The sequence below is a fragment of the Nelumbo nucifera genome, chromosome 5 (genome assembly GCF_055504915.1).
Source record: "Nelumbo nucifera cultivar China Antique chromosome 5, China Antique-T2T, whole genome shotgun sequence".
Taxonomy (NCBI): Eukaryota; Viridiplantae; Streptophyta; class Magnoliopsida; order Proteales; family Nelumbonaceae; genus Nelumbo; species Nelumbo nucifera.
In genome coordinates, this window is record NC_142653.1 from 52,523,852 (window position 1) to 52,595,940 (window position 72,089).

A 72,089-nucleotide genomic window follows, 5' to 3' on the forward strand; every position below is an offset into this window, starting at 1 on the left:
ATGCTAAAAATAAGTTTCAGGGATAATAATCCAAGAAAATGAAGGAAAAAGGCAAGAAAAGAAGGTTCAAAAAGACCAATTTCAGCCCAGCCCGATTGTGGAAGCAAGAGAGAGCACTTCAGCTCAAGAAGAGCAAGCGGATTCCTTGAGAAAACCCAAGAAAAGAAAACCTAGCTAAGAGTAGAATTCGACCCATCAAAGAAGGCCCATTTTCAGCCCAAAAGAGCAGTTCAAAGCATAGCTATCATGTGCTAAGAGAGAATTTAAGTGTAGCCCAAATAGCAGCCCTTAAGAGGCTTTCAAGAGAGCTCTAGAAAGTTCAAGAAAGGGGTGTAATACACCCCATTCTAGAGGCTTCAAGAAGGGGCAAGAGCCCCTTTGAAAAACTATATAAGGAGGCCTCTAGGAGGGGGGAGAGGTGTTCAATTGCTTGAGAGGAAGGCTCTCCCACTCTTAGAGGTTCGGCCACCTTGAGAGAAGAGAAGAGAAGAAGGCTAGCCGCAAGGAAGAAGAAGAAGAAGGGCTGAAGGAAGTTCAAGACAAGCAAGTTAGAAGAGAAGGTGAGTTCGGAATTGGGGTTTGTGATTCAAAGATCTTTTGTAATAAATCAATTATAGTTTCATTCTCTTCTGATTTGAATTCAATTTCTTTGTTATATTTTCTTTCTTCTTTCTCCTTCTTCCATTCTTCCTTGATGTATTTCAGCTTGTAAAATTTCAGTTTAGCAATCAAATTCTTTTTGATTCATTCGAATGGTTATGAATTGTACTTGAAGTTTCTTGAATAGGAGTTGAATTGTAGATTAATTCGGCCAATTAACCTTCAAAACTCAGATCTGAATTCTCAGATCTGAGATTGCAAGACCTGAATTGCTTGAAAGAGAATTCAGATCTGCAAATTTCCGATTAGCCGAATGGATCTAAAGCTTGGAATTCCTAGAGTACTTGAGAAAGACTCTAGGAATTCAGATCTACTATTCAAGAACTGAATTGAGTGCAAGGTTAGAGATAACTTGCACAATTCAGTAGGTGATCAATTCAGATTTGAATTGATGCCTTAGAAGTGTTTGAAGAAATGCATGCATGGGGATTAGATTCTTGCTAGAGATAGAAGAACTGTCACTCGTGCATAGGATGAACATGTGCTTGAGAGAGGCTGTTCATGACCTTAGGGTTTCACCAAACCAAGGCTCAATCATGATTTATTCAAATGATCCAAATTAATAGATTGCTGAATTTTGAGATTGAAATTTACTGCTTACCCTTCTAAACTGATTTGAAGGCAATTGGGCCAATATTTTAGATAGATTTTAGTTTATAATTTTTAGTTTTCATTAAAATTTTGATTTATTGATCAGATAAGAAGTGTCCAATTTAGTATTGGTAATTGTTTCCTAAATCCTCGTGGGAACGATACTTCACTCACTACTATATTACTTGAACGGCTAGTGCATTTGCTAGTGTCACAATGAGCCACATATCACTGGATAAGGACACAAGAGATACACTCCAATCGTGGGCGGAGCTCGGCTTCGACTACAAGGACTTCATTGCCGAGAAGAAACTCATTGAGGCTGGTCTGAGTCCCAGTAGGTCGCTTTGTCTTAGAGTTAGTATTTTTCTCTTTGGTAGTCATTATTTTCTTCTTAGTAGCACCACTGATGTCGAACTCTGTTGCAGGTCCTATGGAGCGTCTTAGTGCCGAAAAGCTTTTCAGAAAAATGAAGGGGCGAAAGAAGCAAGCTGCTAAGAGAGCTCGTATTGAATCTTCGTGGGCTGCTACTCCTGAGCCCGCGCAGCCCGCTCAAGTTCCTCTGGTGATTAACTTGGAGGAGTCGGAGATCCCTCCTCCTCGAGAGCCCGAAACCACTGCGGAGCCTGCTACTGTGGAGCCCGCTCCCGAGATGACTGTTACCTTGTCTGGGAGCGGAGAGGCAACCCGGAGTGTCCTGAACCCCAAGTACAGCCTCCGAAAGAGCAAGGGGGCTATCTATGCCGAGGAGGTCTCTAACTGGGCCGAGCTAACGCCTGCTCAGCTCGGAGCTCGGGCAGCTACTCATTCCATGGTGGTAAGTCTCGTTACACTTTAATTTTTTGCGATTTGTTGCCTTACTGGTGCTAACTGGAATTCTTTTGGTAAGTGAACTCCGTCGTCCACGCTCTCACTCTCCAATCCGATAGGAACTTGAAGCGAGCTCTAGCTGCTGAAGACTCTGCTCGCGAAGCTCATACCGATCTGAAGCTAGCTCGCAGTCAGATCCACCGTCTGGAGAGCGATGCTATCGCTTAGAAAAATTATATTCAAAAGTTGATGTCGGAGAAGGAGGAGTTGCAGCGCGTAAAGGAGGGGCTTCTACATGAGAAGGAGGAGTTTTTGCGTGAGAAGGAAGAGTTGCTGCTTAAGGTGAAGAACCTTGAGTCGGACAAGGAGGCCCTGGACAGCCAAGTAGAGAACCTGGAGGCTGATGTCAAGGAATGGACTGATATCCTCATTGGTGCCCTGGAGGAGGCCAAGGTCAAAGCCATCTAGGACTACGTCAAGTCAGAGGAGTTCGACTCGGTGATGGTGGAGGCCTACCGCAAAGGCTTCAAACTCAGCAGGTGGCTGATCAAACGTGAGTTCCCGCAGCTTGAGGTGAGCGTGATCACCACCTCACGGATCACTGGAGATGTAGCCCGCGAAGCCGCCGAAGACCCGGACTCAGAGGAGGAGGGCGAAGACGTTGAAGAGGCTACCACCACCGACCAGGTCGGCACTCCTGCAGATACTCCGAGCAAGAAGGATGAACCCCTTGCGTAGTTCTAAAAGTTTGTATTTTAAGCCTGCGAGCTCAGTTTTTCTTCTCTTTCTTCTTTTGTACCGAACTCCATGTAATGATGTGTATTTTGTAATGAAAGATACTTTTTTTTGCTAAGTGTTTGTGCAATTTACCTTTTTGTTGAAGTGATTGACTTACCCCGAGCTGTCAAGCTATCGAGCTAAATTCCCAAAGTGGGGATTTCTCACTGCTGTCACCCCGAACTGTCTCCCAGTACTTAGTAGGGGAGATCTTATTAGGTACACCGAGGTGAGTGACATAGTAGGGTATATGCCCGACCTGTCTGCACCTGGGTTAAGTGGGTGTCGGTTTTCCTCGCCGAGTTCAACCTGTTATACACCAGGGCGGGCTATGCATCCTAGGGTTTGTACCCGAGCTGCCTGCGCCTTGGGCGTTAGAAATACTTAGCCTATGCCGTTGATGCAACTAGGCCTTATGTAGTGTCGAGGTCTTTCATTAGCTCGGTGCTTTAGCCCTTAGGCTGGGGGAGCGACTTGTAGTCCACTCCAGGAGTTCACCCATGCCGAAGAGGCGACTGGGTTTTATAGTGCCGAGGTCTTTCTTTACCTCGGCGTTTGAGCCCTTAGGCTGGGGGAGTGACTTGTAGTCCACTCAGTTCGGTAATTATAGGTAATATTGTTTTAATTTGACAATATTCCATGCTTGAGGTACATGTTTCCCTTCTAGGGTTTCGAGCTCATACGTTCCTTCCCCGAGTACCCGCTTTACTCGGTAGGGTCCTTCCCAATTTGGGACGAGCTTACCAACACCGGGCTCAGGTACCATAACTTTGCGAAGGACCAAGTCTTCGACGCGGAGGTTCCGCTTCTTGACCCTGGCATTATAGTACTGAGCCACTCTCTGCTAGTAGGCCGCGGTCCTAATGTATGCAAGATCCCGTACCTCGTCAAGTAGGTCAAGGTTGGTGCATAGCTCGTCCTTTTTTGCTTTGTCATCAGATGCTTCATGGCGTAGCGTGGGGACCTCGATTTCGGCAGGGATCACTGCCTCGGTGCCGTAAGTGAGGTTGAAGGGGGTCTCGCCTGTTGTGGTCTTCACTGTGGTTCGGTAAGCCCTTAGTACATTGGGCAGCTCGTCGACCCACAGTCCCTTAGCTCGGCCCAGGCGTGCCTTCAATCCGTGGAGAATGGCTCTGTTTGTGACTTCCGCTTGGTCGTTCGCTTGAGGGTGCGCTACCGAGGTAAAATTTTGTTGTATACCCATACCTTTGCACTAGTTCTAGAACCTAATGTCCTCAAACTGCTTGCCGTTGTTGGAGACGAGTACTTGTTGTAACCCGAAATGGCACACTATACTCTTCCAGAAGAAGTTCTGCACGTTTCGTGCTGTGATCATCGTGAGAGGTTCAGCCTCTACCCACTTAGTGAAATAATCAACTACTACCACTAAAAACCTCATTTGTCCTGTTGCTGGTGGAAGTGGTTCGAGTATATCAATCCCCCACTGTGCGAAGGGCCACGGGCTGGTGAGGTACTTTAGGTCGGCGGTAGGCTGGTGGTGGATGTTGGCGTGCTTTTGACACTTATTGAACTTTCTAACGAGTTTGATTGCATCTGCCTTCATCGTTAGCCAGTAATACCCCTGTTGTAGTGCTTTCTGGGCGAGAGCCATGCCCCCCAACTGTCCACCGCACAGGCCCTCATGAGTGTCATGGAGTACGAGCTCGACCTCGGAAGGTCGCAAGCATCGCAACTGTCCACCGCACAGGCCCTCTTTGGTACAACCGTTTGTCTATCATGACATAATTGGCTGCCTGACGCTCTACCCTTCTAGTAGCATTACGATCTGCAAGGAGGGTCCCGTGTAGCAGGTAGCTCGTGAGCGGATCAATCTAGCTCGGCTCTGCTTGTATGACAGGACCGACCTCCTCTTCCCCCCCAAGAATGCTAGGCCGAGGCAAGTTCTCTTTGTACATGGTTCTGATGGTATTATCACTTGTGCTGGCTAACCGGGATAGGGCATTGGCCTCAACATTCTCGGATCTCGTGATTTGCATGATGAAGTGGGACTGGAAGTTGAGCAGAGCCTCTCTAACTTTGGCTAAGTAGGCGACCATGGTTGGTTCGCGAGCTTCATATTCGCCTGTGACTTGGTTGACCACAAGCTGGGAGTCACTGCAGATGACGATATGCTTGGCTCTCACTTCATTTGCTAGGGCCAGCACTGCTATTAATGCCTCGTACTTTGCTTCATTGTTGGACGCAACGAACTCAAAGTGTAGCGCATACTCCAGTTTCACACCGCTAGGCCCTATAAAACGATTCCAACCCTGCTACCCTGCTGATTTGACGAGCCATCAATGTGAAGGATCCAGGGCTCCTCATCCCAGTTTGGGTTCGATCTAATTAGGAGAGAAGCCGCACTGGTTGTTCCCTCTTGGTGCTCGGGCACATCCGGCCTGGGGACTTCAGTGCTGAAAGTGCATTCTGCGACAAAGTCAACCAAGGCTTGGGCCTTGATAGTAGTTCGCGGTTTGTAATGGAGGTCGTATTCGCTGAGTTCGGTGGCCCACTTCGTCAACCTACTGGAGACCTTGGGCTTGAGCAAGACTTGCCGCAGAGGCTTATTGGTAAGGACGACAATTGTATGAGCTTGGAAGTACGGGCGGAGCTTCCGAGCTGCAATAACAAGAGCGTACGCCAACTTCTCGATCTCCAGATACCTCGTCTCTGCCCCCTGCAACACTTTGCTAACATAGTAGATAGGTTGTTGGACCCGATCTACTTCTTTTATTAGTACCGAGCTGACCACCTCGTCACTTGCGGATAGGTACAGCTCCAAAACATCACCCTCCTCGGGTTGGGTTAAAACTGGGATACTGGCGAGGTACCATTTGAGCTCGTTGAAAAAGAGCTGGCACTCATCAATCCATTCAAAGTCTTTGCTTTTAATAGACTTAAAGAAGGGCAGACAACGATCTTCCAATCTGGACATGAAGCGGCTCAGAGCAGCTACGCGACCATTCAGCCTCTGAACCTCCTTCGATTTCCGGGGTGGTCTCATATCTAAGATAGCCTTAATTTTATCCGGGTTTGCCTCAATGCCACGCCGGTTAACGATGTACCCTAGGAATTTACCTGAGGTGACACCGAAAACACATTTGTTCGGGTTTAATTTCATGTTAAATTTACGCAAGATTTCAAAGACAGAATGTAAATCTTTTATTAAGTCACTTGAAAACTGAGTTTTGATGACCATGTCGTGTACATAGCATTCTACTTTCTTGCCGATCAACGGCTCAAACACTTTGTTTACAAGTCTTTGAAAAGTGGCCTTGGCATTCTTCAGCCCAAAGGGCAAGACCTTGTAACAGTACAGGCCTAGCTCAGTTATGAAGGTTGCTTTCTCTTCATCGGTAGGGTCCATTCTGATCTGGTTGTAGCCCGAATAGGCTTCCAAGAAGCTCAACAACTCATGCCCTGAGGCCGCATTCACCAAATGGTCGATCTTGGGGAGTGGGAAGCAGTCCTTTGGGCAAGCTCGGTTCAGGTTGGTATAATCGACGCACATGCGCCATTTACCGTTAGCCTTTTTTACCAAAACGGGGTTGGCTACCTAGCTCGGGTAATGGACTTCCATTATAAAATTGGCTGCGAGGAGCTTCCCGACCTCCTCATCAATTGCTCTCCAGCGCTCTGGGGCTAGGTTGTGTTTCTTCTGTCTAACAGGCCTAATAGTTGAGATCGTAGAGGCTCCTCGACTGAAGCGCCGATCTGGAGGGTCCGAGCTGGGTCCTCTGTTGAAGTTGGCACGGGAACAGTTTCTTCGGTAGGCGCAGCTCGTTCTTCGCAAGGCTCCGTAGGTCGCTCCAGCTCGAGGTCTTCCGCCACCTTGGCTTTTCCTTTGAGAGCGGAAACGTAGCATTTACGAGACTCGAGTTGATCGCCTCGCACTACCCCAACTCCGAAGTCCGTGGAGAACTTCATCGCCAAATAATAGGTGGAGACCACCACACGCAGAGCATGGGTGATGGGCCGACCTATTATGACGTTGTACAGGGAGGGAGTTGCGACCACCAAAAAGTTGTGGTTGAGCCTCACTATGCTAGGCCAGGTGCCAACCTCCACAGGTACAGTGATTCTTCCTAAGGGCCTGACTTTCTCTCCGTTCAAGCCCACCAAGGGAGTACTCGCGGGCTTGAGGTTGCTCTCTTGGAGCTGAAGCTTGTCGAACGCAGCTTTGAAGAGAATGTTTGCTGAGCTGCCGGAGTCGATGAGGACGCGCCTTACCTCTTCACGATGAGCATGTCATCATGGGGGTAGTGGACCCCGCGCACGTCATCTTTAGTGAAAAGGATCGGTTCTTCTACCCTTGGTCGCTTCGGGGGGTTTTGCTCTTCCCTTCCGATCTCCCAAGCCGAGGTCTGAGCCACGGCCGAGGTGCAACCCGCGACAATCGATCCTCCTGTGATCATGTATATGGTCCCCCGAACTAGCCTCTCTTCGGGAGGCTGCCTTTGTGGCTGCTCACCTGGTCTGCTACTGGACTTGGGAGCATCTCTAACTTACTCCCCTTGCCGACCTGTTTTGTTGTCATTTTGTACAAAATTTCTTAAATATCCGCGATTGATGAGCTCCTCTATCTCATCGCAGAGGTTCTTACAACTTTCGGTGCTATGGCCGTGATCTTTATGAAAATTACAATACAAATTTTTATTTCTAACACTCAGGTCCCCTCTCAGCCGAGGCGGCCACTTCACATACGGGGCGTCCTTGATCGCCATGAGGATCTCGGCCCGCTTTGCGTTCAGAGGTGTATAGTCCATCCTTTCTGCTTGGGGAGCTCGGAAAGGCAGACCTGGCCTTCCTCCCCGAGCTGGGTCTTTCTTCTTCTTGCTGTCTCTATGAGTTGAGGACTCAGCTTCCCTTTTCCTCTTTTCAGGCACATTTTCATTCTTCTGGTTAATCTCCTCATCTGTCCCTATGAACTGGTCTGCGAGCTTGAGGAACTCGATTACGGTTTTTGGCTGGTTGACAACTACATGCCACTTGAACTCCTTATGTGTTATGCCTCTCTTGGCTGCTGCGAGCTGCACTACGGGGTCCAGGTGTGGTATCTGTAGACAAGCGTCATTAAACCGCTTGATGTAGCTATGGATAGACTCCCCTCCCCTCTGGACTATGCCGAGGAGGCTTTTCTAGGGTTCTCAGGCATCTTTTGCTGGTGACGAAGTGGGAAGTGAAGACCTACACGAACTGCGCCCAACTTTTTATTGTCCTGGGTGCAAGGTTCCTGTACCATGTGCGGGCTACCCCTTTGAAGGTGGTAGAGAAGGCCACGCACATGCAGGTCTCACTTGCCCTTGCCAAGTGCATCTGCGACTGAAAGGCATCTACGTGATCATTCGGGTTGAACGGTCCATCATATTTGTCCAGGGGAGGTAATTTGAAGTCCTTGGGCATTGGGACGACCAAGAGTTCAGGAGACAGAGGAGACGGTATAGAGAGGAGCGGAGTGGCTTTCACTTCGCCCGAGCTTACCTCTTCTTTTCCTTTGAGTTCGAGCAAGTGGTGTGTTGCAGTTCGGCGAGCTCGGCGATGTCTTCGTTGCTTTCTTGCGGGCTCTGCATTAGTGCTGCTCGCTTCTGTGTTGTTAGGAACAGTCTTCGCGGGGAGCGGTTCAGATTGCTGGTGATGGCTACGGGCAGAGGTCCCTTGTGTGGAATCCATGGCTAGGACCTCAAACTGGTTCTCAACGAGCGGGAGTTCAAACTCCGAGAGCCGAGGTGATGCGGGTCTGGCAGGCTGGGACCCTCCCGACCTGACTGCGCACGGGGAGGCAGGGGTAACTGGTCTTGAGCGGATGAGACTTGACTCTTGAGCGGATTCTGGGTCTGTGAGGTCTCTCCCCGGCGAGAAGGATGGCTTGTCCGAAGTGCTTTTAGCTCGGGACACTTCCGGCTCGGGAGTATTTTAGTTCGGAGTGCTTCTTACTTGGAAGAATCGAAGCTCGGGGTAATTGGAGAATTATCTTGTAGCGAGCTGCCACGTTGGACCTTAGCGGAGTTGTTGTGCTGAGTTGTCTCTTATGCTGAGTCATGTCCACGTGTCCTTATGAACTCCCCGCACTGGGTCAGGACCCCTAGCACGGGGAGTGGGGGGCAATAAATTATTAAGCAATAATGATTATATTTAATTATTAATTAACATAAATTATTTATTGATAATTATGAATTTTTATTAATTAATTATTAATCATTATAACCATTTTTAATATTTTTTTGAGTGGGTTGACACATGTCCAGAAATTTTTGTTTGAAAGTGAGAATAACCACCTTTAAGATGCTCTTTCTTGAGAAAATATGATGCCACTTGTACAAGGGAGAAACTCTCTTCCCTCTCTCTCTTTATATAAATATTAGTAGGGAATTGTGCAATGGACATGCTTTTGTTAATAGAAATTGATATAGAAGGGACACTACTACATTCTTTAGTCTCAACATGGCCATACGGGTATTGACTACAAAGGAGTAACCCATACATTATTCTCATTTTCCTTTGTGTTCCTTTAATAAAATATATATTTTACCAAAAAATTACATATTAACTCAACCTTGTATATTGTAGTTCAAAAATGGGTCAAAGGACCTATTAATGTCATCATTTTCATCAGAATTGAGAAAGGTTGCATAGCTCTGTTTGGTTGCACTGCAATTTTATTTGCACTAGTACAAATGTATGAGAGTGCAAATGAGAAAAATGTAAATTTTGATTTAATTTTATTTTGGGTTTTACTCTATTCTGCTCCCAGCCTTATTTTACTTCATTTGTATCACAACCAAACAAAATAAGATGAAATTTGAAACAAAAATAAATCAAAATTCACACCCAAATCATTTGCACTACCATAGTTTTGCATGAGTGTAAATTTATTTGCACTGCAACCAAACATAGCAGGATTAAAACCATGCCTAAATTTCTTAAATTGATAAGAAAGATTCTTCATGGGTTCTGTTCTATTTTAAAATGGTTGTGTTTTAGCCACATACATTATACAAGATTCAGCAAATAACTCCCAATCTTGATTCGGTAGACAAAAGAATGTGGGCATCAAACCGGTCTAAATCAAATTAGTTTTCAATGGCTTGAACTCTTAAATATCATGCTGTTCACCAAAAAAAAAAAAAGAACTCTTAAATATCATGTATGTTTCCTAGCTCATGAATTTGGGTCCCCTCGGCCCCATCGATACTGGCATCCCTACCATGTTCTATTGCATTTGGTAAATGCCTTAACTATTGATAATTCATTAACTTTATCTATATTTATATCCATTTCAATTTAATTATAATTTTTAGATAAATTAGATATATTTACATTAAATTATAATTTTTAATAAAAATTAATTATATTGAAATGGAGATATTCAATGATTTATTGTATTATTAGGCTAAATATTCAATTTTTTATTTAAAATATATTCAATTGTAAACTTATTATTATTATTATTATTTAAATTATTCTATTTTTGCTCTTTTGCAAAAATATTATTTATTTCACTCAATAAATAAAAGTAGTGTTTCAAAAAATGGCCAAGAGGCTAAATTGTTCTTGCCTCTAAGTAATAGGTCAACGATTCAGTTGTGTGAGTTGGACAAGTCAAATTTCTAATTTGTACTTTTTATTGTAGTTTTTAATTTTTTTATAAATAAAAGACTAAAAATCAAAATTTGATGTCAAATATTAAGTTCTTTTTTGTGCAGAGCACAAAGTTAAGCCCTCCAAAAGTTTTCAATACATAGTCATTGACCCAATGACTAGGTCAAAAGGGTTAATCATTCAACTACCCAGGTTGAACAGGTGTTGACCAAATTTGCTTTTGGAATCATTGTAGTTTCCTCATTAAATGTTTTGGGGTTTATTAAAAAAATTTAATGAGAAAGATGAATTGTCACATAACATAAGAGAATAAGAGAGTCACTTCAATTGAAAAAATGAATGTGGGGACCTATAATTGTTGTTTAGAGTTGAAACACTAAATTTGATGTTTCAAGTAACAACAACAATTTGTATTGATCAACCTAAAATGTTTTTGATTGTGTGACATGGCAACTTATATTTTAAGACTAATTTCTATTGATCAACCCCCAAATGTTTCTCAAAGAAACAACAATGGTACCAAAACAACTCAAACCAATGGTTTTTGGCAAAATAGTGGGTTTTGGAAAACCTGGAATTATAAATAGGCCCGAGACATGATATGAATGGTTCAATCATCCAAGTCAATGATGGGTAGAAAAAACATTTAATAAAACATCATAAAAATTATTGTCCATTTATATTCCATTTGAAAATAATAAAAAATAATTTAGTGAATTACTTAAATAAAATAAAAACGATCATTAATTGTTATTGTTGATGAAAATATATTTATAATATAATAAAAATAAATTAATTAATAAAACCTAAGATAAATTGAAACTACTATCCATTTAAAATAAATTTAAAATTAATATAAAACTAATACAAAATTATCTAACAGTTATTAATTTATAACTTCTACTAATTAAAACCAACTTAATTTTCACTAAAATATAAAAGCTTAATATAATTAATTAAACTTAGCAAGGATTAATAAAAACAAAAATTTATAAAATTTTATTAATTTTAAATATAATTTAATTAATTTAAAATAAATTTAAATTACATAAAAAATATGATAAATTATAAAATTGAGTTTGAGAGCTAAATCACACATACATTTTCTATTCAAAGGGATGCCTTTATACAGATGTAGATTTCATGGGCTTCACATAAAGCATTCGAGATCACCGGCCTGCCCCATTTAGAGCAGGTAGGACGAGAGCCAGTTCTGTCAGTGTGGCAACGTGATCTCAGAAGAGTCAGAGACAATAACCCACTCGTGAATGAGGTAGCCTATCACAACGTGTAGGTTGCCAATTGGGCGTTGATCAGGTCAATGGAGGTAGGGTGCCTCTTACGCTGACTTGACCCCTTCTAGGGTGTTTGTAGGTTGGCTTGTTGAGGTGGGATTGAGGCAATTAAGGCAGGTTTGATGTGTCCGAAGTGCTTCTGAAATAGTTGCCTGCATGGCACTGATGTGTCATACAACGGTTTTAGGGTGCCATGTGTCACATAACTGAAGGGCTAAATCGCCCTTCATCATTGACCATTTCTTAATTGAAATATCAGAGTTCCTTCCTCAATTTTTCTTAATAAAGCCCGTGCATCGCACAGGTCCCAACCAAGGTTCAAAATTTTGCAACGTATCAGACCGTATCGGTTGATCTGTATTGTTCCATATCAATAGATACATATTGTTCCCATATAAGTCCGATACAGGGAATACATAGAAATTATCTATAGCATTCCTTTTCGTATGTATCAGTCTGTATTGGGCCCTATATTTAGGGCCAAATTACCTCTCATTAATTTTATATTTATTCCTATAGTTATGTGCAGTTTCTCTTTCATTAATTAGTTAATTACTCCTATAATTAATGCATAATTTTAAATTTCAATTTCAATTTTAGCGCCTAATTGGAATTCTCTTCTCATTAATTTCGTTAATTAATAACCCTCTTTCTCATTAAATTCATTAATTAATTGGAATTCTCTTGGACATTAGGCTTTAACAACTAGAGGTTCACCACTAAGTCATGCCCATTTGCTTGTTATAGGTTTATGCATGTTTATTTTTAAATAATTTTTCTCTTTTTCTTAGTGTATGCTTATCAATAAATGTTAGAGTTAATTATTAAAATTTATGTATTAATAAATATGAAGATAAATTATATTGATTGTTTCGAAACTAATATATATCAATATACATTTTAGTTTTTTTTTGTTTTTTCACGTTTTAGTTATTCCATTATTTGTGAATAGTTACTAAGTGTCCCAATATCTTGATTCTTGAATTTTATATAGACCATTAAGTTACAGTTTTTTTTTTAAATAATTTATTTACAATCATATAAAACTTGTAACTATTGTTATTATATATTTTTAAGATTTATTTGAGCTTTTCAGTATATTTATGCGTATGTTGATTTTTCTTTCGTATCTATATGTATCCAAAGTGTATCCCGATACGTCTCTTAAAATTATCTTTTTGTACACCTTATGTTTCCGATATTTTAAACCTTGGTCCCAACTAGTATATGAATGCCTATGCTCATACTACAGTTCGTATCTATATGTTTCTTAAAACAATAACATAAGAAACATGTTCTTGTTTGTGTATGTGTTTTGTTTTCAGAACTGAAACCAAAATCATGTTCTTAAGTCCAGTTTTAATAACATGTTTTCCTTTGATTATTTATTACCATGTTCCATAAATGATATAATTTCTATATTATAAAATTGTTTTTATTTTAAAAAACAATATTTTATTGGTTCCAACGCCGGATTACGTCTACACTTTTCATGTCACAGCCTGCAGTAGTTGGCCTGGTCAATTCAACGCTGGGCTACATTGCTCATTTCAAGGCCGAGGCTGGGCATTATATATTAATTTTTACTTTTGTCCGATATATTCTTTATGAGCTTTTGCTTTGTTGGTTTTGAATCTTTTGATTAATGATTTAATGTCATTGAGAGCCATAAGTCAATAAATGAGGATCCGTTTGGTTTGTAGTTGAAATCAGAGTTGGAATCGAAATTTTTTAGATTCAAAATCAGAATGGTTTATTTCTCCAATCTGTTTAGTTCAAATAAGAATAGGAATAAAAATCAAATGGAATGAGATTTCACTCCCAGGGGAGGGGTAGGGAATGACCAATCCTTCAAATGGGGAAATGTCATTCTAACAGGAATGAGAATGGAATTCTGATTCCGCCCAAATAAATAGTTGGAATCGGAATATCCCATTCTGATTCCGATTCCAAACCCCTTATTCCTATGAACCAAATGGGGCCTGGTTCTTTTTTCTTCCCACTGTTTTATAGATCTGAAAGAAAGAATAGTTTCTTGTTATTTCTTTTTTTTTAGGGTGTTTGATTCCGTGGGCGTTTATTCAATAAACGCTGCCATATAGGCACCACTTCAACAGATTCTCTCTCTTGCTCTTCCGTATGCATAAAAATAATAAAAGTGGATTTCAGTTTTTGTGCACGCTAACCGTTTATGGAAGTTATTTTTTTAAAGCTTCCACAAACTGTCAGGCATTTTTTCACTATTATGCTGATGTAGAGCCTAGTGCACCTAATTATCATAAACGATAATTCTATGCACCAACTCGGAATTGACATTAATTCTGAGCTGATACTACCGGACAGTACTTTGAGCTTTTTGACCCTGGGCTGATCGGGCATTCTTTCATAATTAAATGTGCAGTTATGATAACAGATGATGACAAATGTTATTGGTCTTAATGTCGCTACCTAGATAGTTTCGACAGCCTGTTGACTGTTCAATTTAATCCGATGGCCTAGTCTTTCTTTTGGCAGTTTCAGTTTCAATAGTAGCAACTGGGTTGTGGATTCTGGAATAAGTGGATCTAAATCACAAATCCAACATAATTCTAAAGAATTTTAACGCTAAACAATAATATTTTATATATGTAAATATATGTGTAACTGAATTGGATGAGGTCCCAATGGATTAAATCAAGCAATATCCAGATTTGATCTAATTAATCAATGGATCAATATTTTCTGATCTGCTTATGGATAAATGAATACCTGAATGTAACCTAAATGAATCGGATTCAAATTTGATTCAAATTATCTCTGATCCATTTAGAGCCTAATTTGGGGGTGGCAATTGGGTGGGTTGGTGCTGGTATATTTTAAAAGTCTTAATGATAGTTTGAAACTGTCTTTTGACTGAAATATATTAATTTTGTATTTATTTGTTCTCTAATTGTAAGGAAAATTAATAATTTGATCAACTATTTTTTTTCATTCAAATTACTTTCATTAAGTCTTATATTTAAGATATTAACTCCTATTAATATTAATTAAATCCTAGCCTTTTTGTCTCTCTAATTATAATTTAAAATATTACATTTATTCTTAGTTCACTCTCATTAAATCTTATATTTAGGATTCGCCCAATTCAGATCCACTGCTAACACTCGTAACTCCATTACATCCAGTTTGGCGATTCCCAAGTTCCAACTATATGGCTCTCTTCCACTCATCAAACTCCCACCTCCAATCTTCAAACTTAGTTCTTATTCTGTTCCATATTTTCTTATTCTTCCCATTCTTTATCGTCTCTGCAACACCATTTATCCTTCAACTATCCCAATTTTCCATCGGATAAGGCAGACGAACTAGAATTTCAGGGACATGCCTACCGCTCCCCTTCGAATACACTTGCACTCACCCAAGGAGAAGTTGACAAACCTTTTAATTGCAGTGCCGGTCGAGTCATATATAACAAACCCATTCGCCTCTGGGACAATGCCACCAACAACCTCACAGACTTCACCACCCATTTCTCCTTTTCCCTTTCCTTTGATAAGGATTCTAAATATATACCGGGCGACGGATTCACCTTCTTCCTTGCTCCCAATTCCTCCCTCCCTCCTCTTCCAACTGCTGATACTAATGTCATTGCTTCTTCGTCAGGTCAATTCCTTGGTCTTTTTGACAATAAGACTGGAACCAATGCAGGTGAGAATCAAGCTGTTGCAGTAGAGTTTGATACATACTCAAATGATGGAAAAGACCCAAAATATCGTCATGTAGGTATTGACGTTAATGCAATCATATCTGTTAAAGAAGTTCAATGGAATATTAGTGGAACAAACGAGGTGAAAGGCGATGCTCAGGTCAGTTATAATTCTAGCACAAAAGACTTGAGTGTTTTCTTGATATATGTTGACGGAGCGAAGGGAAGTGAGACCCTTAGCCTCTCCTATAGGGTAGATTTGAGAAATAAATTGCCGGAATGGGTTAATATTGGCTTCTCTGCTTCAACAGGATGGAGTTTCGAATTCCATAGTATTCTCTCCTGGAATTTCAGTTCAAGCTTGGAGATAAGAAATTCTTCAAGCTTGCTGATTAGCAACAATTCAAAGCCAAACAAGAGTTTGGTGGTGGGGTTGGTTGTTGGTACAAGTGCCTTGATTGGTTGTTTGGTTATGATTTTGCTAGTCCTGAAAAAGAAAAGGAATAGGTCGCCCGATGCCTCAATGGACGAAGATTTTGAAAGGGAAACGGGACCCCAGAAGTTCTCATATGGCGAATTGGTACGTGCAACAAATAATTTCAATGCGGAAATGAAGCTTGGAGAGGGAGGATTTGGAGGAGTTTATAGGGGTTTCTTGAGTGATCGTAAGTTGGATATAGCTGTCAAAAGAATTTCTGAAGGATCTAAGCAAGGGATAAAAGAATACAAGGCAGAGGTAAAGATCATCAGTCAGCTAAGGCACAGGCATTTGGTGAAACTTGTTGGTTGGTGCCACAAACAGAGAGAACTCCTCCTGGTGTATGAGTTCATGCCCAATGGTAGCCTTGATTCTCATCTCTTCAAAGATAAAACCTTGTTGACCTGGAAGGTCAGGTACAATATTGCTCTTGGCTTGGCCTCTTCTCTGCTCTATAATAGAGGTACCCACCCATACCTTGTGCTGAAATTTAATCAATTATAATAGAGGTAATGAGGATCAAACACTAGGCCATTTGATCAAAGTAGCTCTGGTACCATCTCAAATAAGCATTCAACCTAAAAGCTTAGGCTATTAGATGAAGTCCTTGAATAGGTTGATATTCTCTAACAGAACTAAATAAATTGAAATTGAAATAACTAAAATTTTAAGAGAAAAATTCGACAACAAATAAACTAAGTAAAATCCAAAATAACCAAACCAAATTTCTCATTCCATTTTTTCAGTTAAAAATAAGTTTCACTAATATAATATTATCCCACAATAAAATTTTGTTAATTAAATTTTTAGATTTAAGAACCAAAGTTGATAACTAAAGAAAGCTGAAACCGAAATTTTCGATTTGGCTTTTCAATTTCACCCAGAATATGTTAACCTGATCAACGTAGTTGGATAGAAAAAAGGAAGAACAATTGTGCATGACAATGATGTGGTAGTAGTAGTAGTAGATATAGTAAGGGTTGATTTTTCCTATGGGACTATTTTAGATTTTCTTCTTTTCCAAAAGGAAATAGATGGATCAAGTAGCGAAAAAGACCCTACTTGGAAATTCGTGTTTAAGCAAGTTTTAGATTTTAAAATTAACGTGAAAAGTTGTCCCAAATGCTAGAGAGATATCAGGGTTTTCATCAAGTTGTAAGCCAAAAGCCAAATCGAAGACATTTTGTAACAATCGACCTTCTGCTAGTTTGTGATATGGGATTTTGCTTTATATTTCTTATTTTAATGAAAAGAAAATAATGTATCCAATAGAAAAAAAAAAGTAGCCAATATAGCCTTACTTGGACATCCATGTTTAAGTGTGTTATAATTGTTAGAATTAATATGAAACTTTGGCAGATAAATGCAAATACATATAAAATATAAGATTTTGCACTCTACATATTTGCATTTGTACTCCTTCCAAATTGACCTTTTACAAACGAAAGATAGTTATCAAGGTTTCAAGTTGCAAGTTGAAAGCCAAATGCAAGACTTGTCACTACTGCATTAGATGTATAACATAACGATGTTATGTAAGATGAGGTGGATGAACAGAAAATGAGTGTTCTAATGAGTTAGATGAGCTGAGTTTGATTGGACGACTTATACATACAGATGGTCAGAAGCCCCTAGGGGTGTAAATTGGACAGGTTAGGCTGGGTTTAAGCTCAATCCAGGCCCAATTTGGGCAAGCTAGGTTGGGTTTAAGTTCAATCCGAATCTCACTTGAATTGAAATTTAATGCACGTAGATTGGTCTACCAATTCACACTAAAATTTAATGTAAATGTATATATATATATATATGTGTATCTATGTATACATATGTGTATAATTTATCAAAAGATAATATGCATATATGTATATACATAGGCAGGCTGGGCTTGGGTTAAAATAAGATAGGGTCGAGCTCAGGCCACCTAAGGGCGAGGCCTTGAAATATTTGGACCCAAACACAACCCAAAAACCAAAAATCTAATCCCAATTAACCCGTATAAAATTACAAGCTAGGTCAATCAGGTTCATGTTGGGCCCAACCAAGTTACACCCCTAGACGCCCCAGGTGGATCCCCAAAGCAGCCCATTGGTCATACCACAGAATGCTGCTGTTCTATGGGTTTGACTAATCGATCATTGACAGACTAGTACTCAACTTGATCGAAGTGCATCGGATTGAAACTGAATAGACAAAATGATATACCTTATAATATTGCATGAGCTAATGGAATTGCTAATCAAAGATATGTTAGAGAATTAATCAATTAAACATAAAAATGTTCAACTTGGGAGCAATTATATTAATTTCTTCAGAGAGAAACAGTAGAGCTGATATACAATAATGCATTTTATCGCGTCTTCAGTACTTAAGTTAATTTTTATTCTGGAAGGTAGTGTTACCCTCGGTCGGTGTCTTGCCCTTCCGCTTGCTTCTATACGCGCGAAAGAAAACAATGATCAACTTGCACCTGGCTAACTCGGGTTAAGTCGTGGGAGTACCGGTGAGCACACTCGATAAGCACATTTAATAGAATGTTGATACTTGTCCCTTAATTAATTAAATACCTCTCAGGGCATTTTATACATATTTCTAGGACATCTTTCAGAAAAATGATTTTCTTTTATTTTTAATATTTAATACAATACATTAATTAATAACTCACAGTCACAGATTCGAATCCATCTGCTAAGATAAGACTATCTACCAACTGACCACCACTCAGTCGGTTTCAGCAAAATGATTTAGTGGTTACTCAATGTGCTAACTAAGTGTGTGCATACAAGATCTGGTCTGACCAGCAACCTAGCAAATTAGCATCTTCAACTTCTCGATAATTTGGGTCAAGCCGTTGAATTATTTAAATCCATTTTAGTTGCTTAAATTGCAATCAGACATATAATCAATGGGTGCACATTTGTATTGCTTTCAATATTCTAGAGAAATTAATACAGATGTATAGACCAAAAGCTTGAAAGAAACGTCTTCTTGGAAATAATAACAACTTGTTGCAATATATGGGAGGCAATAAACAAACAAATTTTAAAAAATATAAGCAACCTATTCAAATTCAGCCTTAACAAGGGACATTAACCACATACAATCGGTGTGGATTGGTCTTTGAGTGCCAGATTAATCAAGATATTGAAATTTTAATGCATACTAACGATGGAGACTTTGTTGTTGCTCAAGGAACGGAAAGATCGTTAACAAATAGCAGAAAAAGCTTTGGCAGGAAAAAAGAATAAAGTAGAAGAAAAGCTAGCTATGCCTTGCCTTAGTCAGAGAATTACAAACTGCAATATAATGGAGGTCAAATTAAGCGACCATTAATTTGATTCAGGTCAAATTAAGCAACCATTAATTTGCTTTTAGTTTGTTGACCTGTTCGATCAAATTGCAGCAGCAAGTAAATAGATCTACTGGGCGATAGCTCACAAACTTGCACATTAAAACTGTCATGCATAGAGAAAGTCAGAAAGCCATGTACTATGGATGCTGTATATCCGAACTTCTGATGTACTCTTTCCGCTTTGCTTATGAATATATCTTAATTTCTTAGAAATATTAATAATAATAATAATAATAAATATTATAATTAAAAGTTAATTAATAATTAATTAATACTTATTATTTTAATAATTAATCATTAACATTATTCAATGTTCACTTATTACTATTGATACAGCGCAATCCGGGCACTCTTACCTGGCAAAGAGTCGGCTCCTATCTGGCAACGGACGGCACCTGAGAAGAAGATGGTGAAGAATTCCCAGGGGATTACCCGGTGGGAATACTCCGACGATCAAGTTAGACTACTTGAAATAGTGGTGAGTAATGCAAAGGAAGCTAAGAGCGTAGGTCGCGCTAAATCAATAATGGTCTCTAGTTAATTTCATATACCTTTTCCTTTCGTCTGGGGGCTTTTAAATACGGGCGTTCCTTGCTAAGGTGGGCATAACCGCCATTGGATATTTGTCACAGCCGTTATTGGACAGGGTTGCGCAGGCGATCATTGCAGAGTACTGCCTTACCGGGTGAGTGACACGTCTCGCGAGGGCAGGCACGCCCCCATCTGTTGAGAGAGACCTGGGTGCAGTCTGCCGAATTGACAGGGACTGCGCCATCTGTCAGGGAACGCGGAGCAGTCTGTCAGGTACGGTCTTGTCAGTGGAAGCTTCTCGAGGGCACCGTGTCTCTCGTTAGCGAGCTATCTCGTGGCGAGATTTTAGGAGTGTTTCGGGATATTTTTCGAGACTGTCTTTGGGGGTAACTCTTCTGCTGGAGCAAGCTGATCACCCAAGCTCACGAGCTGAAGTGATCTTGGAGTATTCCTTTCTAGTAGCTTGGGGGAGCTCGAGCTTGCGCGGTAGCGAGCTCTCCCGTCAGCGAGCTAAGGCACAGCGAGTTGTCCCACGAGCTCACTACTTAGTCGCAGTCAAGGTGTGCGTTGGATTGCTGCTCATGCTAAATCATATCCACGTGTCATCCTTTCAAGGAGTCGGGTCAAATCACCCTCCATCAATTGCCCCCCACTCCTCGGGCTAAGAGTGATACCTTAGCGCGAGGTGTTCATGGAGTGTGACGGGTTGATTTGACCGAAATTCAAACTTTGATTGATTGCTCTTATTAAATGCGTGCGCGGGAGCTAGGGGTTTCTGACTTTTCGAATATCGAGACACACGCTAAAGCATTTCCTAATTCCGGATATCGTGCAGCCGTCATCACATCAATTATGGGAGACGTGCAACCAATCACGTTTCGGTTTCCAGAGTCGTGTGGTCAGCTTGGCTGCGAACCGTCAGATATGTCTCAATCTGGGCCGTCGATTCAAAGGCACGGTGGTTCTCTTCTCTCTCTCTTTATATACATACTAGTAGGGAATTGTACAATGGACATGCTTTTGTTTATAGAAATTGAAATAGAAGGGACACTACTACATTCTTTAGTCTCAACATGGCCATATGGGTATTGACTACAAAGAAGTAACCCATACATGTTTCCCCCCTGATTATTCTCATTTTCCTTTTGTGTTCCTTTAATAAAATATATATTTTACCAAAAAATAACCTATTAATTCAACCTTGTATATTGTAGTTCAAAAATGGGTCAAAGGACCTATTAATGTCATCATTTTCACCAGAATTGAGAAAGATTACATAGCTCTGTTTGGTTGCACTACAATTTTATTTGCAGTAGTACAAATGTATGGGAGTGGAAATGAGAAAAATGCAATTTTTTATTTAATTTTATTTTGGATTTTACTTTATTCTGCTCCCAGCCTTATTTTACTTCATTTGTATTGCAACCAAACAAAGTAAGATAAAATTTGAAACAAAAATAAATCAAAATTCACACCCAAATCATTTGCACTACCATAGTTTTGCATGTGTGTAAATTTATTTGCATTGCAACCAAACATAGCAGGATTACATCCATGCCTAAATTTCTTAAATTGATAAGAAAGATTCTTCATGGGTTCAGTTCTATTTTAAAATGGTTGTGTTTTAGCCACATACTTTATACAAGATTCAGCAAATAATTCCCAATCTTGATTCGGTAGATAAAAGAATGTGGGCATCAAACCGGTCTAAATAAAATCAGTTTTCAATAGCTTGAACTCTTAAATATCATGCTGTTCACCAAAAAAAAGAACTCTTAAATATCATGTATGTTTCCTAGCTCATGAATTTGGGTCCCCTCGGCCCCATCGATAGTGGCATCCCTACCATGTTCTATTGCATTGGATAAATGCCTTAACTATTGATAATTCATTAACTTTATCTATATTTATATCCTTCCAATTTAATTATAATTTTTAGATAAATTAGATATATTTATATTAAATTATAATTTTTAATAAAAATTAATTATATTAAAATAGAGATATTCAATTTTTGTTCAAAAGATATTCAATTTTTAACTTATTATTATTATTATTATTATTATTTAAATCATTATTTAAATTATTCTATTTTTGCTCTTCAGCAAAAATATTATTTACTTCACTCAACAAATGAAAGTAGTGTTTTAAAAATTGAAATTTGAGGTCAAATATTAAGTTCTTTTTTGTACAGTGGGGTTGCAAAGATTGCGAAAGGTACCCAAAATAAAAATAAAAAAGATTACCTAATTGGACAACTGAGCACAAAGTTAAGCCCTCCAAAAGTTTTCAATACATTGTCATTGATCCAATGACAAGGTTAAAAGGGTCAATCATTCAACTACCCAGATTGAACAGGTGCTGACCAAGTTTGTGTTTGGAATCATTGTAGTTTCTTCATGAAATGCTTTGGGGTTTATCAATAAAAATTAATGAGAAAGATGAATTGTCACATAACATAAGAGAATAAGAGAGTCATTTCAATTGAAAAAATGAATGTGGGGACCTATCATTGTTGTTTAGAGTTGAAACACTAAATTTGATGTTTCAAGTAACAACAACAATTTGTATTGATCAACCTAAAATGTTTTTGATTGTGTGACATGGCAACTTATATTTTAAGACTAATTTCTATTGATCAACCCCCAAATGTTTCTCAAAGAAACAACAATGGTACCAAACACAACTCAAACCAATGTTTTTTGGCAAAATAGTGGGTTTTGGGAAACCTGGAATTATAAATAGGCCCGAGACATAATATGAATGGTTCAATCATCCAAGTCAATGATGGGTAGAAAACATTTAATAAAACATCATAAAAATTATTGTCCTTTTATATTCCATTTGAAAATAATAAAAAATAATGAATCATAGTAAAAATAATTTAGTGAATTACTTAAATAAAATAAAAATTATCATTAATTGTTACTATTGATGAAAATATTTTTATAATATAATAAAAATAAGACAAATTAATATAAAACTAATACAAAATTATCTAATAGTTATTAATTTATAACTAACTTCTACTAATTAAAAATCAACTTAATTTTCACTAAATCACGCATACATTTTCTATTCAAAGGGATGCCTTTATATAGATGTAGATTTCATGGGCTTCACATAAAGCATTTGAAGTCAACGGTCTGCCCCATTTAGAACAAGCAAGACGAGAGCCAGTTCCGTCAGTGTGACAACATAATCACAGAGGAGTCAGAGACGATAACCCACTTGTGAATGAGGTACCCTGTCACATCGTATAGGTTGTTAGTTGGGTGTTGATCAGGTCAGTGGAGGCAGGGTGCCTCTTACGCCGACCTGACCCCTTCCATGGTGTTTGTAGGTTGGCCTATTGCGGTGGGATCGAGGCAATTAAGGCAGTTCTGATGTGTCCGAAGTGCTTCTGAAATAGTTGCCTGCATGGCACTGATGTGTCATACAATGGTTCTAGGGTTCCATGTGTCACACATCACTGGAGGGCTAAATCGCCCTTCATCATTGACCATTGCTTAATTGAATTATCATAGAGTTGCTTCTTCAATTTTTCTTAATAAAGCTCGTGCATCGCACAGGTCCCAACCAAGGTTCAAAATTTCACAGCGTATTAGCCGATACGGCTGATACGTATCATTCCGTATCAGCCGATACGTATTGTTCCAGTATAAGTCTGATAGAGGGAATGCATAGAAATTATCTATAGTGTTCTTTTTCGTATGTATTGGTCTGTATCGGGCTCTATATTTAGGGTCGAATTAACTCTCATTAATTTTATATTTACTCCTATAGTTATGTGCAATTTCTCTCTCATTAATTAGTTAATTACTCCTATAATTAATGCATAATTTTAAATTTGAATTTCAATTTTAGTGCCTAATCGGAATTCTCTTCTCATTAATTTTGCTAATTAATAACTTTGTTTCTCATTAAATTCGTTAATTAATTGGAATTCTCTTGGACATTAGGCTTTAACAACTAGAGGGTCACCACTAGTTGATTCTTGAATTTTATATAGACTATTAAATTACAGTTTTTTTTTTACTTTTAAATAATTTATTTACAATCATATAAAACTTGTAACTATTGTTATTATATATTTTTATGATTTATTTGAGTTTTTAGCATATTTATGCATATCTTGATTTTTCATCCATATCTATATGTATCCAAAGTGTACCCCGATATGTCTCTTAAAATTATCTTTTCGATTCACCTTACATTTCCGATACTTTAAACCTTGGTCCCAACTAGTATATGAATGCCTATGCTCATACTACAGCTGCAAAGTGCAAGTTGTTAAGCCCGGAGGAGATGGTGTGTTTACTCAACTTGTCTATTTGTATTTAGCTTTTTGGTAATGTTATTTTATTTGATTTTCAAAAAAGATACCCTCATTTTTTCTTCTTTTCCTCTTTATAAAGCTTTTATAACTCTCTAAAACGAGTTGAAGACAACTATTCATTTATTTCTGTGCATATTGTATTGTTGATCAAGAAAGTTTGGCCCCTAATTTAAAACTGAGAAGGTCGTAGGACGAGATTGGAGCGCTATGAGTTAAACCAGCCAATGATCTCCTCAATAACGAGATAGAGCCTGACGGGAAAATAAAGAGGATCCTCAAAATATTGAAAAAATAACATGCCCCTCAAGATCAAACCTTTTCTCTGGCTTGCAGTTAAGAATAAACTACCCACCAAGGAAAGAGACTATATAAAAGAGGATACAAAATTGATTCAGAATGTAAATCTTGTGGAATGATTGAGGATATGGCTCATATCCTCCTTAACTACCTAGTGGCCTCCCATGCTTGGAGGATAATAAAAAATCATATCCCCCACAGTATATCCCCGTAGTGTATTCAGAACATTTCCTGATGATGATATTATCGATTCTAGTATTATCATCAAGAAATGTTTCCAATACATGGCGGGGATGTACTGTGGGGCGGAGATGTGAACTCAACTACAGGGCCTCCATAGATACTTAAAAGAAAAAGAAAGATGGCACTCCAAATTTGCAAAGAATTTGTTAAAGCCCAACTCGCCCTAGGCCTATCGGAGGTAAACAAAAAGAAAGTAAATTGGATTAAGTGGTTCCAAAGTGACAATTGAAGTAGTAAAAGGGTGAGGCAAATCATCATGTACATGCCAAGTTACCCTAGAGGGGGATTTTTGGACCATAGGGGAGGTCATGGCTTCCTGGGTCCCCCTGGCTCCGCCCTGATACGGATCTATTATTATTGATAGATTCCCTAGGTTTCTCTTTTCTGTGTTTTTGCTCTTAATATCCCTCTTCTATATCAAAAAAAAAAAAAGAAAAGAAAAACCCGAGAATGAAGACCAGGCTTTGATAATGGTTGTTTGGGTTTTCATGGCGCTTTCACTACCTATTTGGTAGAGTTTTGAAATGATAGTAGATTAGTAGTAGCATCAGCTTCTTATATTACCATCAGTACCATCTATCCTTGACGCCATTGGGATCTACTGCTAGCTTGGTTGTTTATCAATTCATACATAACCAATCAAGAGTATTCCCTATCAATGGGGGCTCACATGTCAGCATACGGAAAACTTATATGTTTACTTGTGATTGCCTGGTTGGTTATATATTGGGTGATACACAGCCAAGTGAGTAGCAGATTCGGGCTCCCTTGATGCATGATACAAGTTTGGATCTCCTGTCTATGTTTATCGGAGCCACACATGGAGAACATCTCATCCTCTGCAAAGTATTATGCAGGGGGAGATGTTCCCAATTCATGGAGGATAGTGTATTGTGGGTTGGCGTGAGCAGAGTTCTCATGGGTAGGTGATCCGAACTCGCATGATACTTATTTGATGGTGAGAATTTTGACCAATCACCCCCTTCAATAAATTTTAGTTAATACCAATTGATTGGTTTCTAAGAGCAAATTATGTATTGCATTTTGTGGAGTTAGGAGCGAATTATGTATGCAAATCGGATAGGTTAGCCTAGGTTTTAGTTCAACCCAGACCCAAACCTAAGAATTGGGATTAAATTATCCAACCCAGTCTCAATCGGTACTGAAATTGATACGCTCAGATGGGCTCAGGCCCAGGCTGATATTAACTGTCCTGACCCATATTTACCAAAAAGAAAAAAAAAAAGAAAAAACTGTCCTGACCCACATGATGAATAGTAGTGAATACACAGGCCGGGCCTTGGGCCCAACTTTACACTGTCTTGAGTTCGAGCTTCAAGCCGGGCTCATTAGAATTTTGACAAAAACCAAACCCAAATCGACCCATGATCAGGTTAATAGTGTCGGGCTTCGGGTTAAGGTCTATGCCTGGGCCCAACCCAAAAAATCACAACTTTTGAGCCCGAGATTGAAAATTTAAGCCCAGCCTATTATAACATCCACAAATTGTTGATTTTTTTCCATAAAACTAAAATTGTAGATGATGAAACTATAAAATCACTAGCAAATTGTGTTTAATTAAAACAATTGTTTTAGCATAATCATTTTTGTTTATATTTATTGAATAGGACGCTCCGTCCATTACTGATATTAACTGTCCTGACCCATATTTACCAAAAAGAAAAAGAAAAAACTGTCCTGACCCACATGATAAATAGTAGTGAATTCACTGGCCGGGCTTCGGGTCCAACTTTACACTGTCTTGAGTTCGGGCTTCGGGCCGAGCCCATTAGAATTTTGACAAAAGCTAAGCCCGAACTAATTCATGAACAGATTAATAGTAAAGATAAAAAAGTGCTTTCATTGAGATTCGAACTCAAGACCTCCCGCTTACTAAACGGGTGCTCTAACCAACTGAGCTATGAAAGCTAACGTTATAAAATTTCGAGCTGCACTTTGACAATTTCAAATAACCGTCACCCACCCACGCACCAGAACAGCCAGAATGGAAGGGGAGAATGCTGATTGGGCGAAGCCTCTGGTTGTTAACCTTTTTTAGAGTGCAATTGTGGGTAGCCAAGCAAGTGGATGACAACCCTGTTTTAACTTTCAATACTCTCGAAAATTGATAATTAGCTCTTCAACATGGTGCATGTAAGTTATGAATTCTATGGCTCGGCAACTATACTTAGGGTGCCATTTACGGGTGCAATTTTGGGCTGAATCCGAATTGATTCAGCCCAAAATTTTACACAGGCTGGATTTGTATTTTCTGTCTTTGGATTGGATTTGGGCTTAAGAAGTTGGGCTTTTTTACTTTTTTGATTGGTCTGGACTTAGTCCTTAGGTAATCCAAGCGAGACCCAATTTGAGTGCATCAAATTATAATGGAGGCTAGGCTCAAATTGTGAAAATCTGACTTGACTTTGAGCTCGGTTTGGGCTAGACCTTAAACCCAAATTTTAAGGTTGGGGTCCCAACCTGTCCAACTTGCACCCATGGTATCAGTCAGCATTGGATTTAAAGATTATATATGCCCAGACTTTTGAATCGATCCCATTCAAATTTTAACAAAATCGCATGCCCAAATTACACCCCTATACAACAAATGCTCTCTTTTTATATTATTTGGTAACTCTACAACGGATGATTCACTTTTAGGGGGAGGGGGTTGCAAATCATGACTTCCATTTTTGTAAGATAGTTTTGGACGAGAGGGCGACGGTGACTTGTACAGCGACGATAATAGCAGATCATGACTTCATGAGATCTCTCATTTCTAAATCTGAGATGTCTTTCCCACAGATCTTTAAACCTGATCTTTCTCTCTCTCTCTCTACTTTCAGGTTTGACATCAATCTCTTCTCCCTCTACATTTTCTCTGTTTTTTTGTTATTTTATTTTTAAAAAATTTTAAATAAGTTATATTAAACCAGGAATCGTTGTACATGATGAACGGTTCAGCAGTCTAAGCATCTGGATCACTAGTTCATTTGACCAATTTTAAAATAACAGTTTAGCACATTCGTTTCCGGGCCAATTGGTCAACCATCCAAATCAACAATGGCTTTAATACCATTGACAAAATAACCTGGGCATCAAACAAGTGTCGACTATTCTCCGTCAAATCACTTTTCAATACTTTGAACTCTTAATAAGATCATTCATGTTTCCTTGCTCAGGAATTTGGGTCCCTCAGTCCCATTGATGGTGGCATTCCCACCATGTTCTGCCGCATTAGGTAAATGCCTTACTGTTGATAAGTCATTAAGTTTATTTTTTAATAATAAATATTGATATAAAGGTGCAAATACCTTTATTGCTTTGAAAAAAAAGGTGCAAATACCTTCCTTCCTTCTGTATTTTAAATGGAAAATATTGATATAAAGCATTATTTTTTAATAATATCAAATTTACCATTAACTATATTCATTTGTATGTAAATTTAGTAAAATACCATAAAAAAATTGCTACCTTTTACTTATCTTTAGCATTTAACCTTACTACGTCTAAAAAGAGTAGAGAGAATTACTCTTATAAAAAGTTTTTAGGTAAAATAAATTAGCAGAGAGTGAAGTTGGAACTTTAGATTGTGTAAGATAACAACTTAACAATGATGTTGATAAGGGTATTTTGATAACTTCAATGTTTTTGTTATTGAAAAGCTAAGGAAAGGATGTATTTGCACTATTTTTCAAAACTATTTTATTTGCTTTTCAAAAAAATCCCCACATTTTTGCTTCTTTTCCTCATGTGAATTCAAAGAAAGAGGGAAGATTTGAAATCTTTCAAAATATTTTAAATTTTCCCTTGTTTCAAACGAAATACAACCTTATGGCGGTCTTCTTTATAAAGCCTTTATAACTCTCTAAAATGACTTCAAACAAACTATTCATTTATTTCTATGCATGTCATATATATTGTTGATCAAGGAAGTTTGGCTCCTGGTTGTATGGGTTTTAGTAGTGCTTTCACTGCCTCATTTGGTAGGAGTTTGGAAATGATTCTAGTGGCATCAGCTTCTTATATTATTACCTTTACCACCGTGTACAATTTAACTTTGATGCCACTCAGGTCTACTAATCACTTGGTTGTGTATCACCTCATACTTAACCAATCGAGAGTGAATATACCAGTTTATTGGTTGTTAAGAGCTCTCTCTCTCTTTGTTTCGAGAGAGGTTTCTTCTCGAGTTTTCTTGAGGTTTTTCTCAATCTCTCTATTCATTGCCTATTTTTTGCTCTAGAAATTCCTTTGGGGTGGTTGCCTCCAAGGAGTCCCTCTATTCTTTTCTTATTGTTTTTTTCTCTTTTTTTGTTCCTTTTCTTCCCTCCTCCCCTGTTTTCATTCTTCGTTCTTCTTCTTGTCTGATTTTCTCCTTTTCTTCCCTCGCCGTTTTCTCTATTCGTTTGTTCACCTCTTTCCCATTGTTCTTTTTTTGCCTCTTTTTGTGCTTTCTTTTCTTTTTGCAAGCATTTTGACAATGGGGGTACTTCTCTTGGATCTTATATTGGGTGATCGGTACTGGTGGGTGTTGCTTTACGTTTTTCCATTCATAGTTAAGCCAGCTCACAATTCTCCAGCAGATGTTGTTCATGATCAGTTCCATTTTCAGTTCTCCGGCGAAGGCAATTGTGGATGGCAGCTATAGTCTTTAGTAGCGGTTTTACTATTTGGGGCTTTGCCGTTTTTTGTGGATCTGCTGCAACCATACTATTATCGACGCTTTGCAATCTCTTTTGGGAACCTCTCTTTCCAGACTCTCTCGCAGTTAGTGGTGGATTGGAGATGTGCTTCTTTATTTCTATTAGTGATTTTACTTCACTTTTGTTTGGTTGCAAAAGTTCTTTATATTCTCCTTCATCCATTTATATATTTTGTTCTTCTTGGGAAATTGTATCTGGGTTTTCTAAATGGCCTTTTTGGCAATTCTCTGTATCAATTTCTTAAATGAATGAAATATGCTTTAAGCCTTAAAAAAATTATGTATTGCATTTTGTGGAGTCAGGAGTGGAAAAGCATGGCATTATAAAATAAGGATAGCCCCAAAGCCTAACCTAAGAATTGGGCCTAGGGCCTTAGCCCAAAGTCAAGCCTAAATTATTCAGCCCAATCTCAGCCAGCACTAAAAGTTTGATGCACTCGAATTGGATTCAGGCTTGGGCAGAGCTTGGGTTGGTTATGCGCAACAGCGCAAGTTCTTTATATTCTCCTTCATCCATTTATATATTTTGTTCTTCTTGGGCAATTGTATCTGGGTTTTCTAATTGGCCTTTTTGGCAATTCTCTGTATCAATTTCCTAAATGAATGAAATATGCTTTAAGCCTTAAAAAAAATTATGTATTGCATTTTGTGGAGTCAGGAGGGGAAAAGCATGGCATTATAAAATAAGGATAGGCCCAAAACCTAACTGATGAGGGTAGATTTGGCCCTCCAATGAAATTGCGACACGTGGCGCCTCGTAACAACTAGGCAAACACCCAGGCAACAACTTACCAAGTTGGTGACCCACCCAGGCACCGGTTCGGCCGGCCTGGCGCGACCTGAGCGCAGCCTGCGCGGCCTGCGCGACCTGGCGCGACCTGAGCAAGGCTTGCGCGACCTGGCCGACCTGGATCAGCCTAGCACATGATCCGACTTAGCCGCCCAGAAGACACCCACCGATAAACTCGGCATACATACCCCACGAGCTCGGTAGCTCACCAAATAGCTCGCCAAAGAGCCAAGCAGCTCGGTAGAGCTCGCCACAAGCAGTTCGGCATAGCTCCCCCGAGCAGCTCGCCACTTGTATGGTAGCTCGGTATAGGAGTAGTTCGGCGTATCCCAGGAAGATCTCCTGCTTGACAACCTGGCCTCGACACGACCCGCCGACTGACACAAGTGCCAGCCTGACGACCTCGAGGAGTTCACCACCGTACCCCGGTTCTGACGGGATGTGACAAGTCTTACCTTTTGGAGGCTTTTCACCCACCTAACCCGTGAAGACTCGGGTATATAAAGACCTCACCCCCCAAAGGATGGGGGATGGAAAAAAGGGAGGTAATCCCTGCTCTCTCTCATTTTTCCCAATATCATCTTCAAAGCTCTCTACAATCAGAGTGCTAACTTAAGCGTCGGAGAGTCCCCGCCGGGAAAATACCCCCGGGTCCTCTGATTCAGTTCTTGCAGGTCTCTCAGCTCTCGCCGTCTACAAAGAGGAGGGAAGAAAGGATGTTCTCGCAGGTCCCTCAGCTCCCGTCGCCTACAAAGGAGAGGAAATCACCTCATGCAGGGGGTAGTCGGGTTGTGCTGCACCAAGGAGCCCCACCGTCTGAGTTGTAGGCCGCGTAGGAGCAGGTCGAATCGCCACCAAGCAGTGCGCCATCATGGAGCTCGCCACCAGGCAGTTCGCCACTAGGGAGCTCGCCACCAGGCAGTTCGCCACTAGGGAGCTCGCCACCAGGCAGTTCGCCACCATGGAGCTCGCCATTAGGCAGTTCACCACCAGGGAGTTCGCCACCAGGGAGCTCGCCACCAGGGAGCTCGCCACCAGGCAGTTCGCCACCAAGTAGCTCATCACCAAGGCACGTCACCACCAGGTCAAATAACGAGGTACTTAGCCAAAAAATTTATACATCACAAAAAATGGTACGTGACCAGAAACGGTTACATCAATTGGCGCCGTCTGTGAGAACACGCTACAAAAAGCTAAGTTCTCATCCTACAAAAGCTAAGTCCTCTTCTCCCAGAAAGCTAAGTCCTCACTTTTTAGAAATTGAAGCTCTCGCTTTATAGTTTACATTTTTTATGAACTCAAAGACTATGCAGGGAGCTAACAGACTAACTTTACTTTCAATTTGGATAAAGCCTCACCAGTCCTCTTTGCAAGGTCCCCCCTACAAAGATGAGTTCTTCGTAGCTTCCGCGGGAGTTGGCGGCCAACAGACTACATAGGCGCCCTTACTGGTTGAGCCTTCCAAGGCTCCCGTGTGAGCTGGCTCCTTAAAGTTAGTAGGGCTGCCCCCAAAGGTCGAGCTCCTAGTAGCTTCTTGTAGGAGTGGGTGACCAGCATTACGAAGCTGATGCAATGCAATCATAGCTCTAAGGTACCTGGTCAGCTCGGCACCTCACAGGTAGCTCGACACCCGGTCAGCCCGACACCTCACTGGTAGCTCGACACCCGGTCAGCCCGACACCTCACTAGTAGCTCGACACCTGGTCAGCTCGGCACCTCACAGGTAGCTTGACACCCGGTCAACCCGACACCTCACTAGTAGCTCGACACCTGAGTCAGCTCGGCACCTCACTGGTAGCTCGACAACTGGTCAGCTCGGTACCTCGCAGGCAGCTTAGCACCTGGTCAGTTCGGCACCTCACAGGTAGCTCGACACCTAGTCAGCTCAGCACCTCACAGGCAAAGCCTACAGGCCACATTATTACTTAAAGACCCAGTCGCCTCTTCGGCACGAAAAATGTCAAAAAAGAGTGGACTATGAGTCACTCCCAAAGCCTATGGGCCACGTTACTACTGAAAATCCCAGTCGCCTCTACGGCATGGGCAACACAACCACTTAAGACCCAGTCGCCTCTCCGGCACGGGCAAAGTCAAAAAAGAGTAGACTACGAGTCACTCCCAAAGCCTACAGGCTACATTACTGCTTAAGACCCGGTCGCCTCTCCGGAACGGGCAAAGTCAAAAGAGAGTAGACTACGAGTCACTCCCAAAGCCTACGGGCTACATTACTGCTTAAGACCCGGTCGCCTCTCCGGCATGGGCAAAGTCAAAAAAGATTAGACTACGAGTCACTCCCAAAGCCTACGGGCCACATTACTGCTTAAAGACCCGGTCGCCTCTCCGGCACGGGCAAAGTCGAAAAACAGTAGACTACGAGTCACTCCCAAAGCCTACGGGCCACATTACTGCTTAATGACCCGATCGCCTCTCCGGCACGGGCAAAAGTCAAAGAAGAGTAGACTATGAGTCACTCCCAAAGCCTACGGGCCATACTATTGCTAAATACCCAGTCGCTTCCTCAGCATGAGCAAAATCATCAGAAGTGAACTATAAGTTGCCCCCAAAGCCTAAAGAGCTACACTACTGAACTGGCGGAGACCTCCTCACATTACTGGCAGCTCGCCACGTATAGGCAGCTCCCAAAGCCTAAGGAATTGGATCAGCACTTACTAGCTCGTCGACTTACGGGCCAAAAGAAGAAATCTACTCCCTTCGCTGAGTTACTCTCAACTCGGGAGTGGGGGGCAACTGATGAGGGCAGATTTGGCACTCCAGGGAAATTGCGACATGTGGCGCCTCGTAACAACTAGGCAAACACCCAGGCAACAACTTACCAAGTTGGTGACCCACCCGGGCACCGGTTCGGCCGGCCTGGCGCGACCTGCACACGGCCTGGCGCGACCTGAGCGCAGCCTGCGTGGCCGGCGCGACCTGGCACGACCTGAGCACGGCCTGCACGGCCTGGCGCGACCTGAGCACAGCCTGCGCGACCTGGTGCGACCTGAGCATGGCCTACGCGACCTGGCCAACCTGGATCAGCCTAGCACATGATCCGACTTAGCCGCCCAGAAGACGCCCACCGATAAACTCGGCATGCATACCCCACGAGCTCGGTAGCTCACCAAAGAGCTCGCCAAAGAGCCAGGCAGCTCGGTATAGCTCGCCACAAGCAGTTCGGCATAGCTCCCCTGGGCAGCTCGCCACTTGTATGGTAGCTCGGTACAAGAGTAGTTCGGCATATCCCAGGAAGATCTCCTACTTGACAACCTGGCCTCAACACGACCCGCCGACTGACACAAGCGCCAGCCTGACGACCACGAGGAGTTCACCATCGTACCCCGGTTCTGACGGGATGTGACAAGTCTTACCTTTTGGAGGCTTTTCACCCACCTAACCCGCGAGGACTCGGGTATATAAAGACCTCACCCCCCAAAAAATGGGGGATGGAAAAAAGGGAGGTAATCCCTGCTCTCTCTCATTTTCCCCAATATCATCTTCAAAGCTCTCTACAATCAGAGTGCTAACATAAGCGTCGGAGAGTCCCCACCGGGAAAATACCCCCGGGTCCTCTGATTCAGTTCTTACAAGTCCCTCAGCTCTCGCCGTCTACAAAGTGGAGGGAAAAAAGGATGTTCTCGCAGGTCCCTCAGCTCCCGTCGCCTACAAAGGAGAGGAAATCACCTCATGCAGGGGGTAGTCGGGTTGTGCTGCACCAAGGAGCCCCACCGTCTGAGTTGCAGGCCGTGTAGGAGCAGGTCGAACGACGGGCTCGCCACCAGGCAGTGCGCCATCATGGAGCTCGCCACTAGGCAGTTCGCCACCATTGAGCTCGCCACCAGGCAGTTCGCCACCATTGAGCTCGCCACCAGGCAGTTCGCCACTAGAGAGCTCGCCACCAGGCAGTTCACCACCATGGAGCTCGCCATTAGACAGTTCGCCACCAGGGAGTTCGCCACCAGGGAGCTCGCCACCAGGGAGCTCGCCACCAGGCAGTTCACCACCAAGTAGCTCATCACCAAGCCACGTCACCACCAGGTCAAATAACGAGGTACTTAGCCAAAAAATTTATACATCACAAAAAATGGTACGTGACCAGAAACGGTTACATCACTAACCTAAGAATTGGGCCTAGGGCCTTAGCCCAAAGTCAAGCCTAAATTATTCAGCCCAATCTCAGCCAGCACTAAAAGTTTGATGCACTCGAATTGGATTCAGGCTTAGGCAGAGCTTGGGTTGGTTATGCGCAACAGCACAAGTTTCAGCATAAAAAATGACCAAATTTTTGAGCCCAAACCTAATTCATGGATCAAAGACTTAAACTCAGCTCTATCAGATCTAATTTAAGAATCATAAGTGCTTTCATTGAGATTTGAGCTCAAGACCTCCCGCTTACTAAACGGGTGCTCTAACCAACTGAGCTATGAAAGCTAACATTATATATGTTTAAGCAATTTTTTAATTTTAAAAGAAATATCACCTGCAACATCACCACCAAAGTGAAAGGCGAATGCTTGATTGGGCCAAGACTTGTTAACGTAAGTGAACAATTGTAATTTGTGGGTAGCCAAGCAAGTCGATGACAATCCAATTTTGATAATTAGCGCTTCAACGTGGTGCATTTAAGTCATGAATTCCGATTTAAAGATTTTACATTTCATTGGACCCAAACTTTTAAGTCAAATTCATTAAAATTTTAACAAAATCCCAACTTGAGTTTGCCCAAGTTGCACCCCTACCCAATAAATGGCCCATCCAGAAAATAAGAAACCTAAGGTTTTGGAACCAGGCCTAGCCCAAGGATGATAAATTTAAGTTCAGCCCATGTAAAATTGCAAAGAATCAACATAGGCTTAAATCGCAGATTGGACCCACCAAAATTGCACCCCTATTCACTTTAGGTTGTTGTTGATATAAATATCGGGACCAATCATGTGAGAAATTAAATAATCTGTATCATACATGTAGTGGCAATATTGTTTTCTTTTTTAGGGTCCGTTTGATTTATAGTTGAAATCAAAATCCTTCAAAATCAGAAGCGGAATGGTCTATTCCCATAGTCTATTTGGTTCAGACAGGAATGAAAATGAAAATTGGAATTAGAAAGAACGGGATTTCATTCCTAAGGGAGGGGCAGGAAATAGTCATTCCCTCAAATGGGGGAACATCATTCCAGCAGGAATAAAAATGGAATTCCAATTCCACCCAATCAAACAGTTAGAACCGAAAATAGCCCATTACAATTCTGATTCCAAACCCCTATTTCCACAAACCAAACGGGATCTTATTTCTTTTTCTTTTTTGTTAGATAGGCTTTTTAGTAAACCAGAGAACATGCAAAATAACCTCTCATTCATCATTCAAAAGAAGATTAAAATCCTATTCTCAGTGTATGTTAGATAAATCCATCTGTTTACAAATATAAATAAGAAAAAGATGAAGGCTAATAGGATCAACACCCAATAGATTTGTATCTTCTTGCCCTCATGAGTCATGGCATTTTGTATAACCTAGAGAACATATATAAATGTAGGGAAAATACATCTATACTAATCAAGTAAACCTCAATAGAATCTCCAAATGGACTTTCTGAAGCCAATCAGACTGGTTTTAATGGTTCAAGCAGCTCAACCAGGCTTCACACCCTCCCAAATGGACCCTATACCTTATGCAGAAAGTCCTGCCCAATTGTAATGGCCTCAATTTTCAGCATCAGAGCATGATGTGACAATTGTATTTTTAGATATCACTGGACGTATGGGGTTCATTTAGGGGTGGATTCAAGCCGAGCCAAGTCAAATAGTACGAGGTTCGAGACCAGTTCGCCAAAGTACTACTTGGTTCGAGTTCGGTTTGAGATAGAACCTTGAGCTCAAGCTTGTCTCGAGTCAAAAATTCGTAAGCTCGAGGTTGGCTTAACTTGAACTTGATTTAAGAAAAAATGTTTTATAAAAATAAAAAATTATATATAAAAAATATTTTTTATTTGATATTTAAAAAATTAAGAATTATAATATTTTTATTATATATATTACTCTATGTATGTGTGTAAATATATATTCAAGCTCGGCTTGTTTATTAACCGAGTCCATAAATTGGAGTTCACAAACCGAACTCGAATACCTCATGAATAACTCAGCTTGTGGCCACCCCTAGGTTCATTATAGTCTTACGGAGCTTTATTGCTTGCATCTTCACTGAAATGCAATTAAGAACAAATTAAGAAAGCGAATGATAGTATGGTTCAATTTGGAAGGAGTATAAATAGAAATATGTAGAGTGCACTCTATATATAAATGCATACAAAATACAAGGTTTTACATTACATATTTGTATTTATACTCCTTCCAAACTGAGCCTATGTGAAAATCATATGTTATGGGAATGAATTATGAACAACAACTGTCAATGCGTGCATGACACTTTATGACCCTGGGTTCTAATTTATGACCTCAGCTAAGGATTTTCTATACCTTACGATTCTCACAGGCTAGTATAAATGAAAAGAGAAATCAATTTAACTTGGGACCCTTGGTGCAACTTGATCTTGATACACCATAAAGCTCAGTTTGGAAAGAGTACAAATACAAATATGTATGATACAAATGCATATAAAATATAAGGTTTTGCACTCTACATATTTGTATTTGTAGTCCTTTCAAATTAAGCCTATATTTTTCATCAGTTGAGCCTAAATTTTTTATCTTTGGGCTGGGCGCAAACCTTTTCTTTTTCCATTTATTAGGTTGAATTTGTGCCAAACCCTTGCGTTAGAGCCCTGGACTGACCCATCAATGCATTGCCTGATCTTTTGCATATACAATACTACAATAGGAATGTATTTTGTAGGTGTGCAACTTGGGTTGGTTTAAGTTAACAATTTACACTATCCCAAGCTCAAGCTTTGGGTTGGACCATTAAAATTTTGACAAAATCCCAATCCTAACCCGCTAAGTTTGCACTCCTATGTATTATATTTGAATGGTGATTTCCTCTGTGCCCTTGCAGACGGATCTATGTTGAAGTCAATGTGAGCAATTCTCCCTACTGAGATTGGAAAATTGGAAAAAAAAAATACATAATTATGAAACTTATGAATAAATTTAATTTTCTTTTTACAATTGCCCCCACTCAAATAAAATAGGAGGGGTCAAGTAAAATTTGCTTGTTTGAAATGAGGTCCTTCTTTTAGATATGAATAATTAAGAAATAAAGAAAAAAATATACAAGAATGACACCCATGTCCTTATTCCCATGTGAACCAAGTTATGAGGTTTGAGCTTAGGGTTCTAACTTTTATCTTTTTTTCTACTTTCCTTTTCTTTCTTTTGTATTTTTTCCTCATTTCGTATCTTTCAACAACTCAATCTTACCTCTCTAATTTGTCTCGTCACCTAGAGATGGCAATTTTTCTTGTCTCTATAGTTACCCAATCTCCCTGACCTAATCGGGTCAGGGATGGAGACTACCTTGGAGGAGATGGAAATTAAAGTCCCCGCACTACCCTAACTCCAATGGAGAACCCAGGAGTTGGGTCAAAGCTTTTCCTTTATTTTAAGTAATTCTTTTTCCCCTAAAAAACTTTTTACTAAAAAGTCAAGGATTTGGGTTTCTGATGGAGAACTCGTATGATGTCTCCATCATGGATTAGGGGTGGAGATTAACCTTTCCCCCAAAGGATCAGGGCGGAAATGGAGAGTATTGTCTCCATCCTGAATCCACCCAGTTATGACTAAGTTGATATTATGATAATGCTTGCCCCACTGGTAAAAGGTATTAGATCCACCATTGCTCTGTGTTGAATTTATTGCACCTTTTACACCTAAAATCTGTGTAATAACCAAAGCGTAAACCTAATGAAATGTTTTATTGAGTGAAAAGAAATCTTATAGGCACAGTTTGTCCCGGTAGAATAGCTCAAACCTGCCTCAAGCCTGAACCCAACCTGAGTTTGTAAATTTTAGACTAGCCTGGGCTTGGGTTAGCAAGCTCCCGCTTTACTCCAGGAACAGTTCAGACTTGGGCCCAAGAACTATGTCTACGTCTTGGATTAGTCTATAGATTGACGAAGACCCTAATCCAACTCGCTGAGGTTAAATTAGTAGACCCTTGGTGTGTTAACCTTCAGATCTTTAGATCTTTATCTTAGGCAGAGTTTGGGAGTGTTGTTTTAATAGGCTTTTTGTGATTTTCAGGCCACTCAAAAAACTGTTTGGTGAAAAGATCAGTATGGGCTTTCTGCATAAAAAAACACCCATTTGAAAAAAAGGGAAAAAATAAAGTCCTCTCCTTTTTAGTTTTTTACATTTGCATGAAGTTATTTTGGACAAAAACGTTAGTGACATGTCAACCAGTAAAAGCGTTTTTTTTTAAAAAATCATCTCAAAAAGTGTTTTTTCCAGAAGCCCATTTCTGATAAAAAGCACTCCTAAAAATGGCCCAAAAGAGGGTCACTTCTGTATTATTTTACAAAACAATTACACAATTGGGTTTGTTTAGGCCCTAAGGATGGACATATCACTAGTTTTTGTAGCCCATCACAAATGTTTATCATCGAAGCTTGTTTGGAGACTAGTACCATTTTGATTTTGAATAATTCAAAGAACGATGCCTGTTTCAACCTCGGTGGGAAGTTCATTAGCTTAATATCAACCATCATACAGCCAAAGCCAGCAAAAGTCTATTAATATCTTATAATATAAACTATTTTGAGTAAGTTCAATTAGAATTGAATTAATCCGTGTTTTACTTGTAAAATAAATTCGTGTAATAATGAAATGAAAGATAAACCAAATAAATTAATCATGCATATTTGTACATTTAAATAGGCTCAGCTTTTATGGGACCAAAGGGGCTGGATCTGCACCTAATCCGGTTTTCAAAATCCAAATCCGATCCCTCAATTTAAACAATCAACCAAATAAAATATAATTGGATTGGGTATGGGATTAGGTTTTGGGCCTTTCTGACTCCGTTAACAGATCCTGTTTGGAATTGTCATGTGAGGGCTATTCCTGTATAAGATTGGAATTGTAGATTACCTTCATGATAGTTGCATGCAGTAACCACACGTTTGTATGCTAGTAATAATTATTAACTCAGCTATTCTCATCCCATCAAAATATCAAATTATATATGGTATATTTTGGGCTTTTGATTATTAGAAATTATGGGTTGGAAATAAAAATAGAATAATCTTTTATTGACTTTGCAAAGCTGAAGAAAATTTTTTACGGATTAGACATATTAATGGGCCGGGCTTAGGATTGACTTTTGTTAAAATTCTAATAAATTCGATCTGAAGCCCGAACTTGATACTGTGTAAAATCGAGTCCAAAGCCGATTGATGCAATGCAACATTTTGCAGAAAATAAAAGTCTAGTTTAGACCAATTCCAAAGTGGAAAGTGGATTATGATGTTAAGTTAGTCTAGGGACGAATCTGAGTATTCATATATCAGCGTTGAAGCAATCAATTTTGAACATTTTTAAAATCCAAGGGGGCAGTTGATTATTTGTAATGTCTGATTGGAGCTCTATAACACCTAAAATGGGTTTTTAACTTTGAACATTTGAAAGGCCTGATCCAGATAATCCAGAAGATATTTTGCTTGGCGTTGAACCTGTGGTATTTATGGCCTTCTCATGTAAACGTTCAATTTAATTATTTTAGAGCTGTCAATTGTAAAATCGATTAAAACAATTATATTATTTCTGGTTTCATGTATGGTTTGCATCACAATTAATAATTTGATAGGGATTGGTCCAAACTGATTAAGTTCCAAATCATTATAGTTAAAAACATATATAAGTGCCTATATTTTCTTGTAATTTTTATTATATTCTATGTCTTAAAATTTTCATAAACAATATATACAATAATTTGGTTAAAAAAAGTTTATTATATTCTATGTCTTTTTTCCAAAGCCTTTTAAATTTATGTTTATCAAAATATGAAAACTTATGTGTTCTATACATAAATTGTTTTTCTTGTTTCTGGTTCCAAAAACAAATCAAAATCATCTTGTTTGAAAACAGATTGTTTCTTAAAACAATAACATAAGAAACATGTTCTTGTTTGTGTATGTGTTTTGTTTTCAGAACTGAAACCAAAAACATGTTCTTAAGTCCAGTTTTAAGAACATGTTTTCATTTGATTATTCATCACCATGTTCCATAAATGATATAATTTCTATATTAGAAAATTGTTTTTGTTTTAAAAACCAACATTTTGTTGGTTCCAAAAATATGTATAGTTTTATGAAAGAAAATCAACATGTTTTTCCCTTTGAAAACAGAAACAGAATTCAAGAACATGTTTTTGTTCTTTGCTGATGTGGCGATACCAAAAACAAATGGAAACAAAAGCATTCATGTTGTAGAATGCCCCCTAAAGATGTCAGGCATCTAATTGGATCAGACCTGATTATCCTGGCTAATTATTAGTTTGGTTCTTGTCTATATGGTAGAACTGATTAATTAAGGGGATGTTTGCACCATTGTCTTTTTACCCAAAAAAAACAATGCCACATTGGGTAACTAAGGCCATGTTTGGTTCATTGTTGTAGGCTTCATTCTTTTAATTCTTGCTCACTCTGAGCAAGAATGAATAACATTAGAGTGTTTGGTTACAAAATTCTTGTCATGTGTCACATTCTTTTTAGAATAAAAAATCAGACCATAGCATAAAAATTGAGGTAGCTTGTAACATGAAAAATAATCATGCCCCATCTTGCTCATTTCATTCTTTGAGGAAACTCTGCCTACAAATGGGATTTTGGTTCTTGGATCAAATCTGATTATCATGACTAATTATTAATTTGGTTCTTGGGGACCATTCTCTTTTCATATTTTGAGAGGGGAAAGTAGTCAATGGGATTTTGGTTCACATTGACCGAGATACCTATGTTACTTTTTTTGGATTTATGTGGGATTTATGAAAAATTCATTTTTCTTGGGACCCATCTCTCAAGTGGATAAATAACTTTTCTACAGAGGACAAATTTTCTAACACTTGGATGGAAAAAAATTACCCTTTTAATAATAGTTTTTTATGGTATAATGATCATTGCCTTACCTAAGAAATAAAATGAAAATGGGTAAATAGCCTTACCTATCGTGAAAGCATTCTATGACATTTTTTTATGCAATAAGGCATAGTGGTCATAGCCTTTTTTTTTCATTTTTGGAAAAATGGCGGTAAGAAATACCTTACTAAACAAAAATAGAAATTCAGTGCATGTTCGTAGCCTCTTAAAGCTGAATGCTAAAAAGCGTTCATGCATTTTCAGAGACAATTAATGCCTTTAGTACCATTTGTTCACTTCAGCCTTAAAATGTCTCATCATCCATTCTTTTCCTTTTCGGTTGATTTGTTTTCTAAAAATTACCCCCCAAAAGCTTTTTCCATTTACCTATGCTATAATTTGAAAACCCTATATAATAATAATAATAATAATAATATTTAAAAATTATTATTATTATTTTATTAATTATATATATTATTTAATTACATGTTTAATTATTTTATTGTCTACTAATATTTATTTTATTATTCATTAAATTATTTAATAATTTTGTTTTATTAAATAATTATGGAATACATAATTGTTAATGGCTAGTTAATTAATTATTAATGAATTAATTCGCAAAATATCTAAAAAATAATTATTACTAATGATATTAAAAATATCACTTATTAATTTAATTGATCAATAATAAATTATTTATTTATTATCAATACTAATTAATTACTTAATTTTTTTAAAACGATTTTATTATTTATGATTTTTAATCAATTCCATTATATATAATTTTTTTTATTTTCACTTTATTCAATTGTTAATTAGTTTGTTAAATAATCAAACAAACTTTCTCATATCCAAAGTTACAGTTTCTATTTTTAAGAACTTAACATTTAGATTTCATTGCTACAATTGCTTAGGTGGCAACAACACAATCAAACAAGATATCACTGGTTTCTAGCATCTGTTTTGCATCGTTGCCGTTGCTCCAGAAAACGGCACCACATCAGCTTCATGTTCGAAAAACGGTTTTCCAAGAAATGGACATTTGTTTGGAACCATTTTTTCATAAAAAAATTGGTGCTCTAAGCTATGCCTTGAAAATCGGGAAGGCATGGCTTGGAACAACGCCAAAATTGGTAGTTCCTGGAGCTGTAGCTCGTTGTTGCCAACATGGACGTGAGGTGGCAGCGACATGGCACTGGATAATGGATACTAATAGTGTTGAAAACGTTTCCCGGAGCATTGGTACCAAATAGGAAATATTGCTATTGCTTCAAAAAATGTCCGACCTAACAGCAACATTTTCAAAGAAAACGTACTTCCGATCCATACATTTATAGCATTGATGCCAAACATATACTGAAAAAATGATTTAGTGTTGCATGGATTTAACAAAGAAACAACAATACTCCTAAACACCACCTAATAATCCATTTGGAACCGATCCATGCTATCCCACACCAACCTGACCCAACCTATTCACATTTCTAATTTATAGATCTTTTTAATGCTCTAACCCATTCAACCCAATTCAACCGATAACCCATCACTGTTAAAGAATGTAGGGTTTGTCTCCAGTTAAGCTTTTAAATCACAGATTCAAATTAAGAGTCTGTTTGAAGGGGGGGGGGGCTTCACCATTGATTGAGCTGCAATGAGGCAGACGCTTTAGAGAAGTTAATAAAGATGGTTTCATTGAAAAATGAACTGGTAAGTCAGGTAAGCATATTTTTTAAGATACAGCTTCTCGCATTCAGAGCTAGGCCTCACATGGAATTCATAAAAATTGAATTGTGTTTGGCGAAAATCCAAAAAACTAATGTTAACATTCCGAACACCACTGTAAATCGAAGCTACTCCAAGTAACTTATTCGGAACACAGATACTCAATCATTACGGTTCAATCAATATAACTCCCCTCCAACGCAGAAGTCCTCCCAAACGGGCCCCCAGAGAAAACGAGTTTCAAATTTGTGTTGCATTCTCCTGATCGTCCTATCAAATACAAATACTAGAAAGATCGTCTCTATCGGTCGGTGACGGGTCTATTGAACTGATTCCGACTTTTCAGCATTTGGTCTTTTATAATTATTTCTTGTTTGTTTTTTTTGGTAAAAAAAAGGTGATCATCCACCGTGCATTGATAATTAATAAGTAGGGGAGATGTTTTGCGCCAGGTGTAAGGAGCAGATCCCGTCCCATGTCAAACGTTTCAGGTCCAGTTATCCAACCCCAAACGTTTCAGGTCCAGTAGTCCGGGACCGGTAAGTGCAGGCCCCTAGTCTATATCAGTGACTAATAATTTCTGTTTGACAAAATCAACGTGACGGCCAAGGAGTAATTTCATCGCTGAAAGACGTATATAAAAAGGCTCCATCCATCCAAAAGTCATCAGGGAATGAATATTTCCAGCTCCAGCCTCAAGAAACCAACGTGAAGATACCAACGTGAAGATAGAGAGGAATGCCTTTCCTTAGGTTGTTGTTTCTGTTAATCATACTTTCAGAGATCAGAGCAGCCACGGTGGCCTCCCAGTCCCAGACCAGTCAGTCTGGTTGCCCAGACAAATGCGGAAACGTCAGTGTTCCATACCCATTTGGCATCGGTGACAACTGTTCCATAGATGAACAGTTCAATCTTACTTGCAACTCCTCCTTCAGCCCTCCAAAACTCTTCTTACCAAATGGTAATTTTGACGTACTTGAAATATCACTACTCTATGGCTACCTGCGTATCCATGTATGGATGGCCAGCGATTGCTATAACAAGAGAGGACAGGAGGACAACTCCTCAACTACGACAGAGCTAGCCCAGTTCACCTTCTCAGATACTCGCAACAGGTTCACAGCCATTGGCTGACACCATAGCTTTTATCAACGGCACGGAAGGCCAAAGCTACGCCAGTGGGTGCATTTCTCTGTGTGACGATATAGCTAACGTGATTAATGGTTCATGTGCCGGCATAGGTTGTTGCCAGACCACCATTCCCAAGGGTGTGATGAAGTATGATATAAAGATCGAAAGCAGAAACAACCATGCAAATATCCTCAGCTTCAATCCATGTAGCTATGCTTTTCTAGTTGAACAAAATCAGTTCAACTTCTCATCGTCATACCTCCAAGATTTCAATGCCACGGAATTTCCGGTGATCCTCGACTGGGCTGTTGGAAATGAGGCATGTGAAGAAGCTAAAAGAAACCCCAACACTTATGCATGCCATGAGAACAGCTACTGCTATAATTCCATTAATGGCCAACCGGGATATCTCTGCAACTGCACACAAGGTTATCGTGGAAATCCCTATTTATCTCTGGGTTGCCAAGGTACTATATATCTAACAAAATAGGCTCCTCTGGTTTTAATTGGTTTATTTATTATTGGCTTTGACTTCACAATTCATATATCTTGCTTGGTTTTAAGCTCACCAACTAACCAGTTGAATATCAAACTTGATTGGTCTGTCAGATATTGATGAGTGCAGCGATCCAAACCTTAATAACTGTTTATTACAGTGTAATAATACAGCTGGGAGTTTCTATTGTTCTTGCCCGGCTGGCTACCATGGTGATGGTATTAGAGACGGTCAAGGTTGTATACCTGATCCAGATGATGTCAACCAGAGAATTCTTGGGATTAAAATTGCTGTAGGTATGTAATTCTAGCTAATATCTTCTTACCATACCCACTCGGTCACGATTCACAGCCAAAACTATTAGAAAAATAATTAAGCATACTCCTTAGCTGCAAATATAAGTAGAACAACTGCGGCTGCAGAAGATGGCCATGGTGCACAAAGCTGAGATATGCTAAGTACAACACGGCCGAGCCAAAACTGATGTTGTGTTAGCTTTAGTTGAGAAAATCAAACTTTGACCTCTGGTTGGGCACTTGGGCTAGCCTAGGCCTGAGGTCTAGATCCGAAGGATGGGCTGGATTGGCCTTTAACCTGGCCCACCCCACCCAAGTTGCACCCTGTTTAATTGTTTAACTACTTTAAATAAAACCTAATTTTTGAATTTGAAGAGCCCTTTTGGATGCATTCAAGTTTCAATAGTAATGGGGCTTTAGACCCATGGCCCAATTCTGACCCATAACTAATATTTAGGGTTTTTTTTTTGGATTTGTAGAGGAAGGAAAGTTAGGTCAATGGGATTTTGGTTCTCATTGATCAAGAATTTTAGTTCTTTTTTCATTTTTATGTGGGAACTAGGAAAAGTTTATTTTCTTGGTATCACTTACCAGTTCCTAGGTGAGTAAATAACTTTCCCACATAGGGGAAAGTTGTCAACACTTGAATAGGACAAAAATGCCCTTTTTAATAATGGATTTCTATGGTTAAAATGGTCATTATCTTATTTACCTAGGAAATAAAAAACATGGGTAGATGTTCTTGGACAAGCTTACCTAAGAAAAATTTACTCAAGTAATTACATTTACCCGGATAAATAATTTACCGAAAAGTGATCGGGACCTTAGATCTAAGAATATGCCTATGTGATGTTGACTTTAAAATCAGTAGCCTTATTATAAACTATTTTTTATTGGACAAGCTTAGATTTGTACACTTGTAATTTTTTTTTATATTTATTTGTTTCACCATTCAGGCACTGGTCTCGGCGTCTTGTCTCTCCTTGTTTGTAGTTGTTTGTTGTATTGGACAATTAGGAGAAGAAGGCTTATCCTACTCAGAGAGAAATTCTTTCAACAAAATGGTGGCTTACTATTGCAACAACAAATTGCTTCACGTAGAGGTGTTTCAGAAATTGCCAAGATCTTCACAGAGGAAGACCTAAAGAAGGCAACCAAAAATTTTGATGAGAGTCGAGTTATTGGGCAAGGAGGCTACGGTACAGTTTATAAAGGAATTTTACCGAATAATAGAATAGTTGCCATTAAGAAATCAAAAATAATGGACAAAAGCCAGATTTCACAATTTATAAATGAAGTTGAGATTCTTTCCCAAATCAACCATAGAAATGTAGTGAAACTCTTGGGTTGTTGCTTAGAGACAGAGGTACCTTTGCTGGTATATGAATTCATCTCCAATGGAACCCTTTCGGAACACATCCACCATGAGAGCAATGAATCATCCATTCCTTGGGAAGACCGACTCAGAATTGCAGCTGAAACTGCTGGAGCATTGGCATATTTGCACTCTGCACATTCCATACCAGTTCTTCATAGAGACATGAAATCTGCTAATATATTAATAGATGAAAACTATGTTGCAAAAGTATCCGATTTTGGTGCTTCAAGGTTGGTTCCTTTAGATCAGACTCAAATGACTACATTGGTTCAGGGGACTCTTGGTTATTTGGATCCAGAATGTTTTCATACAGGTCAACTAACAGAGAAAAGTGATGTTTATAGTTTCGGGGTTGTTCTTGTGGAGATTTTAACTGGGGAAAAGCCTCTGTCATTAGAGAGACCTGGGGAATATAAAAGTCTGGCAATGTATTTTGTTTCTTCAATGAAAGAGAATCGACTGTTCCAAATTCTTGAGGATGGAATTGTGGATGAGAAAAACAAAGAGCAATTGATGGCAGTTGCTGAACTTGCAAGGAGATGCCTAAAGGTGAAAGGGGAAGATAGACCCACAATGAAGGAAGTGGCAGCTGAGCTTGAAGGCCTAAGAAGGTTTCAAGAGCATCCATGGGTGCAACAAAACCATGAGGAAACAGAGTATTTGCTTGGTAACCCATCAAGCTATTCTGTTGGTGATGTAAACTGTCAAGAGAGTTTGAGTGATGGCTTCCTCATGGCATTAGAAATTGCACGTTAGGTTATGTTTGGTTGTAATGCAAATAAATTTGCACTGATGCAAAATCATGACAGTGCAAATTCTGACCTATTTTTCTTTCAAATTTTAGTTTATTTTGTTTGATTGTAATACAAATGAAGTAAATTAAGACATGAAGCAGAACAAAATAAAACCCCCAAATAAAATAAACGAGAATTTGCATTTTTTTCATTTGCACTCCCATACATTTGTATTAGTGGAAATAATATTGCACTGCAACCAAATGCAACGTTAATGCTTTAGCATGTCATTTTATAAAAGATAATAAATTTCACTCTGGATCTGTATATTTCCCAAAGACATGTATTGTACTTAACCTACAGTTGAATGTAGCAATCTCTACAATTATGAAAACTATATATTATCAGCTAGCATTATGAGACAAAGCTAGTTCTGAAAGTTAGTTCATCTGAATTAGAGATAATTACTTCCTACTCAATATTATGAATAAGGTTTTGTTTTGTCTACTTAAAACATGGTATTTATCTCACTCCTGGAGTAAGACATGCATAATCTTCAATTCTTCATGTCTTCTCTTCCCCCAACTTTCTAACAAGAATGTATAGTTCAGAGTTCAGTCAAATTCCAGTGGTCTCTATTCAAGTGCTTTTTTTTCCTAAGATAATTCCCCTATTTTTCATGTCTTTAAATAATTAAGAATCTTGTATAAAATAAAAAAATAAAAAAGGTTCCAAAATACTTGTAAAATGTTGTTTAAATCATCCAGAGGGAGCCCATCAAAGCTTGTGAGCTGTCCCTAGCTAGGCCTGACAATGAACATCAGGCCCATGAATTGGTCTTCACTAAGCACCCATAGTGGGGCCCATGTCTAGACCATATTGAGCTTTCAGAGGAAATTTGTTGTCATTTAACCACTTTAGTTGGGCTTTCAGAGGAAATCATAAGCAAGTAGTAAGCCCAACTCTCCTGAATATATGGTAAAGGCCCATGCTACTGGCATAAATACAATGGGTTTGAAATGAAAGAATACGGTGAAAGTTGAAATATTGATCACATTGAACGAGATAATATCGATTAATGGTTGCTAACTTAGGCTCTGTTTGAATAAACTTTTTCTTTTGAGCGGGCCGTAGGAACAAGACCAAAAGTATAAAAACATAATTTAAAGCCAAAGCACTTTTAAATCCCAAAATACAAATCCTAAAATTGGAACTTTATGCTTCAAAAGCACAAATCTTGAAGCTTATCCAAAACACAAATTTGTTTTTCTTCTTTTGTAAGGTCTGTAGTAGTTAATCGAAGGGAACAACTTTGAAGAGCCAAACATATCCCGTCAGCAGCATAAATTTACGAAGGCCTTATAGTTTCACTTGTAGATCAAAGATAATGGGCTCGTTGGGCCCAATGAGAAAATCATACGGTCATTAAATAATTAGAGAAGGTAATATAGATAAATATTCCTAATTAGGTTGCCCATTGATATCATAGCTATACGGGCTCAAGGAGTTTCAAATTATATATCTTGAGGAAACCTTTTAACAAATTTTTTGAAATTGCTTATAAACTTTATATTTTTCTCTTATTTTCTATCAAATCAAACACAGCCGAAGGGGCTGAACTGAGTAACTTATTGTTTTGTCTTTTATTAAATAAATAATTAAATAAGAAACTTTTCAAATGTATGATAATCAACCCAATTCAGTTTCAGCCACTAAGAATATAACCTCCCTAAAAGCATTTAGTCATTTACTACAAGATAAAGCGATCAGCCATTGAGTTCAGTCACTTCAGCATTATCAAATGGGTCCTGAGAAATCGAGGCTTAGCACAAGTAGGAAACAATCAAACAAATACAAGGATTCTACTAACGTGAAGTGGGGTTGGCAACAGATAGCCCAGCTCATAGTAACGGCTTAGGGCCGGACTAGGTCTACACTTTTCATGTCACTGCCTGCAATAGTTGGCCTGGTCAATTCAACGCTGGGCTACATTGCTCATTTCAAGGCCGAGGCTGGGCATTATATATTAATTTTTACTTTTGTCAGACATATTGTTTATAGCTTTTGCTTTGTTGGTTTTGAATCTTTTGATTAATGATTTAATGTCACTCAAACTCGCACAAGATAACAATGACAGATTGAGAGCCATATGTCAATAAATGAGGATCCGTTTGGTTTGTAGTTGAAATCAGAATTGGAATCCAAATTTTTTAGATTCAAAATCAGAATGGTTTATTTCCCTAATCTGTTTAGTTCAAATAAGAATAGGAATGAAAATTGAAATCAATATAAATGAGATTTCATTCCTAGGGGAGGGGTAGGGAATGAATAGGGCTGTTCATAAGAAGGCCCAACCCGATCAAAACGACCAAATTTACATGTGAGAGGGGATTTTAGGTTTTTGACATGTCTGATCGGACTGATTTAGTTATGCTTTCAAGTTTTGGGGTATAAAGTGGTAGGTTGAAAGGACTGAGCACAAATTGGATTCTAACAAAGGGTATATTTATAACTTCAACATCTTTGTTATTGAAAAGCTAATGGAAATGAGGTATTTGCATTGTTTTTCAAAACTATAGGGGAGGTTTTAGTTAGACCAGAACACAAAGGTGGTTTGTAGAATTATTATAAGAGGATTTTTTTATAATTTTAACTAAAAATAATACAAAATAATAACAAACTAATAAAATTTAAAAATTAATGAAAAAATACCATTAAGACACAAAACATAATACAAATTTATTTAGAGCATAGGAGATTGACCACTTTCACTAAAGCACAACTTGGATTGCGATTGGTTAAATTCGACAAAACCCAAAAATTAATACTTGAATTGGACTTAGATGGTCACTGCTTAATTGGAAATTTCATAGAGCTCATTCCTCAATTTTTCTTAATAAAGCCCATGCATCTCATAGGTCCCAACTAGTATAAGTAAGAAACCTAAATGCCTATGATTGTACTGTAGCTTTTAAGTTTAAGTTGTTAAGCAAGGAGGAGATGATGTGTTTACTCCATTTTTCAACTTGTCTATTTGTATTCAGCGTTTTGGAAATGTTATTTTATTTGCTTTTCAAAATGAAAAATCCCCATATTTTTGCTTCTTTTCCTCATGTGAAGAAAGAGGGAAGATTTAAAATATTTTGAAATATTTTAAATATTTCCCTTCTTTCAAACGAAACACAGCCTTATGGTCCTATTTATAAAGCCTTTATAATTCTCTGAAACGACTTCAAGCCAACTATTCATTCATTTCTTATATACATGCTGTACTGGTTGTGTGGATTTCAATAGCGCTTTTACTGCCTCATTTAGTAATGGGGCTCACATGCCTGCAGGATATGAAGATAGGAGTGATTATTTCAGCCCGGCCCGGAAATTCCGGGCTTGGGCCTGGGTTTTATGTTCAGGCCCGACCTGGGTTCGGGCTGACATCAGGCCCATAAATTTTAAGGCCGGGTTTGGGCTTAATACATCAAGCCCGGCCCAGGTCCGGCCCGACCCTCATATATTTAAATTTACACATTTTATGTATAATGTATATATATGTGTACATGTTATTTTACATTATACTATATACTTTATATATAAAGATTATAATATGACATGTATAATTTATATTATATGTAATATTTTATATTATATAATGTATAAAATAAGTTTATATGCATGTTATATCATTTAATATATAGATATGTAATATTTTATATATAAGTGACATTGGCTCGGAATCTGGCTCGGCCCGGCCCGGGCCCATATAGACCTGGGCTAGGGCTTATGTTTCAGGCTTGGAACCCCAGGTCAGGCTGGGCCTGAGCCTAAGCTATAGTCCTTATCATAAGTGCAAAGCCCAGCCCGGCCTCACCTATGATCACCCCTATACGAAGCACTTATATGTTCACCTGTGACTAGTTACATATTAGCCAAGTGCGCAGCAGATTCGGGCTTCTTATGCATTATACTTATTTGTGAGAATTTTGACCAATCACCCCCAATAAATTTTAGTTAATACCAGTTTATTGGTTGTTAAGAGCAAATTATGTATTGCATTTTGTGGAGTTAGGAGTGATCAGATGGGCTAGAAGAGGTTTAACTTTTAAGCTCTACCCTGGCCCAAACCTAAGAAATGGACTTGGGCCCTGATTCTAAGGTCAAGCCTAAATTATCCAACCCAGTCTCAGTCTGTAGTCTGTACCGAAATTTAATGCATTGGAATTGGGCTCAGGCCAGGGCTGGGCTTGGGTTGGTCATGGTCAGGTTCAGGCTACGAATTAGGCCTGGGCCTAGTCCAAAAAGTCACTAATCTTTTTGAGCACAAACCTAGTTCGGGGGTTGAAAATTTAAGCGCAACCCTATTAACAAATGTATAAATCGTTGTTTTTTTTTTGTAAAACTACGAATTGTAAATGAAACTAAAAAGTCACTAGCAAATTGTGTTTAGAGTGATCAATGGATAGAGTTTACCGAACAGAACCACCCATGGGCCGTGTCATGCTGGCCCATGGGCTGAGTATTGGTCCAGGTCGGGCCGTGCATCGGGCCAAAGCTATTTATTTAAAAAAATTGATAAAAAACTTATAATTTTAATTTTATAAGAATTTTGTGTATACAATTGCTTATATGTGCAATAATTAAATAAATTAGTCTAATAAAATTTAAAAAATATTTATTTTATTAATATATTATATACTATATATTATTATATAATTATAATTTATATAATATTATCTAACTATATATAAAATATATACAAAATATATATATATGGGCTGTGCCGCCCCACGACCTGATTTACACCTCTATTTCATTGATTGTTGTGTTATGTCCAAAAGAACAACTTTCATGGATTGTATATGAGATGATTTTGGTTTGGTTAAAACAATGGTTTTAGTATAATTATTTTTATTTATATTCAAATGACAAGTTGGTTTTTTTTCGTAAAACTACAAATTGTAAATGAAACTAAAAAATCACTAGCAAATTGTGTTTAGAGTGATCAATGGATAGAGTTTACCGGACAGAACCACTACGGCACGGCACAGCCAGTGGGTGGCCCGCACAAAGTGCGGTCTGTGATATGCTGTGCTGGCCTGTGGGCCAAGCATTGGGCCAGGTCGGGCCGTGCATTGGACCAAAGCTATTTATTTAAAAAAACTGACAAAAAACTTAAAATTTTAATTTTATAAGAATTTTGTGAATACAATTGCTTATATGTGTAATAATTAAATAAATTAGTCTAATAAAATTAAAAAATATTTATTTTATTAATATATTATATACTACATATTATTATATAATTATAATTTATATAATATTATCTAACTATATATAAAATATATATATATATATATGGACCATGCCGCCCCACGGCCGGTTTACACCTCTATTTGATGGATATTTATGTTATATCCAAAATAACAGCTTTCATGGGCTGTATATGAGATGATTTTGGTTTGGTTAAAACAATTGTTTTAGTATAATTATTTTTATTTACATTCAAATAAAATGCTGCATTCAACAATGCTTTCATTGAGATTTAAACTCAAGACCTCCCGCTTACTAAACGGGTGCTCTAACCAACTGAGCTATGAAAGCTGGCAATATTAAGTTTAAAGCAATTTTACAAGGATGGAAAATAACTGTCACCCACAATAGAAAAACCAAAATGGAAGGCCAATGCTGATTGGGCCAAGCCTTCAGTTGTTAACGAGCAATTGTGATTTGTGGGTAGCCAAGCAAGTGGATGACAATCCCGTTTTAAAAATTAGCAATTCAACATGGTGCATGTTAAGTCATGAATTCCGATTTAAAGATTTTACATTGCATTGGGCCGAACTTTTGAATCTAACCCATTTAAATTTTAACAAAATCCCAACCTAAGCCCAAATGCGATTTTCTACTCACTTTTTCTATTTATTCTATTCGTCGTGAATTACAGTCACACGAATTGAGAGATGTGTGATTGTAATTCATACACGTAGAGAGTGAGTAGGCAACCGATTCTACCGTTCTACGGGGTGCAAAGTTGAGCAGGCAAAGCTGAGGATAAGATCAACCCAGGCCCAATCATAATAATTGGGTCTAAAGTCCAAACCCGGAATGGGCGTAAAGTCCAATTTTTCCAATGTAGGACCAGGCTTGGGCCCATCAAAAAAATAAAAAACCGAAGGTTTAGGCATCGGACCTAATCCAAGGAATTCAAGTCCAGCCTGTATAAATTTGCGGGCTGAGTTAGTCTAGGCTCCGACCTCAGATTGGGCCTACCGAGATTGCATCCTTAATTATTAACTTCAGGTGGGTGTTGATCTGAATATCGGGACTAATCATGTGAAAAATTATATAGTATCATACCTGTAGCGGTATTTAGGGGTGTCAATTGGACTGGATTTGGTTCAATCCGGTCCAGTCCAATGAGAGTTCATTACAAATGGACCTGGTCCAATTCAGTCCAATGAATATTTTGGACCATTTTGGACCGATTCAGATGCTGTCCAATCTGTTCAAATTCTTGTCAATTTAGATTGATTTCAACTCAAACCTGGTCCAATGACACTTATGTTCTTATCTTCTATCAATGGACCGGATATTGGTTCAATCTAATATAAATTCATTATGGACGGACTAGGTTCAATCCAATATGTCATATTGGTTCGTCCCGTCCATCCAAAATAATATGTCTTATTGGTGCATCCAATCCATCCAAATGGATTTTGATTTGGACGGGGTCCAACCCAAACCAGTCCATTGACACCCCTAGCGGCATTATTGTTTTCTTCTTTACTTCTTTCTTTTTTTTCTGTAAAATAGTTTTTTTACTAAACCAAAGAACAAAGAACATGCAACATAACCACTCATTCATCATTTAAAAGAGGATTAAAATCCTATTCTCAATGCATGTTAATAAAAGCCACCTGTTTACAAATATACATACTACTATTAAAAGTGTGAATGAGGTCTAGATTCTGAATCCTTTTGATTAAAACATTCTTATTTTTTAAACTTGGTCTCCTTTTATTATGAGGGCAAAAAACACAATTTAAACTAATACTTTTATTAAATTTATTATTTTCTTCTTTATTAAGTCCTATATTTAAGGTATTAATTTCCATTTCATTTTCATTAAATCTTATATTTAAGACATTAAATAAATGAGCTTTGTGTACTTTTCTTAATTCTTTTTTTAATATAAATTAACAACATTATCTATACTACTTTAAAAAGTACAAATGGCCTCAAGAATATTTCTGGAATTTTATATGGACAATTGATGATGCACAATCTGGCCGGTCTTAGCTGTTGATGATCTTGCCTCCGAAATGAGTAACAGGGACCTGAAACGGGAGGAGAAGAGAAGCTCCGGGGAGAACCCGGCGTAAGGGCTCCGAAGCTCAAGTTAGAATCCTTCAAAGGCAAGAATAACCAGATAGCGCGAAAGTTAGCATACCTCATCCCTGGGGGGGTAGAAACCTTTTATAACCACCTCGCGCACTCACTTCCAGGCCTCCGTCAGGTCGGACATGATTACTTCTGAACTCCTGCCAGTTCGGGTGTCATTTCCTCTGGTCGGACAGAACCGCCACTGTTCCTTTTGTCGGAGCCGTCTCTGCGGCTAGTGACGACGGTTGCAGGTGGCGGTGGCAGGAAGCCGTTTGAAATGCGGCTGTCAGGCGTCAGATCCCAAATCAGTCAGGTACGCCGCCCTTGGATAAAGACGTCTTTGGTATCGGGTACGTCTGGCTGGCCTGGTGCTTTGGAAGTGAAGTGTTGGAGTGGCGAGCGAGGTGCCTTGAGTTCGGTTTGGAGTGTTCCGAGCTGCCACGGGTCAGCTCGGGTCAGCTTTGTGAGGCTTGGGGCCCAGTACAGTTCGTGCTCCTCGCAGGGAGCTCGGGTTCTCAGGAGGGAGCTCGCTCTTATCAGGGAGCTCGGGCTCCTAGTAGGGAGCTCGGATTTAGGAAGCTCAGGTTTTAGGGAGCTTGGACCTTTGATAGGGAGCTCGCTCTTATTAGGGAGCTCGGGCTCCTAGTAGGAAGCTCAGGTTCTTTAGAGAGCTCGGGTTCTTTAGGGAGCTCGGGCTCCTAGTACCGAGCTAGGACTTAGGGAGCTCGGGTTTTAGGGAGCTCGGGTTCTTTAGGGAGCTCGAGTTCCTAGTACCAAGCTAGGACATAGGGAGCTCGGGTTTTAGGGAGCTCGGACCTTTAACAGGGAGTTCGCTCTTAACAAGGAGCTCGGACTAAGTACAGCGTTCTGGAGTTCGGGCTCGGTAGTGAGTTTGGACTTGCTTCCGATGTTCACTTTGGGTGCTCTACTATCCCGAGCTGCTTGCCTTTGCCACGTGTCGGGCGATCGCGAGGTCGGGCTAAATTTCCCTTCATCAATTGCCCCCCACTCCCTGTGACAACGGTTCCGTCTTGGCGCGGGGAGTTTGCAAGGTAGTGGGAGAGTTTTGGTCCGTGCTGAGAGCGCTTGCTCCAATTTGATTTTCAAAAAAGGGCACGCGTTCGGAAGTCGTGACGGCAGTTATTCGAGAGTTGCGCTGTAGACGCTTTTATTGCGAGGGGACGTGCGCTGTTACCCCGTCAGTTTCGGGAAGACGCGTGCCGATACCTGTCCTCTGACAAGACGTGCGCGACGTTCCGTCAGTTTCTGAAAGACGTGCGCTGATTGGTCTTGGAAGACGTGCGGCTTAGCGCAGCTGTGGGCCGTTGGATTGGCTTCGATCTGGGCCGTCGCTTTCCGTACGCTATGGATATAAATAGTGCGCGGGGGGGGGGGGGGGGGCGTCCTTGCTATCGTTGTATATCTTGAGCTCGCGCTTTAAGTTTCAGCTCGCGTCCAGGCTTTTCAGCTCGTGTCCCAGGTCTTGCTTGTTCGAGTTCTCGCGGTTTGCTTCAGTCTTCTTCCCGGGTGAGTGTTTTTTGGAATCCCGTTCCGTTTCACGATGTCTGGTTTGGAGGGTTCAGACTGTTCAAGCGAGTCTGATGTGGGTTCTACGAACCAGTTTGCGTCCCACGGTAGTTCAAGTGAGCCCGATGTAGGTCCTGAGGGAGGGGTCGGGCCTTCCACCTGAGGTGCTTCGGGTAGGTCGGCATCCACCTCCCGCCGTGGCCAGGTTGTAGATCAGTTCGGCCCTTCGACCATGACGCTTGAGGAACTTCAAACCCTCGTAGACTACTATAATTTGCCCAGTGAATACGGTTATTTTATCCCTACGGGGAGCTTTCCTTGGGAGCATGGTCCTGATGAGATGGTGATTTTCCGGGAACAGCTCGCCGCGGGGCTGCGACTGCCCTTCCACCCTCTTCTTGTTGAGGTCCTAAACCACTTTGGTGTGACGGTTGGCCAGCTTCACCCGAACTATATTAGGAACTTAGTGGGAACGATCTCTTTATTTTGCGACGAGAACTTCCCTCTGGATCTGGAGATTTTTTCTTCTATCTTAATGTTGAAAAAGCAAGTGGGTCCCCTTCCTGGGCGTAGGCGGGCATACTACCTGTCCCCTCGCCCGGGCTTCAAGCTCTTACACGGACTCCCCAATAAGGTCCCGGCGTGGAAGCGGGACTATTTCGGGGTGCGAAGTGCGATGGGGTGGCCGTTTCAGACCGGCTGGGGAGTGGCCGCTCCTGATTCCGGCATCACACTTGATGAGGAGACGGCGAAGGGCCTCCGGCAATGGGCGCGGCTTGGGCTGGATTGCCAATGGTATCTGACGGAGGCCAAGCTTATTGCTGCGGGCCTGAGTTCGGGTAGGTTCTTTCCCTAGTGATCTTGTCTTGTTCTTCGCTTACGTCTTACTGATGCCGAACTCCTTTTCGCAGGTACAATGGATTCTCGAGGGTCACGAGGTGCGCACTTGTTCGACGGGATGAAGAGGAGAAAGCGGGTGTCCAAGCGAGCTCGTGCCGAGCCATCCCGAGCTGCGGAGCCCGATGTGCCGGACTGTCCGGCAGAGGAGCCCGAGATGGTTCCTCCTATGCAGGGGCTGGCGGGGGCTCCTTATGCTGAAACCACACACACGGGGGCTCCCGCGTATTCCGAGTCCGCTCATATGCGAGCTGGGCCGTCGGGCTCGGAGGCCCCGAGGGACTTCAGGAGCGTGCTGTCGCCTGTGCATGCTCTTCAACGGAGTAAGGAGGCGATGTTTCCTGAGGAAGTTGCGGCGTGGACCGAGCTCCCTCTGCACCAAGTGGCCTGCCGTGCCGTTACTCATGCCATGGTGGTAAGTGATCCCTTCTTTAGAGCTCGGCTTCTATTTTTTCATTCGTTTCTCTGACCTCGTTTTCCTTTGATAGGTGAACTCCTCCATTCACGCCTTGGCGAACCAGGTGGAGAAATGCTCGCTGCAGGTGCGAGCTGCCGAGGAGGCTGCTCGGACTGCCGAGGAGAATGCTCGTGCTGCTGCTCGCCGTGCGCGGTTTAGGCAGGCGAGGTCTCAGAGGGATGCCGAGGCCATGGGGGTGGTGGTGCAGCGCATGGCGGAAATGAAGCTGGACCTGGAGCACCAGGTCGAGTATCTTCAGGAGGATATCAGGGAGAGGACTCAGATCTTCTCTCAAGGCATCGAAGACGCGAGGAAGAAGGCTGTCAGCGATTACATTGCTTCGCCGGATTTCGATGACCTGATGGTAGACTCCTACAGGAGGGGTTTCAAGCTAAGTCGGTGGATGATCCGGAATACGTACCCCGACCTCGATACCAGTGCCATATCCACTTCGCGCATCACTCCGGAGATGGCTAATGCTGCGGATGCCGAACCAGACTCCGAGGGGGCGGTAGGTCCTTCGGGCGTTGTCGGAGAGGCTTCTGATAACGATGAAGTAGCCCCGGGCTTGTGAAATGAAATGAAATGGAATGTACACATCTGTTTTGAAATGAAATGTCTTTTTGTTCATGTATTGGTGTCTTCGAGCTATATATATATATATATATATTTTTTTTTTTGCTGAACTGACCATTTCGGTCCGTCAGTTCGTTTTATGAAATGACTTCGGCGTACTTGCTTTGGTGGCCTATAGATAGTACCTTCTCAAGTTGACAACGTTCCATGCTTGGGGTACTTGTTTCCCTTCTAGGGTTCCGAGCTCGTACGCTCCCCCACCGAGTGTTTTCATTACTCTGTAGGGTCCTTCCCAGTTCGGTCCAAGTTTCCCTACGCCGGGTTCGGGCACCATGACCTTACGGAGAACCAGGTCGCCGACGCGGAAGTTCCTCTTTTTTACTCGAGCGTTGTAGTACCGAGCTACCTTTTGTTGGTAAGCCGCAGTTCGGATGTGCGCGAGGTCTCTCACTTCGTCCAGTAGGTCGAGGTTGGTGCGCAACTCGCCCTCGTTTGTCCGTTCGTCGTACGCTTCTAGTCGTAACGTAGGCACTTCGATTTCCGCCGGGATCACTGCTTCGGTGCCATAGGTGAGGTTAAAGGGGGTCTCACCCGTGGCGGTCTTTTCCGTGGTTCGGTGTGCCCATAAAACACTTGGTAGTTCGTCTGCCCACAAACCTTTGGCTCGGTCCAATCGCGCTTTTAGTCCGCGGAGGATGGCTCTGTTCATTACTTCTGTTTGGCCATTTATCTGCGGGTGTGCGACCGATGTGAAGTTCTGACTAATTCCCATACCTCGGCACCATTCTTGGAACTTGATGTCTTCGAACTGTTTGCCATTGTCGGAGATCAGTACCCGAGGTAGCCCGAAGCGACATACGATGTTTTTCCAAAAGAAGTTTTGTATGTTTCGGGCCGTAACTATTGCCAGGGGTTCGGCTTCTATCCACTTTGTGAAATAATCTACTGCCACCACTAGGAATTTTCTCCCGCCTGTCGCTGGTGGGAATGGCCCCAGGAGGTCGATGCCCCATTAGGCGAAGGGCCATGGACTGGTGAGGTATTTGAGGTCGGCAACGGGCTGATGGTGGATGCTGGCATGCTTCTGACACTTGCCGCATTTTCTAACGAGCTCGATTGCCTCTGTCTTCATCGTTGGCCAGTAGTATCCTTGTCGAAGTGCCTTTTGGGCGAGGGCTCTGCCCCCCAGGTGTCCGCCACACAAGCCTTCGTGGATGTCGCGGAGTACCAGCTCGGCTTCGGCTGGGCGCAAGCATCGCAGATAGGGGAGCGTGTAGGATTGTCGGTACAACCGTTCGTCTATCATGACGTATTTGGCTGCCTGGCGCTGCACCCTCTTGGTTGTGTTGCGGTCCGCGGGGAGGGTTCCATCTAACAGGAAGCTCGCGAGTGGGTCGATCCAGCTCGGCTCCGCTTCGGTGACGGGAGCGACCTCTCTTGCCCCACCGAGAATGCTGGGCCGAGGCAAGTCTTCTACGTACACAGTTCTCTTGGCGTTGTGGCTCGTGCTAGCCAGTCGGGACAGGGCGTCGGTCTCAACGTTCTCTAACCTCGGGATTTGCTTGATGAAGTGTGATTGGAAGTTGAGCAGAGCTTCCTTTACTTTTGCCAAGTACGCAATCATAGTGAGTTCGCGTGCTTCGTACTCGCCTGTAACTTGGTTGACCACGAGCTGGGAATCACTGCAGATAACCACGTGCTTTGCCCCGACCTTGCGCGCTAGGTTTAGCCCGGTTATCAGTGCCTCGTACTCTGCCTCGTTGTTGGATGCCGCGAACTCAAAGCGTAGTGCGTATTCCAGTTTTGTTCCGCCCGGGCCGCGTAGCACTATTCCAGCCCCGCTGCCTTGTTGGTTCGAGGAGCCATCTACGTGAAGGATCCAGGGCTCCTCATCCCAGTTCGCGCTTGGTCTAACCAGGAGGGAAGCCACGCTGGCTGCTACTTCACGGGGCTCGGACTCGTTTGGCTTGAGAGCTCCGAGTTCACCCGAACTGGGGACCTCGGGCTCGACCAGTTCAGGGGCTCCAGGGTTGAATGTGCACTCTGCGATAAAATCTGCCAAGGCTTGGGCCTTGATGGCAGTTCTTGGCTTGTACTAGAGATCGTACTCGCTGAGCTCGATGGACCACTTCGTCAGCCGGCCGGAAACCTCGGGTTTGAGTAAGACTTGCCTCAGAGGTTTGTCGGTTAGGACGATGACGGTGTGGGCCTGGAAGTACGGGCGGAGTTTCCGTGCTACTATCACCAGGGCATACTCTAGCTTTTCTATCTGCGGGTACCTTGTCTCTGCTCCCTGCAAGATTTTACTAACATAATATATGGGTCGTTGGACCCGGTCTGCCTCCTTTACTAGTACCGAACTGACCACCTCGTCGCTAGCCGAGAGGTATAGCTCTAAGACTTCGCCTTCCTCGGGCCGAGCTAAGGTTGGCACTTTGGCGAGGTAGCCTTTTAGCTCATCAAACGCGAGCTGACAGGCTTGGGTTCATTCGAACCCTTTGCCTTTGATCGCTTTGAAGAAGGGTAGGCAGCGGTCTGCCGATTTGGACATGAAGCGGCTTAGGGCGGCTATGCGACCGTTTAGCCTTTGGACTTCTTTTATTTTCCGAGGTGGTCTCATATCTAGGATGGCTTGTATTTTGTCTGGGTTGGCCTCGATGCCACGTCGATTGACAACGTAGCCCAGGAACTTGCCCGAGGTGACGCCAAAGACACATTTGTTGGGGTTTAATTTCATGTTATACTGACGCAGGATTTGGAAGACAGAATCTAAGTCTTGTATTAATTCTTGCGAAAACTGTGTTTTGATGACCATGTCGTCTACATAGCACTCTATCTTTGTGCCGATCAGGGGCCGAAACAACCTATTTACAAGTCTTTGGAAGGTCGCCCCGGCGTTTTTTAACCCGAAGGGCCTGACCTTGTAACAGTATATACCGAATTCGGTTATGAAGCTGGTTTTTTCCTCGTCGGACTGGTCCATCCGGATTTGGTTGTAGCCTGAGTAGGCATCCAGGAAACTTAGCAATTCGTGTCCCGAGGTCGCGTCCACTAGACGGTCGATCCTAGGAAGGGGGAAGCAGTCTTTCGGGCAAGCTCGGTTCAGGTCGGTGTAGTCGACGCACATGCGCCACTTGCCGTTCGCCTTTTTCACCAGCACAGGGTTGGCCACCCAGCTCGGGTAATGGACTTCCCTTATGAAGTCTGCCGCGAGGAGCTTTTCGACTTCCTCGTCGATCGCTTTCCAGCGCTCCGGGGCTAAGTTCCGTTTCTTTTGTCTAACGGGTCTGACTAAAGGGTCAGTGTTAAGTTTGTGAGTTATAAGACTAGGGTCAATACCGGGCATTTCGGCCGCGGACCATGCAAAAATATCTAAATTTTGGAGTAAAAAACTTACCAGTTCGGCCCGTAGGGGTTCCTTGATAGAAGCACCAATCTGGAGTGCGCGAGATGGGTCCGTAGGTAAGGTCGGGATCGCGACTGTCTCTTCTGTCGGTGAGGCTCGTTCTTCGCCTTGCTCCGTAGGCCGCTCCAGGCCGAGGTCGCCGGCCGGCTTGGACTTGCCCTTTAGGGCGGTGGCGTAGCACTTGCGGGACTCGAGCTGGTCGCCCCGCACTACCCCCACACCGAAGTCCGTAGGGAACTTCATTGCCAAATAATAGGTAGAGACCACCGCCCGCAGGATATGCGTGATTGGCCGTCCTATTATGGCGTTGTATGGGGAGGGGGTCGCGACCACCAGAAAATCGTGGTTGAGTCTGACCGCGCAAGGCCACGTGCCGACTTCCACGGGCACCATTATCTTTCCAAGGGGCCTGACTTCCTCCCCGCTGAAGCCCACCAGGGGAGTGCTTGCAGGTTTTAGTTCGCTCCTTGGCAGCAGTAGCCGATCAAATGCCGACTTGAATAGGATGTCCGCCGAGCTGCCTGAATCTACGAGTACGCGCCTAACTTCGAAGTCGTTGATCCTGAGTTTAATGACAAGTGCGTCGTCGTGAGGGTAGCGAACTCCCTGCGCGTCGTCTTCTATGAAGAGGATCGGCTCCTCGGTCTTCGGCCTCTTCGGGGGGTTCCGCTCCTCGAGAACCGCTTCGCGAACTGAGGTCCGAGCTGCCGCTGATGTGCACCCCGCCACCACTGAACCTCCCACAATTACATGGATGGTTCCCCGAACTGGCCTTTCTGCCGGAGGCTGTCGCTGCATCGGTTCGGCAGGCCTGCTGCTAGTCTCCGGGGCGTCTTTTAAATGTTCGCCCGGCTGATCCGCTTTATTGCTATTATTGTTGTGCTGTACAAAGTTTCTTAAGTATCCGCGACGGATGAGCCCCTCTATCTCGTCTCGGAGGTTATTACATAGCTCGGTGCTGTGACCGTGGTCCCTATGGAAACTACAATACAAATTCTTGTTTCTTTCGTTCGGATTTCCCTTTAGGCGAGGTGGCCATTTCACGAAGGGGGCGTCCTTGATCGTCATTAGGATCTCGGTCCGCCTTGTGGTCAGTGGCGTGTAATCCGTCCAAGCTGGCAGGGGAGCTCGGAATGACTGGTTCGGTTTCGGGTCCTGGGCCGGGTTTTTCCGGTCGGCCGAGCTAGAGGGCTCGCCGTCCCTCTTTCTTTTCTCGTTTTCGCCCTCGGTTCTTTGGTTGATTTCCTCCTCCGTCCTCATGAACTTGTCCGCGAGCTTGAGGAACTCGGCCACAGTCGCGGGCTGGTTAGCTACCATGTGCCACTTGAATTCCTTGTGCGTCACCCCTCTTTTTGCTGCGGCAAGCTGTACCGCGGGGTCTAACCGAGGTATCTATAAGCATGCCTCGTTGAATCGTTTGATGTAGCCCTGTATGGGTTCTCCTTCCCTTTGGACTACTCCGAAGATGCTTTCCTCTGCTCTGGGGCATCGTTTGCTGGTAACAAAGTGTGCAGTGAAGACCTGCACGAACTGAGCCCAACACTTTATCGATCCGGGGGCCAGGTTCCTGTACCAAGTGTGGGCTACCCCCTTGAGGGTGGTGGTGAAGGCCACGCACATGCATGATTCGTTGGCTCTGGCGAGGTGCATTTGGGACTAGAAAGCGTCCACGTGATCGTTGGGGTCGAAGGATCCGTCGTACTTGTCTAGGGGCGGGAGCTTGAAATCTCTAGGCAAGGGGACTGCCAGGAGTTCTGGGGCGAGGGGGGAAGGAACTGAGAGAATCGGGGCGATTCCTACCTCGTCCGAGCTCGTCTCGCCTTTGCCTCTGAGCTTGGATAAGACGCGGGTGGCGGTTCGTCGACTTCGACGGCGTCTTCACTGCTGAGTGGGCCTTGTGCTGGCGCTGCTGGCCTCCGTGTTGCCGAGCTTGATGGGTTCGGAGTTTTGGTAGTCCGCTGCTGCCAGTGCGCCGAATCGGTTTCCCACCAGTGGGGACTCCGGTTTTGAGACCCGAGGTGCTGACCTCGCGGGCGAGGTTCCTGATCCGCCTGCAAGCCGCGAGGCGGGGATGACCTTTCTTTCTCTCCGGCCTGGGGACGAGGCCTGGCTGTTTGGGGGATTCTGGGGCCTAGAGGCCTTTCCTTGGTGAAGGCGCCCATCCTGCGGAGAGGCCTTTACTGGCTTCGGGGCAGGGTGGCGAGTTGGAAGCAGTGGTTTTCGGTGTCAGTTGGGGAAACTGCTGCTGATAGTGGTATTGGGATAGGTTGTGCAACACTTGGTGTTGGTGAAGCTGGTGTTGCTGGAACTGCTGCATCTGGGCTTGCATTGCCCGCATGCATTGCATTAAGTCGTCCAACCGATTTTGGCTAGCTGCCAGGGGGACGGCGGTCGGTTCAGTGAAGGTAGTCTCGATGGAAAGAGGGAAGGAGATGTTTGCGGAGGGCAGGCTTACAGGTGCCACTGCTTGTGGCGTAGTCAGATTGGGGATTCCATCCACCGTGAGGGGGATGGTGAACTGCCCAACACACACCACGGTAACTTGGAGCTGTTCCCCGGTGGTGTTTGTCTCTGTGCCGCGTCCGGCGTTGCTGGATGAGGCCATAAGTAATGAGTTTTTCAGAGAAGAAGGAAAGGGTATGAAAGTTTTGGAGGGAGGCTTTTTGAAGCGTTCCCACAGACGGCGCCAATTGATGATGCACAATCTGGCCGGTCTTAGCTGTTGATGATCTTGCCTCCGAAATGAGTAACAGGGACCTGAAACGGGAGGAGAAGAGAAGCTCCGGGGAGAACCCGGCGTAAGGGCTCCGAAGCTCAAGTTAGAATCCTTCAAAGGCAAGAATAACCAGATAGCGCGAAAGTTAGCATACCTCATCCCTGGGGGGGTAGAAGCCTTTTATAACCACCTCGCGCACTCACTTCCAGGCCTCCGTCAGGTCGGACATGATTACTTCTGAACTCCTGCCAGTTCGGGTGTCATTTCCTCTGGTCGGACAGAACCGCCACTGTTCCTTTTGTCGGAGCTGTCTCTGCGGCTAGTGACGACGGTTGCAGGTGGCGGTGGCAGGAAGCCGTTTGAAATGCGGCTGTCAGGCGTCAGATCCCAAATCAGTCAGGTACGCCGCCCTTGGATAAAGACGTCTTTGGTATCGGGTACGTCTGGCTGGCCTGGTGCTTTGGAAGTGAAGTGTTGGAGTGGCGAGCGAGGTGCCTTGAGTTCGGTTTGGAGTGTTCCAAGCTGCCACGGATCAGCTCGGGTCAGCTTTGTGAAGCTTGGGGCCCAGTACAGTTCGTGCTCCTCGCAGGGAGCTCGGGTTCTCAGGAGGGAGCTCGCTCTTATCAGGGAGCTCGGGCTCCTAGTAGGGAGCTCGGATTTAGGAAGCTCAGGTTTTAGGGAGCTTGGACCTTTGATAGGGAGCTCGCTCTTATTAGGGAGCTCGGGCTCCTAGTAGGAAGTTCAGGTTCTTTAGAGAGCTCGGGTTCTTTAGGGAGCTCGGGCTCCTAGTACCGAGCTATGACTTAGGGAGCTCGGGTTTTAGGGAGCTCGGGTTCTTTAGGGAGCTCGGGCTCCTAGTACCGAGCTAGGACTTAGGGAGCTCGGGTTTTAGGGAGCTCGGACCTTTAACAGGGAGTTCGCTCTTAACAAGGAGCTCGGACTAAGTACAGCGTTCTGGAGTTCGGGCTCGGTAGTGAGTTTGGACTTGTTTCCGATGTTCGCTTTGGGTGCTCTACTGTCCCAAGCTGCTTGCCTTTACCACGTGTCGGGCGATCGCGAGGTCGGGCCAAATTTACCTTCATCAACAATATTTACTCCTCTATATTTAAATTTAATGATAAAAAATGAGGGCAAATAGGGTAATTGGTTCTTAATATTAAATGAGTTGAAAAGAGGTAATTTAAAGATATTCAATGTATTCAGTCCTCTTTCATTAAATCCAACATTTAAGTTATTAACTTGCATTAATGTTCATTGAATCATATATTTAAGTCATTTTTATTCCTTCTCATCACCCAGTTCTATTAATCAAATCCATACTTAATAAATTAATAATTCCAATAACATAAAAGCTTATACCTTTAAAATCTACCTAGAAAAAATAGTGTTTTCATCTAAGTGGTGGTAAGAAATTAAATCATTTTGGGTCAAATGGGTTAATCCTTGTTGCCATGATTAAATAATAAAATTAAAAAATAGATAAAATGAAGAAAATAGAAATTAAAAAAATTGGGAACATTTTTAACACATATATTAAACAATAATAAGTATGTTAAATAAGAAATGTTTTTATTAATGATGAAAATGAAATGTAAAATTTAAAACCAATTGGAAATAAAAATATTTTCTTATTCTCTCTCATTAATCCTATATTTAAAATATATTTTTCTCATCATTAAATTCTTGTAATTAAATCCACAATATTAATTTTAATAGTATAAAAATAAATATTTTGAAAAGTAATTTGAAAACAAAGCCATTTTCTTCCCTCCCGATGGTGGGCAAGCAATTTGACCATTTGGGGTCAAATGGATTAATAAATAATGCCATAATTAAATAATAAAAAAATTAAAATAAATAACTATGAAATGTAAAAAGTATTTTTATTAAGGATAAAAATAGAAAGCCAATCTACCTAGAAATTAAATGATGTTGTAGTCAAATAATAAAATTTTTAATAATAGAAAACACAAAGAATCACAAAAAAAAAAAAAGATAAGTGAAAATTTTGGGCACATATCTAATGTTATATATTTATAAAAAATAAAATATTGGGTACATCTCTAATATTGTACATTCATTATATTGAACAAAAATAAGTTTTATACATAAGAAATTATTTTATCAATGATGGAAATGTAATACAAAATTTAATGTCAACCTAGAAACCAAACATTTTTTATTTTTAGATGGTGGGCTATTGGTTTGAGTAAAATGATACCATAGACAAACAAAAATTAAGTGTGTTAAGTAAAAAATATTCTATATAATGTAAATGAAATATATAATTTAAAGGGAAAATTTTAGTCAAAGTCAATTGTACATTTAAAATTAAGTTGCTGGTTGGTCCAGAAACCATCCAAACTCTGAAAACTAGCTCTATATTTCAAATTATAAAAACCCCGCCATTTCATCAAAGGCTTATGTGGCTGTTGCCAACATGGAACTCAGGGACGAAGCCAAGAAATTGTTATAAGGGGGGCCAAAGCATAAATGAAGTATGGATGGGCCCATAGGGGGGTCAACCATTGAGATGGAGAGTGGGTAGAGGAGAAAATTTACATGGAAAGCTGTTTTCAGTGGGGAGTTTTTGAACCATAGCGGGTGAGCATGGCTCCCCTGGGTCCCCCCTGGCTCTGCCCCTGATGGGACTCCAATAACATGTTGGACACAACAAAAAACCTATATCAAAAATTGGTTTTCAGTTTCTCTCCCACTCCCTCTGTCTCTCGATCTCCCTCCCTTCTCTCTTACTCTCATAGTCATCTATCGATCTCCCGCTCCCTCTGTCTCTCCGACTCTCTCTACTTTGGTCTATAGCTAAATCAAAACCTCTCTCTCTCTCTCTCTCTTGTTCTCCCTCAATCTTTCTCATTCTTCTCCCTCTCGATCAAAATCTCCTTCTCCCTCAATCTCTAACGTTCTCCAATTGGTGTAGATTTCATAGCCAATAGTTTATTGTGAATTTTATCAATTTGGTGTAGTAATTTTTGAACCATACCAAGTTGGTCTCATGTTTTTTTATACGATCTAATTAATACCATATAAGTGTGTAAGAAAATAAGAAAATAAAAAAATGAGAGAGGGAGAGAGAGAGAGAGAGAGAGAGAAACTGACGGAGAACGATAGAAATTAAGGGAGAAGGAGAGATCGACCGAGAAAGATAATGAGAAAGATTGAGGGAGAATGATAAGTAGAAAGATAGAGAATGAGAGAAATTGATATAGAGAATGTAAATACAGAAACCAAAAAATATTTTTCTTTATTTTCAAATACATAGTCATTGAGCAGATAAAGATGACTGTAAGTGAAAGAGTGTGAGGGAAATTGAGAGAGAGAGAGAAACTAAAAGCCTTTTTTTTATTTTCCGATCACCTAACATTAAAGGGCAATTTCACTATAAGCTTTTTATTGTGTCCAATATGGATTAAGAGTCTCATGTTGGCAATAGCCACATAACCCTCCAATGACATGGCGAGGGTTTTTATAACTTGAAATGTGGAGCCGTTTGTTAGAGTTTTTTTGGTTTATAGACCAATTTGTAACCAAATTTTAAATGGTATGGGTCAATGATATTTCTTATCTAAATGGTATGGGTCAATGATATTTCTTATCTAAATGGTATGGTCAATGGTCAAACTTTAAAAAAAAACGCATGATATCATAATTGAATAATAAATATTTAAGTTCATTTTTAATCATATTGTTACTTTTTTTATTTTCAATTTTTATCTTAACTATGATATATTTAAAATTCCAGTAATTAATGTGAAGAAAATTTTCTCACTTGCAACTCATATGCTTAATTACTAGTAGTAACAAAATATCTACACATCTGGAACCTCACTAGGCCGGTAAGACAAAAAGAAGTGATCCTGCCCACTTGTCTTTGCTAACTGAGGTACCTTATGGGCTGGAGAGTTGAAGTGCCTTTCTACAAAACAAAAAGAACAGAAGAGTAGAAATTTAAGGAAACGCTCTTGGTTTGGATCAAAAGGCGATGACAAGACCAAGAGAGAGTTGACGTCTGATTCAAATCTTGGATCACTTTCTGAGAATCCGAACATGCTATAATTTCTGTCTGCGTCGAAGGAGAAGCTTTCTGTAAGGCCTGCAAAATAACAAATAATTTAGCTTCATCAACTCAAGAAATTGAATTCATCCTACCTCCATAAACACCTATACATTCAAGAGTTGGCGTACAATAAACGACGCCAGAGGAGAAGAAATGGTTAACAGATTTTCCGGCATCTGCGAAACTGATTAAATCTGTTGAACGGACCAGAGATGCGTAATTGAAATTTCAGCATTATGAATATCTCGGTGCTCGGTGCTCGCATCGTTCGAACAGCGCCTTACAATCTTGCATTCGAAATATCTCCCCTGAAATAAATCACATAAGTATGGAGATATTCCTAACGTATGATTGTAAAGATCATTGGAACGGGCTTTGCCCTGACTGAAACCGAATTCTTCAGAATAGGCCTCAGCCTGAGAATCGTATTATATTGCCTCTGCTAAGGATGTTACTAATGCGCATCAAAATAAAACAGTGTGCAGAAGACAATGCCGACTCCTGAAACATTTCTCATTCCTAACATGCCAAATGTAGCAAGGATTTTAAAACCGATCCAGACAACGAACTGCTCAGGGTCCAGTTCCCGGGTTGAATGGTCGGCCCGTTCGGACAAAAAAATAAAAAATAAAAAACAGTCAAAACCGTTGAACAGTTCAAATGCCCGGGTCAGCGATTTGCTGACCAAATCAACGTTTTTTAGCAAATATCCAGTTTGGGGGAAAATTGGAACCAGTCACCACCTGACTGGTTCCCGATTTTTCTGATCGAACCATCCAGTCCAGTCCAATTTTGAAAACCATGAAATGTAGTAAAATGCTACTGCATACCAACTGATGACATCAAGAATCATAGATTTATTAGGTAGAGACCTAATTAGAGTAAATAGGAAATCCATCTAAGAATCACTGCAAATTTATGTTCCAAGGGGCTGCAAATAAAATGGATCCATCAAAGGCACAAAACTGCTCCCTTGGATCCAAGGGAAGAAGAGATTCAGTGCTATAAGAAGAAACTAAATACCCACATTCTTTGCTTAAATCCCCTAATTCCGCTGCAACAGATTTCGAGAAGAAAGGTGTAAATTTAAGAAGAGAATAAGGGAAGAGACTCGATTTCTCAAGTATTTAGCTTTCCAGATTTGAGCCCACAGCCACAGTTTATGCTATTCGTTAAAAAAACACCAGGCTGTTTTTTTTTTCTTTTTTTAATAGAACTGCATTTACCAACTTTTGGTTCCAAAATCCTAGACCCCCACAATTTCTTGGTTGAACAAACAATTTCTTGTCTGTTCAATTTCATGGGTAGTTTTTTCGGGGAACTTGGCAAGATCCATGGAATGAAGAGGGGGTGGACTTTTCTAAATTAAAACACCCTTATTTATGAATTCAATCCTCCTTTAACTGTGGGTAAAAAAAATGTAATTTAAAGTATTATTAATTTTCACTTCATTAAATTCCTTCTCATTAAGGTATTAATTCTCATTCTCTCCCCTTACATACTTTATGCAAAGTATTTTTATTTTTCACCAATAAATTCTACAAGTTAAATATGTATCCAATATTTTTATTCATGTAAAATCTATGTTCAAAACCAACATAAAAAATAATTAAACAAGCCACACTTGTTTGAGTGGCAAGTAAATATTTCAACATCTGCATCAAATGAGTTGGCAGTTTTCTAATAATTAAATAATAAAAATTTAAAAATAAAAATAAATAATACAAAAATTATATAAATTTGTAAAAACATAGTAATTTTGTAAAAAAGACATTTGGGTGCATCTCTAATATTTTGGATTCATCGTATTAAACAAAAATAAGTGTGATAAATAAGAGTTATATTTTTATTTAGAAATAGAATTAAAAAGTAAACTAACATAAAAGAGAAAGCTATTTTTGCATTTAATTGATGGTCAATGGTCCATAAGAGGAAAATTATGTGGGCTTAACTTGATCTCAAATTGACCCAACTCGTAATTTTAGACAAGCTAGTGTCGATTTTAGATTCGCGACTTGGGTCTAGACTTAGGCTCAAAAGTTTGGCTTTTATATTTTTTAGGTTGGGTCCAAGCCTAACCATTAGGTAGCTAAAGTTAGGCCTGATTATATACATATAATCATATATACATATAGCAATTGACAAAACTAAGCCCAAGACTAACCTAAGTGCATCAAATTTCAATGCAAATTGGGCCCAAATTGGACAAATAAGGCTTGAATTTGGTCTAAAGCCTTAAGTCCAATGCACAAGGTTGGGTCCGGGTTAAGATTAAATTCAGCCTAACCTACTTGATGTTAGCATTCCATAATTGATATGGGTTTATGAGCTTACCAACCTTTTACCTTATAGTTTGACATGATAATTTTGGTAAACTTTTTTTAATGGTTTGAACTATGTTCTTTGGTCAATTGGTTTGATTGATTAGGCATGCCAATTTTGATATACTTCTATAAAAATATTAATATACATTTTCTTGTCCTTTTGGAATAGAGATTAGTTGAAGAAATAGCTAAATATGAGCATATCTTTCATGTTTAATTATTGTTGTGGGACTTATGATGTTCATTTTAAATGTGGCAAGTGGGTCCACATGTTTTGGCTATGCATTTGTCATTGTGTTTTAATATATGTTTCTCTCATTATTTTTCATCAAAATTTGATTATTAAATTTCCATATGTTTTCCTTGCCTCGCCAAACAAGGGAAAATTAATTTTCCTTACCTTTTTCATTATTTAACCAAACAATAGATGGAGAAAAATTTTCTATTCCCTTCCTTACCTTTCCCTTCCTTTTTCCTTTCCTTCAAACCAAATACAGCCTTATAGACTTTGCAAAGCCGGAGAAAATTCTTTCGGATTAAGCCTATTCATGGGCCAGGCTTGGGTTGGCTTTTGTCAAGATTCTAATGGATCCGAGGCAAAGCCCGAGCCCGATATTGTGTAAAGTCGAGTCAAAACCTGATCCATGGGCAGATCTATTTCGGATATAATGCAACATTTTGCAGAAAATAAAAGTCTAGTTTAGACCAATTCCAAAGTGGATGATGATTTTAAGTTAGTCTAGGGACGAATCTGAATATTCATATTGATGCAGTGCGATTCGGACACTCCTAGCTGGCGGAAACCTAGCTCCTAACTGGTGACGGACAGTACCTGAGAAGAAGAGGGAGGTGAAGAATTCCCAAGGAGCTCGCCTGGCGGGAACACTCCGATGCTTAAGTTAGAACTCTGAGAGAACTGTAGAGAATGCAAAGAGAGAGCTAAGAGTGCAGATGGCGCAAGTTCAGTACCTTTGCTCCTTGGGGATCGGGGTCCTTTTATATTGGAGTTTTGTCAAATCAGGCGTAACCGCCTCTGTCAAGTCAGGCGTAACCGCATCCGCCGCAGCCGTTACTGCCAGAGCTGAGGTGGCGGGTGTAGGCAGCCGTTGCAGGGTACGGACCTGTCAGGCGTGCCACATCTTTCAGAAATGGCAGGCACGACGCCGCCTGACGAGGGACGTGGGCAAAGCCTCCAGATTCAGCAGGTACTGTTGTCAGGCAGATCTTTCCTGTAGGTTGCCGAGCTACTTGCACCGAGCTACCTTGGGCAAGGTCCTTATGCTTGAGGCGGGCCTTAGGCAAGTATGGACAGGAGTGTTAATGGTGCTAACCCGAAGTGTTTCCACTTTGGGATACTTAGCTGTAGGTCAGGGTGTTCCCTTCTTAGGAAGAGCTCGGGGCTTAATGGGAGGAGGTCTTAAGAGGAGCTCGGGTCCCCTCGCTGAGGGGGGAGCTCGGTTCGCTCCACCCTTGGAGAGAATTCGAGGTGAATTGGATGTTATTCCCGATGAGTTGCCATGTCCGCCGAGCTGTCCAGTCGGGCTCTGGCGAGTTCGTTACGTCGGGTTATGGCCAAGATGTCACGCTGAGTTGTCACTTATGCCAGGTCATGTCCACATGTCCCCATGCTATGAGGTCAGGCCAAATCACCCTCCATCAATTGCCCCCCACTCCCCGTGTTGGGGGTTCTAACCCAGCGCGGGGAGTCCACAGTGTGTCGGGTGGATTTGGCTCGGAGCTCAGGCCTTCTTGTTAGGCAGCTCATTGGTCGGACCAGTTCACGCGCGGACGTCACGCGATCT

At 40.9% G+C, this 72,089-nt stretch overlaps 3 non-coding genes and 1 pseudogene across 4 annotated transcripts; 1 reads left to right on the top strand and 3 right to left on the bottom strand.

The window, feature by feature from the left end:
- Window positions 1–26,509: 26,509 nt before the first annotated feature.
- On the bottom strand, window positions 26,510–26,583 carry TRNAT-AGU (transfer RNA threonine (anticodon AGU)). Its single transcript has one exon. It is a non-coding gene; the product is annotated as a tRNA-Thr (tRNA).
- Window positions 26,584–34,503: 7,920 nt separating this feature from the next.
- On the bottom strand, window positions 34,504–34,577 carry TRNAT-AGU (transfer RNA threonine (anticodon AGU)). Its single transcript has one exon. It is a non-coding gene; the product is annotated as a tRNA-Thr (tRNA).
- Window positions 34,578–43,577: 9,000 nt separating this feature from the next.
- On the top strand, window positions 43,578–47,365 carry LOC104596880 (wall-associated receptor kinase 2-like; annotated as a pseudogene). Its single transcript, XR_016076478.1, has 3 exons — window positions 43,578–44,495; window positions 44,638–44,820; window positions 45,777–47,365. The product of XR_016076478.1 is annotated as a wall-associated receptor kinase 2-like (transcript).
- A 5,088-nt stretch (window positions 47,366–52,453) lies between these two features.
- Window positions 52,454–52,527, bottom strand: TRNAT-AGU (transfer RNA threonine (anticodon AGU)). The gene has a single exon. It is a non-coding gene; the product is annotated as a tRNA-Thr (tRNA).
- Between the last annotated feature and the right edge of the window lie 19,562 nt (window positions 52,528–72,089).